This window comes from Solanum dulcamara, chromosome 6 (genome assembly GCF_947179165.1).
Source record: "Solanum dulcamara chromosome 6, daSolDulc1.2, whole genome shotgun sequence".
In the NCBI taxonomy this organism is placed as follows: Eukaryota; Viridiplantae; Streptophyta; class Magnoliopsida; order Solanales; family Solanaceae; genus Solanum; species Solanum dulcamara.
Window position 1 is genome coordinate 65,322,502 of NC_077242.1, and position 72,089 is coordinate 65,394,590.

The 72,089-nt window shown below is 34.6% G+C and overlaps 4 protein-coding genes and 1 non-coding gene across 5 annotated transcripts; 1 reads left to right on the forward strand and 4 right to left on the reverse strand.

Annotated features, from left to right (window-relative positions):
* Positions 1–23,442: 23,442 nt before the first annotated feature.
* LOC129891270 (mitochondrial outer membrane import complex protein METAXIN) lies at positions 23,443–37,427 on the reverse strand. The gene is made up of 6 exons (XM_055966568.1): positions 37,162–37,427; positions 32,569–32,903; positions 31,749–31,825; positions 31,598–31,658; positions 30,399–30,561; positions 23,443–23,996 (listed from the first exon to the last, which is right to left on the reverse strand). The coding sequence occupies exons 1-6, from the start codon at positions 37,319–37,321 to the stop codon at positions 23,812–23,814; spliced, it is 981 nt and encodes a 326-aa protein (XP_055822543.1). The 5' UTR covers positions 37,322–37,427; the 3' UTR covers positions 23,443–23,811.
* A 7,879-nt stretch (positions 37,428–45,306) lies between these two features.
* LOC129891271 (60S acidic ribosomal protein P3-like) lies at positions 45,307–46,611 on the reverse strand. Its single transcript, XM_055966569.1, has 2 exons — positions 46,337–46,611; positions 45,307–45,582 (listed from the first exon to the last, which is right to left on the reverse strand). Exons 1-2 carry the CDS (start codon positions 46,532–46,534, stop codon positions 45,424–45,426), a joined length of 357 nt encoding a protein of 118 aa, XP_055822544.1. The 5' UTR covers positions 46,535–46,611; the 3' UTR covers positions 45,307–45,423.
* On the reverse strand, positions 45,770–45,893 carry LOC129893630 (small nucleolar RNA SNORD14). The gene has a single exon (XR_008767524.1). It is a non-coding gene; the product is annotated as a small nucleolar RNA SNORD14 (small nucleolar RNA).
* A 2,212-nt stretch (positions 46,612–48,823) lies between the features above and the next one.
* LOC129892902 (zinc finger BED domain-containing protein RICESLEEPER 1-like) lies at positions 48,824–51,817 on the forward strand. Its single transcript, XM_055968422.1, has 4 exons — positions 48,824–49,359; positions 49,510–50,900; positions 50,992–51,026; positions 51,308–51,817. Exons 1-4 carry the CDS (start codon positions 48,824–48,826, stop codon positions 51,815–51,817), a joined length of 2,472 nt encoding a protein of 823 aa, XP_055824397.1.
* A 9,498-nt stretch (positions 51,818–61,315) lies between these two features.
* On the reverse strand, positions 61,316–65,085 carry LOC129892464 (cytochrome b561 and DOMON domain-containing protein At4g12980-like). Its single transcript, XM_055968035.1, has 4 exons — positions 64,833–65,085; positions 63,831–64,280; positions 62,160–62,423; positions 61,316–61,793 (listed from the first exon to the last, which is right to left on the reverse strand). Exons 1-4 carry the CDS (start codon positions 65,034–65,036, stop codon positions 61,497–61,499), a joined length of 1,215 nt encoding a protein of 404 aa, XP_055824010.1. The 5' UTR covers positions 65,037–65,085; the 3' UTR covers positions 61,316–61,496.
* Between the last annotated feature and the right edge of the window lie 7,004 nt (positions 65,086–72,089).

A 72,089-nucleotide genomic window follows, 5' to 3' on the forward strand; every position in this document is an offset into this window, starting at 1 on the left:
GCCATGGGAAACTCTCAGCGTCCATATAGGCTCTCTGTATAGGATAAAACCACAATATTATTTTGCATGAATGACATGTCTACGTCAATTTTATATTTCAGTTAATGATAGATCAACATATGACAGTAGGAAGTGAAAGAATAATAATGTGAGCAATATATATTAGCCTCAAGTTAATCAACATATCACGAATTCTGCTCACATATTCACAAAATCATCAATCAAGTAAATAACCATCAATTTACCCATATAATTGTACTGATATGCATATAAATGCTAGTCATCTCATTTATATTGGGACCCCCTCCCTTGCTCTAATAATTAAACAACTTTATACTTCATAAGGAGTCAAAAACAAATCTCTACTTGTCTTAATCAGAGCTCAAATAATCAAATTATACTTATTCTTCTGTAGTATCTTCAAATAATTTCAATCTGGTCAAATACGTAATCTACATGAGTATACAAATTCGTAGACATTCAAAAAGTCAACCTCGATCCCTCAAGGTCAAAATAGTAATTTTATTTCACAAGGAGTTGACTATAACACAAAGGTCACAAATATAGAAATTTATCAAAAACAGATTGAATTAGACTCCAAATTATGATTTCTCAATACCCGAACGTGGATTAAATCACAAAATAAATGAAGGAATGGCGGAGAAATCATAAATAGATGGTTAGAATGTCACTCCAAAATTAAATGGATTTAAACCCCTTGAAATCGACAAAAATTGAGCTCTCAATCTCGCAAAATAGAGATATGAAGTCTAAATTTAATTTAATTTGGGTGTAAAACCTTCTTCGCCATCACGAATGCAATGAGGTTATACGGACCTAACTCACGACCCTTTTCTTGTGAATGAGAAACACAAACTCCACCTATGCCCCAAACCTGACTCAATTCTTGTTTGCGATCACAACCAACCCACTGTGATCTTGATGCATTGATAGTCACGCGAAGAGAAAAATGGATACACCAACTGTCATGACCCAAGCCTAGGGCCTAGACGTGACATGGCGAATGAGGAACCCGAAAGTACCTCAAACAAGCCTCTTAGCATTCTTTTAGCCTTTCATAGGTAATGATGATAAATAAACAAGCGGAAATCATAATAAATCTTCAATTGACATATGTCCAACAATACCTCTAACTATTAGATTTAACGGGGCTAAGACAAGTCCCTAGCTCACCCTCAATCATAATAGAAGAAATTCCATAGTAAAATATCTTAACATATCATAAACTAGAAAGATAAAGGAGTATTGTTCCCGGAACATGGGAACTCACCAAAAGTAGTCTTCAATGGAATATCAACTAGCCACGTGGTGGAGAATGAGGAGGAGCACTGATCCCTACATGGTGATATCATGTAGGCAAAAGAGTATGCATTAGTACTTTGAATGTAGTAAGTATGTAAGGATGCATGAACATTGAGGAAACATTAAAACATTTATGTAATATGGAACATAATTTAATGTATGCATAATAAATCATATATATCCTTTAAAACATTCATTTTGTGGGAAATTAACCATAACCGACATTTAAGACCATGCGAGCTATTACATGGAATCCAACATAACCCCCTACGTTGGCCGGGGAGACTACTTGCCGGGTAGAACTCCGTCAACTTCATTCGTTTCTTTAACTTTAACTTTAAGGGCTATTTATGGATCCATTAGCCTAAGCCTACAAGGGGTCCTATGTTGGCACATAGTTAATGAGACAAGGGGTTGCTACTAGGATTCCCTTACCGAATCCCACCTCAATGCCTCATTCGGTGCTAGGTCAATACCACGGAATAGTTTAATACTTCAAAATATTCATAGCATATAACTTGAGAATTCAAACATCATATTCGGTAGAATAGCTCATTAAAACATTTGATAATTCAAATATGCAAGAATTGTCCTTATTGCATAAATAATCCATGATTCATATCATTTCATCATTCTTTCATTTCATAAGACTCTCTTTTTTATCATAGATATTACTTTCATAAATATTTATTTGGAGTCAAAGCTTTCAAGTCAAACTTTGTTAAAAACATAGTAAAACTAGGTGGGTTCAAATCACTTTAACTTGCAAATATGTATGTAAATAAATATACATAAATACTTTGAAATCCATTAATTAAAAATCATGCTTTAACAACCCACCATGAATTTCAAGAACCTTTAAATAAAAGAATTACTTGTAAACCATCAATTCATACATATGAAATTATGTTGCATCAAAATAGAGCAATAATCATTAGTTTAACCATTATTCATACTATTAAGTAAAATTAAGAATTAACATAAGAAAATATTACTTGAAATTAAGATATTTAATTGAAAGAGTTTTTGAACTACATGGGTGAAAGAACCCATGGATAAACACCCACATAACTTAGAGTAAAGCTTAAAGAAAATAAATATAATTTATTATATAATCAAAATAATTTAGACATGAGAGTGGAAGGAATACTCTCATTGAAACCTTACATACCTGGAAACCGAAGCTTTAGTTGGTACCGGAAGACTTAATGACCACTCTTGAGTCCTAGCTTTTCTCCTTGCCGGAACGTTTTGTGTACTACCCAGAATATATGAATTACCGGAATAGTATTTCTTCACTACTAAGAACTAAAACTATATTTGAGAATGTGTAAAGAAGTGTATAGAGAGAAGATTTGCTTGAGAAAGGTTGATGAATAAAATGAGGAAATAAGGTGGGTATTTATAGGTGGGAAAGAGGACCTAACAATAAATAAAATAATTATAAATAAAAATCTGAAAATTTAGTGAAATATATTGATGTCATGGATGATGTTAAATGGAGGACAATTTATGTCATGAGTGATGTCAAATGTATCTAGATCTTTCTATGGTAGGTGAAATGAGTTATCTTTGACAGAATACTCTTTTTGGGAGCTACGTTTGAATATGATAAATTCCTTATTAGGATTTGGTGTCTTCATAAGAATTGTAGATATGGAAGTGTAGTTTCATATCGTTCAAGAATCAACCAATTTGGATAAACCTACAGTGAGATATGATTTGTTTTCTATAAATACTCATTTCCGTCACAGCATCCTACCTTACAAAGATTAATTTATTTGACCTACTTAACCTCCGAATCTTAAAATATGGTCTTCATAAAAGTTGTAGGTAATGATCTTGTGGTTACTCAAAAAGTTGAAACACTCAATTTGGATATTCCTATGAAAAGGTATGACCAAACTACAGAGGCTGTATCATGTTTAGGCAAAAATTGAAACATCGTATACAACGTTTTTAGGGGATGTTACATTATCTCCCCCTTGGGAACATTCGTCCTCAAATGAGAAAAGACTTAGCTTGAGTAGAGTAGAGTGTTAACAAACAACCTATCATTAATGCAACAGTGTAATTTAAAATATCATTTAAAATATATTTCATAATTTTGCAAGCATATGACAAGAAAAGTTGAGATGTAAGGACTTCAAGTAATTGAGCAAGGACAACTTAATACCTTAGGTTTGGGTAGAGGGGAAAAGATGAGGGTATCTCTTAATCATATCCGCTTCCGCTTCCCATGTTGCACTTTCTATTTGTTGATTCCTCCAAAGGACTTTAACAGATGCAATTTCTTTGTTCCTCAATCTCTTAACTTGCCGGTCCAAAATTTCCACAGGAACTTCTTCATAGGTCAAGTTTTTCTTCAATATTCACTACTCCCATAGGTACAATGGAACTAGGATCACCCACATGTTTTTTCAACATAGACACGTGAAACACCGGATGAACCATGTCCATTTCCAATGGTAATTCCAACTCATATGCAACCTTACCAACACGTCTCACGATTCTATAAGGCCCTATATATCTAGGGCTCAATTTCCCTTTCTTACCAAATCAAACCACACCTTTCATGGGTGAAACCTTCAGATACACCCAATCATCCACATTAAACTCAATATCCCTTCTTCTAGTGTCAGAATAAGACTTTTGACGACTTTGAGCCATCTTCAACCTTTCTCTAATGATCTTCACCTTCTCTAAAGCATCAAGTACCAAATCGGGGCCCAACAAGGTCATCTCAACTACTTCGAACCAACCAACCGGTGATCTACATCGTCTCCCATACAAAGCCTCAAACGGTGCCATCTCAATACTTGAGTGGTAACTATTATTATAGGCAAACTCGATGAGAGGTAGATGATCATCCCAATTCCCTTTAAACTCTAACACACAAGTCCTTAACATATCCTCTAGTGTTTGAATCGTCCTTTCGGCTTGCCCATCCGTTTGAGGATGGAATGCTGTGCTCAACTTTACCTTAGTACCGAGGCCTTTTTGAAATGATCTCCAGAAGTGAGAAGTGAATTGGGTACCACGATCCGAAATAATAGATAATGGCACACCATGCAACCTCACCAACTCCCGAATATATAACTTTGCATAGTCTTCGGCACTATAGGAAGTTTTAACCGGTAGGAAGTGAGATGACTTAGTCATTCTATCAACAATTACCCAAATTGAGTCATGACGCTTCCGGGTATGAGGCAAACCCACTACAAAATCCATATTCACATCTTCCTACTTCTAAGCTGGGATTTCAATGTCTTGAGCTAGGCCACCCGGCCTTTGATGTTCGGCCTTCACTTGTTGGCAATTCGTACATTCGGACACAAACCTTGCTATGTCCTTCTTCATGCCACCCCACCAATACAACTCCTTTAAGTCTCGGTACATTTTCGTTGAATCGACATGAATGGAGTATGTAGAATTATGAGCCTCCATCATGATAAAACTCCTTAAGCCATCAACATTTGGAACACATATCCGACCTTGATAGTACAGTACCCCATCTCCCCCTTGGGAAAAGACCTCTATCTTCTTTTCCTTTACCAACTTCTTTAACTCGATAAACTTTGGGTCAAGATCTTGCTTGGATTTAACATCCACCACCAAAAAGGATTCAGACCTATTTTGAACAATCATACCCCCATCATTAGTACCACACAACTTTACCCCTAATCTAGCCAATCGGTGAACATCTTTCACCAACTCCCTCTTACTTTCATCCACATGGGCCATACTACCCATAGACACTCTACTAAGTGCATCAGCAACCACATTAGCTTTACCAGGATGATAGTGCACACTAATGTCATAGTCCTTAAGGAGTTCTAGCCACCTCATTTGCCTTAGGTTAAGGTCCTTTTGGGTGAACACATACTGAAGACTCTTATGATCAGTATACACATCCACATGCACCCATAGAGGTAATGCCTCCAAATCTTTAGAGCAAAAACAACGGCCGCCAATTCAAGGTCATGGGTAGGGTAGTTACGCTCATGCACCTTTAATTTCCTAGAAGCATAGGCTATGACCTTGCCGTTTTGCATTAAGACACAACCTAAACCAATCTTTGAAGCATCACAATAAACTACAAACCCCTCTAATCCTTCTGGGAGAGTTAAAATAGGAGCAGAGGTAAGTCGATCTTTTAAGGTCTGGAAACTCTTCTCACACTCATCTGTCCATATGAATTTGGATTTCTTTTGGGTCAATTTTGTCATAAGAGATAAGATGGAAGAAAAGCCTTTGACGAACCTTCTATAGTACCCGGCTAGACCTAAGAAGCTCCTAATGTCTGAAGGAGATAATGGTCTAGGCCAATTTTTGACTGCCTCTATTTTCTTAGGATCAACCTTGATTCCATCACCGGACACTACGTGACCAAGAAATGCTACCTCCTTTAACCAAAATTCACACTTACTAAATTTTGCAAATAATTGTCTATCCCTCAGTGTTTGAAGCACAACTCTCAAGTGATTTTTATGTTCTTCCTCACCCCGAGAGTAAATTAAAATATCATCAATGAAGACTACTACAAAGGTATCAAGGTAAGGTTTGAACACCCTATTCATCAAGTCCATAAACACCGCCGGTGCATTCGTCAACCTAAAACTCATCACCACAAACTCATAGTGACCATACCTTGTTCGGAAGGCTGTTTTGGGAATGTCACACTCCCTTACCCATAGTTGGTGATAGCCGGACCGAAGGTCGATCTTGGAGAAGTGACTTGCCCTTTGCAATTGATCAAACAAGTCATCTATTCTAGGGAGTGGGTACTTGTTCTTAATGGTCATCTTATTTAATTGTTGGTAGTCTATGCACATTCGAAGTGACCCATCCTTCTTTCTTACAAATAGAACGGGAGCACCCCATGGAGAAATACTTGGTCTTATGAACCCCTTCTCTAACAAGTCCTTTAACTGTTCCTTCAACTCTTTTAATTCTGTCGGGGCCATACGGTAAGGAGGAATAGAGATAGGTTGGGTATTAGGGAGGAGATCGATACCAAAATCAACTTCCCTTTCGGGAGGGACACCAGGAAGGTCATCGGGAAATACATCGGGGAATTCATTGACTATAGGAACTGACTCAAGAGAAGGACTTTTGGAGTTGACATCCCTAACCCTCACAATGTGGTAAATACATCCCTTAGAAATTATTTTGCGGGCCTTAAGATAAGAAATAAACTGACCCTTCACCACCAAATCATGACCCTGCCATTCAATAACAAGCTCATTTGGAAATTGGAATTTGACTCGACGATTCCTATAATCTATGGAAGCATAAGATGCATGTAACCAATCCATACCAAGAATGACATCGAAATCTATCATGTCAAGCTCAATGAGATCACAAGGAATAACTTTATGCAAGACAGACACAAGGCAACCCCTATAGACCTTTCTAGCAATAACGGACTCACCAACGGGGGTAGACACCAAATAGGGCTCTAATAATATTTCAGGTAAAACATCAAATCTATTAGCAAGGAATGGAGTAACAAAAGATAAATTTGCACCCGGATCTAATAGTGCATACACATCAAAAGAAAAGACCTTTAACATACCGGTAATGACATTAGGTGCATCCTCAACCTCTTGTCTCCCATGCAAGGCGTAAAAGCGGTTGGTGCGTTGGACACCTCCTTGGACTTGTTGACCATGAGCAATTTGTCCTTGAGTCCTACCACCACCATCTCTACAATCCTTAGCATGGTGGCCCATCTTGCCACACTTAAAGCATGCATTGGAGCCGGCTAAGCATTCCCCTTTGTGAGTCCTTCCACACTTCTTGCAAGTGGGGAAAGTTTGAGTAGCAACTTTCTCTCTTGGAATCATTGGTTTACCACTCTTGTCCTTGTTGAACTTTGGAGGAGGAGTATTGGTGGAACCTTGTCCCACAAATCTTTGCCCACCTTGTCCTTTGCCATTGTTACCATGATCGGACCTTTGAGGGTTAAACCCTCTACCATCCACTCTAGCCTTTTTGAACCCCCTTGATCTCTCTCTAAGCTTCTCTTCTTTGATTTGTTCTGCATAAGTCATTAACCGAGAGATGTCCATCTCCTTGACCAACATGGTTGTTTTGCACTCCTTGGACACCAAGCTTGAGACACCGGAAATAAACTTGCTCATTCTAGCTCTTGGTTCGGAGACCATGAAGGGAGCATACTTTGACAACCTAGTGAATTTGAGAGCATACTCCCTCACGCTCATACTTCCTTGACGGAGGTTGATAAACTCTTGGATTTTGGTCTCCCTTAGCTCCAATGGGAAGAAGCGATCTAAGAAGGCACCTTTAAACTCTTCTCATCCTATCGGCCCTATTTCTTCATCCCTCTCAACAACCCATTGTTCATACCACACTCGAGCCACACCTTTGAGTTGATAGGCCACTAGCTCGGCCTTCTCATTTGGTGGCACACCCATGATGGCCACAATCCGGTACACCTCATTAATGAACTCCATAGGGTCCTCATCTAGTTTAGAACCATCAAACTCGGGTGGATTCATCCTTTGGAAATCCCGAATCCTAGAGGCTGCATTTTGCATTTGGGGAGGAGGAACACCTAGATTCCCTTGGTTAGCTATAACTTGGACTAACAAAGTAATAATACTGCGAAACTCGGCATGGGTTACCCCATCCTCATGATGTTGGGCATTAGGAATCGGAGGAGTTTGGTCCTCATCGTCAACCCTTGCTCTTCGAGGTGGTCTTCCACGAGTCATTATCTAGAGAACACAAAATGGGTCGTTAGTTAAAGTAAAGCTTAAGACACTCTAAGGCACGACATGAATTTGAAAGAAGTGAAAATTTTCCTAAACGTCTCATAGTCTCTTATTCATAATTGTGACGCGCTTCACAACCATGAACAAGAACCTATTCGATACGGTATGTTGGACTTCCAAGGATCATTCAAAACCTCGGGCTCTGATACCAAGTTTGTCATGACCCAAGCCTAGGGCCTAGACGTGACATGGCGAATGAGGAACCCGAAAGTACCTCAAATAAGCCTCTTAGCATTCTTTTAGCCTTTCATAGGTAATGATGATAAATAAACAAGCGGAAATCATAATAAATCTTCAACTTACATATGTCCAATAATACTTCTAACTATTAGATTTAACGGGGCTAAGACAAGTCCCTAGCTCACCCTCAATCATAATAGAAGAAATTTCATAGTAAAATATCTTAACATATCATAAACTAGAAAGATAAAGGAGTATTGTTCCCGGAACATGGGAACTCACCAAAAGTAGTCTTCAATGGAATATCAACTAGCCACGTGGTGGAGAATGAGGAGGAGCACTGATCCCTACATGGTGATATCATGTAGGCAAAAGAGTATGCATTAGTACTTTGAATGTAGTAAGTATGTAAGGATGCATGAACATTGAGGAAACATTAAAACATTTATGTAATATGGAACATAATTTAATGTATGCATAATAAATCATATATATCCTTTAAAACATTCATTTTGTGGGAAATTAACCATAACCGACATTTAAGACCATGCGAGCTATTACATGGAATCCAACATAACCCCCTACGTTGGCCGGGGAGACTACTTGCCGGGTAGAACTCCGTCAACTTCATTCGTTTCTTTAACTTTAACTTTAAGGGCTATTTATGGATCCATTAGCCTAAGCCTACAAGGGGTCCTATGTTGGCACATAGTTAATGAGACAAGGGGTTGCTACTAGGATTCCCTTACCGAATCTCACCTCAATGCCTCATTCGGTGCTAGGTCAATCCCACGGAATAGTTTAATACTTCAAAATATTCATAGCATATAACTTGAGAATTCAAACATCATATTCGGTAGAATAGCTCATTAAAACATTTGATAATTCAAATATGCAAGAATTGTCCTTATTGCATAAATAATCCATGATTCATATCATTTCATCATTCTTTCATTTCATAAGACTCTCTTTTTGATCATAGATATTACTTTCATAAATATTTATTTGGAGTCAAAGCTTTCAAGTCAAACTTTGTTAAAAACATAGTAAAACTAGGTGGGTTCAAATCACTTTAACTTGCAAATATGTATGTAAATAAATATACATAAATACTTTGAAATTCATTAATTAAAAATCATGCTTTAACAACCCACCATGAATTTCAAGAACCTTTAAATAAAAGAATTACTTGTAAACCATCAATTCATACATATGAAATTATGTAGCATCAAAATAGAGCAATAATCATTAGTTTAATCATGATTCATACTATTAAGTAAAATTAAGAATTAACATAAGAAAATATTACTTGAAATCAAGATATTTAATTGAAAGAGTTTTTGGACTACATGGGTGGAAGAACCCATGGATAAACACCCACATAACTTAGAGTAAAGCTTAAAGAAAATAAATATAATTTATTATATAATCAAAATAATTTAGACATGAGAGTGGAAGGAATACTCTCATTGAAACCTTACATACCTGGAAACCGAAGCTTTAGTTGGTACCGGAAGACTTAATGACCACTCTTGAGTCCTAGCTTTTCTCCTTGCCGGAACGTTTTGTGTACTACCCAGAATATATGAATTACCGGAATAGTATTTCTTCACTACTAAGAACTAAAACTATATTTGAGAATGTGTAAAGAAGTGTATAGAGAGAAGATTTGCTTGAGAAAGGTTGATGAATAAAATGAGGAAATAAGGTGGGTATTTATAGGTGGGAAAGAGGACCTAACAATAAATAAAATAATTATAAATAAAAATCTGAAAATTTAGTGGAATATATTGATGTCATGGTGGATGTTAAATGGAGGATAATTTATGTCATGAGTGATGTCAAATATATCTAGATCTTTCTATGGTAGGTGAAATGAGTTATCTTTGACAGAATACTCTTTTTGGGAGCTACGTTTGAATATGATAAATTCCTTATTAGGATTTGGTGTCTTCATAAGAATTGTAGATATGGAAGTGTAGTTTCATATCGTTCAAGAATCAACCAATTTGGATAAACCTACAGTGAGATATGATTTTTTTTCTATAAATACTCATTTCTGTCACAGCATCCTACCTTACAAAGATTAATTTATTTGACCTACTTAACCTCCAAATCTTAAAATATGGTCTCATAAAAGTTGTAGGTAATGATCTTGTGGTTACTCAGAAATTTGAAGCACTGAATTTGGATATTCCTATGAAAAGTTATGACCAAACTACAGAGGCTGTATCATGACCCAAATTGCCCTTTCTCAAAAATCTGGAAAACAGGCTAAAAATGCTCCTGGCGCGATAGTGGCGCGTCGCGCCACTGCGGCGCCAAGTCGAATTTGGGCTTAAAACCAGCACATCTGATAGTGGCGCATCGCGCCAAGGACCAAACTACTGAGGCTGTTTTGTGGCGCGATAGTGGCACGTCGCGCCTTTACAACGCCAAGCCCATATTTTCTGGGTTCTGGAAAATAGGCTTAAAAGCCTTGCACATCTCGTAGTGGCGCGCCGTGCCAGGGACCAAACTACTGAGGCTTGTTCCTAGCGTGATAGTGGCGCATCGCGCCACGGCCTGAAATTCTTGCAGTACCCGTCCGTCTTAAGATCGTCATATCTTTTGACTCCTAACTCCAAAAATTACATTCTTGGTGGCGTTGGAAAGAAGACTCGACAACCTTTAATTTAATAGGTCGTGGGCCATCAATTTCATCCTATTTTAGGAGACATGGTCATTTGATGTTGACCCTAATACTAACTCATCCGAAAACTTAATCGATTGGAGTTCTTTGGACTCGACTTGGTGTTAGAGATCCCTAATGACCCCTAAACACATCTAACACTCTTTAATTACTTAAGAACTCACCCTAACTCATGCACACGCTTCACAATAATTGGTTTCGACCCAGCACGAATATAAAAAGGTCTGAATCTTAGGGAAAAATTTTGGGGGGTGTTACACCACATTTAACTATCTAAGATGAGTGTAAGTGAAAATATGAGGAAATCCAAACAAGCATTTAAATAAGAAAATTGTATCCCAAAGTCATTTCAAGTATAAAAAATGAAAGCAACCCCAAAGATTGATGACACAAGTATAAGAGCATCTAATAATCCGAAAATACAAATCTAATAGTCTACACAAGCTTTCTGGATAGAAGAAAGACAATAAATAAAATAGAGCTAGAATGCAATATTGTCAAAGCTAAGAAACACATCTTAAACTCTAGAAAGTCTTCTCAAGGGTGACGATGACTCAACTGCCACTCGAACCTCGAACAAAACCTACCTACAAAAGGTGCAACAAGTGTAGAGTGAGCACAAAATATACATACATGTACTCAACAATATCAATAACTGACTTTTTATAGTAAGTGATAGAGAGGATTGATCCTAATAAGGATGAAATGAAATTCTAATTCACATGCACCGACCAATAACAAGTATACACTCATTTCTCTGTCAAATAATGGGGAGCCATGGGAAACTCTAAGCGTCCATATAGGCTCTCTGTATAGGATAAAACCACAATATTATTTTGCATGAATGACATGTCTACGTCAATTTTATATTTCAGTTAATGACAGATCAACATATGACAGTAGGAAGTGAAAGAATAATAATGTGAGCAATATATATTAGCCTCAAGTTAATCAACATATCACGAATTCTGCTCACATATTCACAAAATCATCAATCAAGTAAATAACCATCAATTTACCCATATAATTGTACTGATATGCATATAAATGCTAGTCATCTCATTTATATTGGGACCCCCTCCCTTGCTCTAATAATTAAACAACTTTATACTTCATAGGCAGTCAAAAACAAATCTCTACTTGTCTTAATCAGAGCTCAAATAATCAAATTATACTTATTCTTCTGTAGTATCTTCAAATAATTTCAATCTGGTCAAATACGTAATCTACATGAGTATACAAATTCGTAGACATTCAAAAAGTCAACCTCGAGCCCTCAAGGTCAAAATAGTAATTTTATTTCACAAGGAGTTGACTATAACACAAAGGTCACAAATATAGAAATTTATCAAAAACAGATTGAATTAGACTCCAAATTATGATTTCTCAATACCCGAACGTGGATTAAATCACGAAATAAATGAAGGAATGGCGGAGAAATCATAAATAGATGGTTAGAATGTCACTCCAAAATTAAATGGATTTAAACCCCTTGAAATCGACAAAAATTGAGCTCTCAATCTCGCAAAATAGAGATATGAAGTCTAAATTTAATTTAATTTGGGTGTAAAACCTTCTTCGCCATCACGAATGCAATGAGGTTATACAGACCTAACTCACGACCCTTTTCTTGTGAATGAGAAACACAAACTCCACCTATACCCCAAACCTGACTCAATTCTTGTTTGCGATCACAACCAACCCACTGTGATCTTGATGCATTGATAGTCACGCGAAGAGAAAAATGGATACACCAACTGACCGTCAGCAGTTCCCCAATGTCAAACTTCAACCAAAACTTTGATATACTCCCTCAAAATTCATTCCTAACATCTCAGAAAAAATAAAATATGCAGATTGACCACAAAACACGTTTCAAACATGTAGGAATCATTTAATCACCCATCTGAGGTCGTCTTGACCAAAAGTTTACCATGATAAAATCTAACTTTTTCAAAATTTTAGAATTCAATCAATGACCCAAATCACTCTAAGATGCTTCAAAATTTGTGCAAAGTATCCAACAAAGTCATATATCAACCCCAGACCTAATGGATTGTCAAAATACCAATCCGACTTAGTTAATCAAAAATATTGACTTTGGTTAAACTTTCCAAATCTTAAACCTTTTAAACAAAAAAATCTTATTCAAACTCATTCAATCACCACAGAAATCGTGTCACTCATTTCTACAAGTCATTAAAAGGCATAATGAAGCTATGGAAAGGATCAAAATAGAAAAAATAAGTTGAGAATACAAAATGACCATGAGGATCGTTATATCATCCACCCCTAAAACACACGTTCACCCTCAAATTAAAAAAAGAGATAAAAATACCTAAATTGTGGGAAAGTTGAGGATATCTACAACACATGATATCTGACTCGGTCCCCTAGGATCTTCCTCTATCGGATGATGCCTTCACTACACCTTCACATATGTTATATTCTTATACCGCAACTTTCGAATCTACCTTTCCAAAAAGGCTACTAGCTTCTCCTCAGATGCAGGATTCTAATCTAATTGCAATGAATCCCACTGAATCATATGACAACTATCAAAATAATATTTCTTCTGAATCAAAATATGGAACAACGGATGAACAACTAATAAATAAGAAGTGTAGCAAGCACTAATTTTCGACCAAGGAGATAATGAAAACCCTAGTCTCAAAACAAAAATAAGGGTAATAACTTGCTGGTAAGAGAAACGTCGAGGGGAGTGATGTACTCGGAGGAGAGAAAGGGGATAATGTAGTTGCTTTGTATAACCATGTATAAGCAATATATTTATAATGTGTAACAATACATAATAGATAGTTATACATTGTTTTATAATGTAGAAGCGTTTATTATAATTGATAACCTTGTTCGATGAAGAGAATCATAATCTATGAAAAAAGGTCCAAAATTTTCAAAAACTATGCAAAATTGAATAAAAATACCCTTTGTTAATAGTCTAGTCAAAAAATGTCTTTGTTTCGTCAATACTTTAGTTCAAAAATATCTATTTTTTAATAAACATATTTTTTCTTTTCTTTTTAAACACATTTTTCTCTTAATAAAAATATTGTAACCCATCATTAAATTATATATATATATATATATATATATATATATATATATATATATATATAAGATCATCTTAATCTATCATTAATTTTTATTTAGATAATGAAATAATTTCTTTTCCTAATAAAATAGGAAATATTTTTATTTCTGAATATTTTCGGAATAAAAGAAGGATAAGCATTTGCTAATATAATTATTGATTTTAAGTTAAGATACAATAATCATAATGTCATAAAGCATTAATTGCTTCAAATCAAAAAAAAATATTTATAATATCGTCGATGGAGTTATTATTGACCACTTTTTTTAAAATTAATCTTAAAATCAATGAATATATTAGCAAATATTTATCCTATTTCAATTCGGAAAATATTACAACAATAATAACAACATACCCAGTAGAATTCCACGAGTGGAGTTTGGAGAAGGTAGAGTGCCGCAGACTTTACCACTACCTCGTGGAGGTAGAGAGGCTGAATCTGAAAGACCCTTGACTCAAGCGTAGTGAATCCAAGTACAAAGTTTAAGAAAACAATGAGGAAAAATTATAGCAACTAACAAGAAAAAGCAGTACAAATTCTGCAAGAAAGGCATAAAATAGCAAAATAGTGCAACAATCAAAATACACTAATTAAACAACATATATTACAAGATAGTACGACGACAAACACAAAAACCCTAGGAAAGCAAGGCAACACTTCATTGCTTGCTAACCTTCTATCCTAATAGGCGGAACCCATTGGCGGCCCCCTAAAATTGGCACCAACTTTCACTTAGACACCTCAACTAAGCTTTGTTCATTTTAGACACCTCAAGTAAGATCCCGATGTGTCATTTTGACACTTTGTGCTGACTTGAAATATTGCGTGTGTTGCACCCATTTTGAGCGCGTGAAGAGCGTTCTTTAAAAAATATATTTTAAAAAAAATCTTGTTCTTCTTCTTCTCCATTTTCTGAACGTTTTCCTCCATAACTTTGGACCTTGATTTTGTAATCTCATTGTCATTGCCTAGATCTAGTTCTTGTTTTCCTTCCATTGTTAATTAGTAACTTATTTTTTAAAAGTAAAGAAGAAAAAATTATGTCTTTGTAAATAAAATTTTAAAATAGTTTCTTTTGATAGTATTTCTTGAGAAGACAATATGGGTGGGGAAGGAGTTGGGGTTGGAGAAGACGACCTGATAGGGCGGAGGGGGGGTTGGGGTTGGGCAGAATGCAGGTGGAGTCGTGGTGAAAACAACTAGGTGGGGTGGGTGAAGAAGACGATTAGGTGGGGTGGGTTTTTTCTTTTTTTCGAAAATCACTTTTTTTAGAAGATGAATTTCTTCTGTTTTTAATTATTATTTGGATTTAAAAATGTCATATGTCATCAAGTTAATGGCCACTTTTTTTTACTCAAAAGTCATTATTTCAAAATTATTTTTGATATATATGCCACGTGTCTTCATTTAATTGACTACTTTGACACATCATCGGCAAGTGTATTACACACACTTTAGATATTTGGGTGATTGTAAAAAAAAAGTATCAAAATGACACATCGGGACCTTACTTGAGGTGTCTAAAATGAACAAAGGTTAGTTAAGGTGTCTAAGTGAAAGTTGGTGCCAACTTTAGGGGGCACCGATGGGTTCTACCCTCCTATCTAAGGTCATATCCTGTGTTACCTGAAGTTGAGTCATGTTCTGTCTAATCACCTCTCCCATATATTTCTTCGGTCTACTCTCTTCTCGTACCTACTATAACCAACCTCTCGTACCTCCTTACTGAGGCGTCTGCGCATCTCCTCTTCACAAGTCCAAACCATCCCAATATAGCTTCCCTTATCTTGTCCACCACAGAGGTCACTCCCATCTTATTTTGAATCTCCTCATTCCTAATCTTATCGCTTTTTGTATGCCCACACATCTTCCTCAACTTCCTCATTTCTGCGATATGCATATTTTGAACATGGGAGTTCTTGACTTACTAGCACTCCACCTCATATAACAAAGTCATTCTAACCATCACTTTATAAAATTTACCTTTAAGTTTTGATGGTACTTTTTTGTCACACAGGATTCTGAATGCAAGCCTCCACTTCATCCATGCCACACCAATACGGTGTGTGACATCAACATTGATGTCTCCACTTTCCTTGATTATAGACTAAGGTACTTGAAACTATATATTTGGAGATAGCATGAGTGTCAAGCCCCACTTTCACACCTGCCTCTTGCATTAAATCACAGAATTTGCTTACTCTGTTTTGTCTTACTTAACATGAATACTTCCAGCTCCAAAGTTCGTCTCCACACATCCAATTTAGCATTAAGTCTATTGTGCCTCATCAATAAGTATTATGTCATCAGCAAATAACATACATCAAGGCATTTCATCCTGAATGGGCCGCGTCAATTCATCCATCACCAAGGCTAATAGAAACGGGCTAAGAGTTGACTCCTTGTGCAATTTCACCTCCACTGGAAAGTGCTCCGAGTCTCCTCCCACCATTCTCACCCGCATCTTAGCTCCATCATACATGTTCTTTATTGCCCTAATGTAAGTCATTGGTACCCCCTCTAGCCTTCAGGCTAGCTAGAGGACGCCCCTCAGGACTATGGACCAAACTATTAACATTAGGGTTTTTATCTTACTAAAGTATTGACAACATAAGTATTTTTGAACCAAACTATTAACATTAGAGTTTTTATCTTACTAAAGCATTGACAACATAAGTATTTTTGAACCAAACTATTAACGGAGTGCCTTATTATTTAATTTCACGCAATTTAATACATTTTCGATTGTAGATACTCATAGTGCGGAAAAGAATTACCTCCATTACTAATTTGTCCATTATTTTTCAATGGTATAGTAAATGTAGACTACCTGTATAAATAAATATGAGACGTTAGGATCATTTTACTTTGTATTTCTACAAAGATTCTTTTATTTATTTATTTATTTATTTATTTATTCTTACACAAAATAATATTTTTGAAATTTTAAGGTAAACTATGTTTTATCGTGAAGGCCTAAATTGTTTTGTTAATAATCTTTCAAGATTTTTTTTATTTGTTTCAACATTGTTTATGTTTCTCTTCTTCTTTTTTTTCAAAAAAAAAATGAATTTAATTCTTGTGTTCTTATGTGAAGTTGTGAACAGTGGAATCAATTTCGAGAATTCGAAAATTCCAATAATTTTTGTTTATGTTTGCTTTTTAGGATAATTTTAAAATGTTAACTAAAATATAAATAAATCAAAGGAGTAGTGATACATATAAGTACTTTAAATTTAATATTATTTAATATAACTATAGTATTTTTTGAAGAAATAGCAAGTAAAATGATCTTGCCCTCATAGTTGAGTAACGAACAAAATAGTAATGGACGGATTTTGTTATAGTGAGATGTATATTATTTCTCGGAAGCCGATAGGTCTATCACTATAACAAATCAAGAATTTTGAGGCAATAATATAATTATCGTTATATTATATTTAGCGATAATAATAAATATGGGTATCTATAACCAATGCATTTTCAGACTTTCATTAAGGGATTTCAAAAAATAAGTGCTTGAAATTTAAACTTGGTTGCTCAAAGTGAATTTTAAACTCCACAATCATCAAGCGAACCTCTAATCTATGTTCAAAAGGTTCAAAATTTCTTTATATACATAAAAGAATACCTAATATATACCATGTAATTTTTTTCCAACCGAGTTTGGGTGAATCCCTGAATACCCTCTAGATCCGCCCCTTTTTATAACCAATATTCTATATAAATTTCGTTAAAGATTTTAGTGACTCTGAATACAAGAGTTAACTCAATTACCGTTAAATATTTTTGCAGCAATAGCTGAAAGAAAAATACATTGTCACTAAATGTCTTTTTTGTTGCAGTATACATAATTTGTCACTTTGACTAACGTTTTTATATCCTAAGCTCCTTATGGCAGGGGAGGACCTAGAGGTAATCTAGGGGGTTCACCCAAACCCCCTCGATAAAAAATTACATTGCATATATAAGGTATTTTTAAGAATTTTTATGTCTATATATTAATTTTGAACCTCTTGAATAGAAGATTAGTGGTTGACTTAGTGTTGAGGTGTTCAAAACTAACTTTGAAGTTCCAAGTTCAAATCTTAAGCACTAAATTTTTTTTCGAACCCCCTTAATGGAAATCCTGGATCCGCCACTATCTTACGGGTCATTTGATACGCAAATAAATTATCTTGGAATTATAATTTCTAGAATAATTTGTTTCATCTGAGAGATGAGATAAAATAATTTCAAATTGAATGGGATATTTCATGATTATGTGTTTGATTGACGATATAATGAGATAAATTTATAATGTAAACCTATGCAATATATTTTTACTTCAGGCTTAATCATGAAATATTTCATCTTATCTCGTGTACCAAACGATCCCTTAGTATTCTATATAACTGATATATCGGCTCTATGGTCATGCAAATATAGTATCTTTACACGACATGAAAAAAAATGTAATGGTACAATAAAGGTGTTGTAACCCCTCGGAAGTTGAAAAGCTGATTTGGAAAGAAAATACATAAAAATTTATTTGTGTCAGTTTGTACGATCCTACCTATGGACAGTACAAAGGACCTATGGACCGTAGAAGGCAGTCGTGGGTGAAGGTCTTGAAAGTTGGAAAAAATGCTAAGCCACTTGTCACGCCCCAGGAGGGTACCCTAGACGTAACCGGCACCCGAAGGCCATCTCTGACCTCCGAGCGAACCACTTGGTACAGTCACTCACTCATTCAAGCACATTCTATCAGCAGAAAACTCAATTTAAGAAAGACTTCTCATATCATAAGGGCCGAAGGCCAAACATTTACAATCAAGACGATAATCAAAATAGGAATCCTTAAGATGACCGCTCGACCTCCTCACATCTCAGTCTATGAAGCCTCTATTCAAGTCTAAAAGGTGCCAATGACAAGCCCATGGCTACCGACAATCTAAATAAAGAAGAGGCAATCAAAATCTGTGCAAGAAGGCCCCAATATCCTCCGGGAACTAGGAGGACTCACCAACTGGCTGAAAGTGTAAGTGGATCTTCAACGGAGCGCCGGTTGATGATCTCTAGTACCTGTCTCTACATCATGAAATGATGCAGGCCAAATGGCATCAGTACATGGAATGTACGAGTATGTAAAATGGCCGAATACAACGAACATCAAGGAAGAATAAATCAACCAACTCGGGAGCTCAACTCAAAATAAATGACAACTCAATCAAATGTCCTAAGTCTAAACAAGGGTATGATTTAGACTGGACCAATCATATACGATTCAACTCAATCTGACTCAGAGTGCTATCAAAACTTACTTGGGAGTTTCTCTTAACCGACAACCAACACTTATGAGCCAGTGAAGGTACAACGAAACGACGTCGTTGCTACGCCCGTTCATACCTTGCCAGGGCATGAACGACGAACACTCATGGATCCAATCCAACCAGGTCCTATAATGTCAAGACAAAAGCTCTCGGGGAAGCATCCGACTTTAACGGTTCAATCCCCCCTACGTGTGGCAACACAGGTATTGAGTTCGAGTATGGACTATACTCTTGCTCAATTCGGTGCTCGATACTCCTCCCAAGACTCAATGCTCATAAAACTCCATCAACTCAACTCAATCAACTCATATCAACAAGTCTCATTACAACCTTGTCGACTCATCAACTCTATCACAATCAAATATCAATCTCAATGCTCAATCTCAATCATATCTTCAAGGAAGCTTTAAATGCACATATATAACATCACCTAGATATAAAATCAATCATTACCTCCATCCATTTGAGAAAAATCTTTATGACTCATCACATCTTCAAGACTTCAAATCGACATTCTTATAATAGGCAACATGCTTAAGAAGATAGTATACTCCATCAACTCTACATAATTAATAAGACCAACAAATATATTTATCAACTCATTTCTTCATCATCTCATACTCATATAAGGGCTCGTTTTAGGAACCTCTTAGCTCAACAACATTAACACATCAATAATTAAATAAGATGGGAACAATACTCATTCAAACATGTACCATACCAAGAAACTCCATTTTCATGGATATCTAATCTCAAAACAAGAATAGGGCACATGGGTGGACTCAACCCATGTTTTGGTTAGCCTTACATACCTTAGAGAAGACTTGAAGAAAACCTTGAGGTTGTGTCTTTAATGGAGGACTCTAATCTTGAAGCTTCTTGGACTCCTTTGTTGGAAATGGAGAAGAAGAGTAGAAAGAAGGGAGAGGAGCTCTTAGGGCTTTTTAGAGAGAGAGTGAGGGCTGCCAAATGAGTTCCCAAAAGGCCAAGGGCTACATATATATATAATTGGGTAAGTTCCCAAATTGCCCCTCCTCAAAATGTTCTGAAAATAAGCTAAAATGCCCTTGGCGTGATAGTGGCGCGTCGCGCCCTTACAGCGCCAAGGCCAATTTCGCCTAAAACCTGCACAACTTTTAGTGGCGCATCGCGCCAGGGACCAAACTACTGAGGCATGTTTCTGGCGCGATAGTGGCGCGTCGTGCCCTTACGGCGCCAGGGCCATTTCCCCAGCAATGGTAACCCAGGCCAAAATGAAATCCCTGTCGTGCTAGTTCGTCTTCGGACCGTCATATCTTTTGGCCCCGAACTCCAAAATCTACGTTCTTGGTGGCGTTGGAAAGAAGACTCGACGACCTTTAATTTGATAGGTCGTGGGCCACCCAGATTGACGTCTTTCAAACGATAGGGTCATTGAAAGTCGGCCCTTATGTGAACTCATCCTAGACTTAGCCACGACGGATCTTTTGGACTTAGCTCGGTCCTAGGGGTCCTCAATGATCCCACATCACCTCCAACGCCCTTAAACTCCTCAGGGACTCATCTTAACTCAAGCACGTACTTCGAAATAAATGCGATGGGCCCCACACGTGTACAAAGAAGGCCCGAATCTTAGGAAAAATTTTGAGGGGTGTTACACCACTGCTGGGGTACCTACGGACCGTATGAGGTCCTACGGCCTGTATGAGTAGTCATAGGGTGGGATACAAAGACAGTGTTTCAGGGATTGATTTTCACGAGAGGTCCTACGGAACATAGGAGGGAGTTATGGAATGTAGGTGGTCTCGTAGATGGAGATTTAGTGAGTTGGTAATTGGGAGTTGGCAGGACGAGAAGGTCTACGAACTGTAGATCCATGTATGGCCCGTAGGGTCGAGTCGTAAGATGAACTTCAGAGATGTGATTTTTGGCCCTAACTTCCATGAGCCCAGGGATGACCCGTAGGTAGGCCCGTAGGTCACCTCCGGCAGTTATTTTTCTGGGTCATTTGGCTCTTTTTCTATCCTTTTAATCTCTAAATTATGTCATTTCAGCCTATTCCTAAGACCTATAACTACGTTTACCCCTCAAATATCCTTCATACTACCTTTACCCTTCAAATATCCCTCATTCTCTCTTATTCACTCAAATTTCCTAAGGCACTCAAGAAATTCTCTCTCGAGGTCTTCTTCTTCAAGCAAGGTAGGGTTCAAGGATTCAAGTCTCCTCTTCAAGTTTCAAGGCTAGAATTCATTGAGGTATGTAAGAATTTCATCCATGGATCCTTTCCATCCATGGAGTCCCACAGAATCTTCAATTTTTCTTTATGATTTCTTCCAAAAATGTAGGGTTTTGATGATTATGCATTGGATTCAATCAATTATGATTTTATTCATTCTCAATGATCTTATTATGCATGTTTTGATCTTAATTGCATGTTTTCATGGATTTTTACATGAACACATGCATTATGCCTATTTTATGATTATGAACTATACTTTGAGATTTATGCATGTACCATGATTTAAGAAACTATGAGTTAAGGAGGCTTTTAAACAAAAAATAAATATGATTTTTATGAAACAAGATTGCTTCAAAGTGAAGTATTCTCATCACGAAGGATTTTCATGATTTTTATGAAAAGGCTTATCATGATTTAGATGCTTTAGATAAGTGTCTTTTATGAATATGTTATGATATCATGATATGTTGAAAGGAGTTATTCTATGATTTTACGAATGTTATGATGAATTTGGTATTACTAGATTTTTATCATTTTCAAAGCTTATGATATGTTTTATGCGATTTCATTGAGAGTTTACTTAGCACGGGGGGAACTTTGGGATGGAGGCTCTCCCGTTACTAGAAGCGAAGTTCTTTGTAGCAATCCCCTAGTCCCATAACTACGTACCTCCATAGGATGTCTCAATTGGACAAATCAGCTTATTGTCATGCTTATGTCAAATGGCTTGTTTAGTGTCTTTCAGGATCCTATTCGCCATGTCATGTTTAGGACTAGCTTGAGTCATGACATGTGTGTTTGGTACGGAGGGAAATATTTTCTAAAAAATATATTTTTGATCAAAATATACTGAAAATATTTTTTCCCTAGAAAAATGAGCTCTATTGAAAATAAAAAAATAACTTAGGAAAGTAGGAGAAATAAATTTTCATAAATGACATCTTAAGTTCATTGTATCTCTTCACACCGGCCCATCCAAACCCCTACCCCCAACCCTTCACCATCTACCCTCAACCACCCACGATCCACGAACCCCCATTCTCACCACTTCCAGCCCATACATATTTTACTAGATTTACATATAAATACTCTTGAAATAATATTTTTTTTCAGTCTAAACACTAGAAAATAAATAAGAAACTTACTCCCATGAACAACATTTTCCTTTGTACCAAACACACCCAAATGCCAAATATTATCATGAAGGTAGTTACTTTGAGAGTGTTGCCAGGCTTAATAGGTGGATCAATACTGTAAAGTGAACTTTGACTGGTCCAGTTGTCCCACCAAAAAAAGTGAGGTTCTTGATGTTCCAAATCATATTGTTTTCCAACAGATCTCTAGATTTAAGCATATATTTCCAAGAGGAAAAGTCTCTAGTAGTAACCTCTTTGGAAATTGGGTTGCTCCTAGGACAATATTTACCCTAATTGTAGATGAAAGACAACATAGGAAAGATACACCAACTGCAAGATATATTTTCCGACACCATCATAGAAGCAGTTCAACTCATCACATTCAACTTACCAAAAGACTAGCCTCAACTTCTGAAACAAAATAATGCACCATATAACGATCTAACATCTATGCTAAAATGTCAAAACCAAGCCTCGACAATAACATGTAATATTATTTAGCTGCTATAGTAAAATGTCATTATAAACAACATTCCTAATGTAATAAATTATTATTATAAAAAAAATATAATATAACATAACATGAGTGATCGAGTTCCATATAAAACATAATTGCTATTGCAAAATGTATTATAGCAGATGATTGTGTTAGAGAAATCTGATGGTAATCCAAATGACAAACAAGATACCACTTCCAAGCATGAATGCTTCTACCATTTTCCAACATCCATCAAAACTGAAGTCTAAACATAAAAAAATTATAGCAAATCGTAAAAAGACTTATTTTCATCTCATATTTGTCTGTCGCCCCATTTTTCTTAAGAGGGCAACTCAGACCACGATTTATGAAAGAAGAACAAACAATTTATTCTACAGTGATACCGTAACACATGACAGCAATTTGTACACCAGGAAGAATTCAAAATTTTCCAGATTATAAAGAGGAAAATTACTTAACGTGCATCAAGAGTCTTCAGTCTAAACTACTCTTAACAGAACTCAAAAGTGAAGATCAAGGCGCCCACACCCACTGCTCAATCATAATCTACACCATCATCATCTTCATCAAGCTCCACTTCAGCAGCATCAGATCCTCCAAGGAGAGAGAGGAAAACTAAAACTGCAACTAGTTGAGTGACCAGAAAATATTTAGCCCTTTTGCGAAACTTTTTCTCTTCCTCAGTTTTTTCCCTCTTAGGCTTGCTTTTGGGTTTTGAACCTAAATGAATAAATAAAACAAAACAATTAGATAGTAGCAAAAACAAAAAAATAACAATAACTACAACAAAATAATATGATAGTCGAAGTATAAAATAATAATAGAAAGTAGAAATAAAAGGACAATAAACTATAAGAGCAATACTACAACACAGTAGCTCACTGCTACCTACAAATCATTGGCCCTAATTCTTGTCCTCCACGCCCTCATATCTAAAGTCATGTCCTCGATAAGCTAAAACTGTGTCATGTCATATCCTGTCTAATCATCCTCCCCAAATTCGGTCTAGACCTCTCTTGAAACCATCCATAGCCAACCTCTCACACCTCCGTACTCCGTGTCTCTCCTCTTCACATGACCAAACCATCTCAAGCTCGCATCCCACATCTTATCCTCCACCGAAACTATTCCCACCTTATTCTGAATATCCTCATTTTTAATCTTATCTCTCCTAATATGCCTACACATCTATTGCAACATCCTCATTTCTGCAACTTTCACCTTCTAATCGTGAGAGTTCTTAACTGGCCAATGCTCCGCTCCATACAACAAAGTTGGTCTAACCACCACCCCGTAGAACCTGCCTTTAAGCTTTGGTGGCACCTTCTTATCACATAAGACTCCAGATGAGAGCATTCATTTCATTCACCCTCCACCAATATGATGAATGACTTCCTCTTCAATCTCTCCATTTTCTTGAATAATAGACTCAAAATACTTGAAACTTCCTCTCTTTTCGAAAACTTATGTATCAAGCCTCACTTTCCACATCATCCTCATGTGTTACATCACTGAACTTGCACTCCAAGTACTCTATCTTGGCCCTGCTCAACCTAAATCATTTAGATTCCAAGGTCCATGTCCAAACCTCCAGCAGAGCATTAACACCGCCACGAGTCTAGTCAGCTAGAAATATGTCATCCACAACAACAACAACAACAACAACAACCCAGTGAAATCCCACAACGTGGGGTCTGGGGAGGGTAGATTGTACGCAGACCTTACTCCTACCAAGGTAGGACGGCTGTTTCCGAGAGACCCTCGGCTCAAAAAAAAAAAAAAAAAAAAAAAAAAAAAAAAAAAAAAACGGAAAAGGGGGTCAGATAAAGTTAAAAAAATTCAAAGCGCTATAGAAAAATAAATCACGAAGGCATCACAGATAAAATAGAGTAATCAAAAGTACTGAAAGCAATAAATAGTAACAGAAATAGCAGAAATGAGAGTACAAGGAATTGTAATGTGCTAGTGCGCCTATGAATAGGGAAGAATAACGATACTATGTACTAGCCTTCTACCCTAATGTGGGTCCTCCACAGCCTCCTATCTAAGGTCATGTCCTCGGTAAGCTGTAACTGAGCCATGTCCTGTCTAATCACCTCTCCCCAATACTTCATCGGCCTACCCCTACCTCTTCTGTAGCCATCCATAGCCAACCTCTCACACCTTCTCACTGGGTCATCTGTGTCTCTCCTCTTCACATGCCCAAACCATCTCAGTCGCATTTCCCGCATCTTGTCTTCCACCGAGGCCACTCCTACCTTGTCCCGAATAGCCTCATTTCTAATCCTGTCGCTCTTGGTGTGACCACACATCCATCTCAACATTCTCATCTCGGCAACTTTCATCTTTTGAATGTGAGAGATCTTAACTGGCCAACACTCTGCCCCATACAACATAGCCGGTCTAACCACCACTTTGTAGAATTTGCCCTTAAGTTGTGGTGGCACCTTCTTATCGCATAGCACTCCGGAAGCGAGCCTCCATTTCATCCACGCTGCCCCAATACGATGTGTGACATCATCGTCAATTTCCCCGCTGCCTTGCATGATAGACCCAAGATACTTGAAACTACTTCTCTTTTGAATAGCTTGGGCACCAAGCTTAACTTCCACGCCAACCTCGTGAGGTGTCTCACTAAACTTGCACTCTAAGTACTCTGTCTTGGTCATACTCAGCTTAAACCCTTTAGACTCCAAGGTATGTCTCCAATCCTCCATCTTAGCATTAACTCCACTACGAGTCTCATCAATCAGGACTATGTCATCCGCGAAAAGCATACACCATGGCACCCCACCTTTAATTTGTCGCGTCAATGCATCCATTACCAAGGCAAATAAAAATGGACTTAGAGCTGATCCTTGATGCAACCCCATCCCAACTGGGAAATGCTCTGAGTCCCCTCCTACTGTCCTTACCCTGGTTTTGGCTCCCTCATACATGTCCTTGATCACCCTAATGTATGCCACAGGTACATCTTTAGCCTCCAAACATTTCCATAGTATCTCTCTTGGAACTTTATCGTAGGCCTTTTCTAAGTCGATGAATACCATATGCAAGTCTCTCTTCCTCTCCCTATATTGCTCCACCAGTCTCCTCATAAGATGGATGGCTTCTGTAGTTGAGCGTCCCGGCATAAATCCGAACTGGTTCTCTGAAATAGACACGCCTCTCCTCACCCTCATCTCCACCACTCTTTCCCACACTTTCATAGTGTGGCTTAGTAACTTGATACCTCTATAGTTGTTGCAACTCTGGATATCCCCTTTGTTTTTGTATAGAGGGATCATTACACTCGACCTCCATTCTTCGGGCATCGTTGCCGTTTTAAAGATGACATTAAATAACCTAGTCAGCCACTCCAAACCTACCAAGCTGGCACTCTTCCAAAATTCCCCAGGAATCTCGTCAGGTCCGGTTGCTCTTCCCCAGCGCATCCTACGAACAGCACCCTTAACCTCTTCGACCTTAATACTCCTGCAATATCCAAAATTGCGACGCCTCTCTGTATGTTCCAAATCTCCCAACACAAAGTCTCTGTCCCCTACGTCATTCAAGAGTTTATGGAAGTATGACTGCCACCTCTGTTTAATGAGAGTCTCTTCTACCAATACTTTTCCATGCTCGTCCTTAATACACTTCACTTGGTCCACATCGCGTTCCCTTCTCGCCCGCACCCTGGCTAGCTTGAACAATTTCCTATCCCCACCTTTTTCTTCTAGTTCAGCATAGAGGCGTTCAAAAGCTATCGTTTTTGCCGTCGAAACAGCCGACTTCGCCTCCTTCTTCGCCATCTTATAAAGTTCCTTATTCGTCCACTCCTCCACCTCATCCGTGCTTTCTATCAACTTCGCGTATGCCATTTTCTTTGCTTCCACCTTCCCTTGCACTTCTACATTCCACCACCAGTCCCCTTGATGTCGACTACGACTGCCTGTCGAGACTCCCAACACTTCCCTTGCTACAACCCTAATACAACTAGTCGTCCTATCCCACATACTGTTCGCATCCCCACTACTATTCCAGGCCCCCATGTCCTTCAATTTCTCTCCCATCTCTAAAGCACTAGCCGTGGTCAAACTCCCCCATCTGATCCTAGGTCGATCATTCCCGACCCTCTTCTTCCTCGTCATCTTGATCCCTAAATCCATTACCAAGAGCTTATGTCGGGTTGTAAGGTTGTCTATCGGAATGACCTTGCAGTCTTTGCACAGACCTTTATCATCCTTCCTAAGGAGTAAAAAGTCTATCTGAGTCTTAGCCACCGAACTACTGAAGGTTACCAAATGGTCCTCCTTTTTTGGAAAATTCGAATTAACTATCACCAACCCAAAAGCTCTTGCGAACTCCAAAAGTGAAACTCCTCCTCCATTTCTGTCCCCAAAACCAAAGCCTCCATGCACATCGTCATACCCTCCCGAAATAGACCCGATGTGCCCATTGAAGTCACCTCCCACGAAAAGCTTCTCAGTAGGCGGTATGCTTCCCACTAACTCGTCCAAATCCTCCCAAAAGCGCCTCTTCTCCTCCTCTACTAAGCCCGCTTGCGGCGCATAAGCACTAATAATGTTCAAAGTGGTCCCTTCAATGACCACCTTAATCGACATCATCCTATCAGTGATTCTCCTAACCTCCACCACCTGATCCCTTAGAGCACTGTCTACTAAAATGCCTACCCCATTCCTATACTTTGATCTACCAGAGAACCAAAGCTTATACCCGTCTACCTCCTTAGCTTTAGTACCTACCCATTTGGTCTCTTGGACACAAGCTATATTAATCTTCCTTTTCTTAAGAATCTTAACTAGCTCTATTGACTTTCCCGTTAACGTCCCAATGTTCCAAGAACCTACTCTTAGTCTAGACTCTCCTTTAACCCATTTACCCCTCCTTACCCTCGTCCCCGACCCTAAATGAGAACATGACCCTAATCCACCATCACTATCCAAAGCCACGAAAACGCGTATGAACTACTAAAGTATTAAATGGTCTAAAGTCAGCAAAATATAACGACAAGTGTATGAACAAAGAATATTTGGAAACCGGAGGTACCAACTCCAGTTGAAAAGAACCTGGTTCACGCCGGAAACACTGTTCGCGCGCTGGAAACACTGTTCACGTGCCGGAAACACTGTTCACGCGCCGAAAACACTGTTCACGCGCCGGAAACACTGTTCACGTGCCGGAAATACTGTTCACTCGCCGGAAATACCGAAATACCTGTGCAAAAACTGCCCGAAAATCTACTGGTGGAGGATTTTCGATCGCAGTCAAAGAGGAAAAAGGAGAAGAGAAAAAAAAATACAAAGAAGAAGGAAGGAAGAGATGAAGAGAGAGAACAGAAGGGGGGGAGATCTGGCCGGAAATAGTCTTCGCCGGAGGCCGCTAGGGGAGGTGTTGGCCTGGGTGTAGATGGAATGGAGATGGGGGGGTCAGGGGGGTCGGGGGTGGGGGTGGGGGAGCACTTACCGTTGGAAGATGAGAGGAGAGAGAAGAGAGCAAATAGTCAGTACAATAATTAACTGATAATAATTAGAATAGAAAAGATATGTCATCCACAAATAACATATATCATGGCACCTCACCTTGAATGTCTTGTTCATTTATCCATGACCAAGGTAAATAAAAACAAACTAAAGGTTGATCCCTAGTGCAACCCCATCAAAACTGGGAAGCGCTCCGAGTCTCCTCCCACAATATCCTTAATTGATAGTCAATACAAAAAACTACCTAACGCGTGAAGTATAAATGCAGGTGACATAGCAAAAAAAAATGCATGGAAGGCATGTTTCAATATAAAGAAGAAAAGTTAAGACATGTAGCTATTTAATTCTTTTCCTCGTTCTTCTCCTTCTTCAAGCCTCCTCTCTGTCGTCCAAATCCAGACCATCCCTCAACTACTTTAAGTCTCAACCAACAGTCTTAACATCTCCCTTATCTTGAGATCAATGGCTTAAATCTGCAACTAAATTGCTACAACTTTTCTTCTTCCTCTGTAGCAAACTCGGCATAGGTGAGCCACTTCACCGGTCCTTATGCTCTCAACATCCCCCCAGCACTAACCCACGCACTACCTCATCTCTTAATGTCGAGAAAAACCCTAGCTTTCTCTTCCAAAAATCAGAACTCCAATATTTTGTTACCCACCACACTTTTCTTCTCTCCATTTTTTCTTTTTTCGCGGAGGGTGGTATTGTCAGGAGAGAAATTGGAAGCGGAGTTAATGAGGGGGTTGAGAAGAAACAACAATTTTTCAGTTTATGGGTCTCAAGTCATTTTATTGATCAAATCTCAGATGGGAAGTGCACAATCCGCCATGCCAGCATTTAGAACTTAATAGAAAATTCGACAGGTCAAAGTGTTCAATATGTCACAAATTAAGATTAGTTATCTAAATGAAATATCAAGCAAAGTTTAGGTGTCTATGGCTATACCCAGACTAAATCAAACTACTAGTGGTACACTTTTGAGCTACCACTGGCTAATTCCATAAAATGTGACCGGATTACCTCCCAAGTTCCACTTCTTTTTTTTTTCATATTTACATTACTTATGCAGAAATTATAGAACTAAACAAAGATTTTATACCAGAAACTAAGTGTTACATAAGTAAAACCAAGTATTGGGATTAAGAGCCTGTTTGGATTGCCTTATTTTAGGTGTTTTTAAGCTAAAATGGTTTTTCAGAACTTTTAAAGTGTTCGGGTAAAATTAAAGTGTTTTTCAGCACTTGTTTTTAAGTCAAAATAACAAAAATAAGCCAAAAGTCATAAGTTAGAAATCATAATTTATGATTTTTGGCTTATAAGCCAAAAGCAATAAGTCAATCCAAACAGACTCTAAATGTGCTTATGCCTCAAACAAACAACAGCCCTAAATTAAAAAGACCAGGGTTTTAGCAGGCAAGGTAAGGTAAGTAGTTCGACCAACAACAGAAAGTGGATCATAGGCATTCAAGATATGAAATTTTTAATATTAGCAGAAATATAGAGAAGGGCAATATATATTTATGATGCAACTAACAGACTATCACCCAAGAATTCCAAAAAGTGAAAGAAAAAAGAACCATTATCTATGTAAAGCAGAATAATATGGTACTATCAGAACTATCAGAAAGTTACTCACTCCATTGTGAAGGACGCCTTGGCACAGATGAAGAAGGATCGCTCTGGGATTGTGTACCGGAAGATGATGATCCACTAGAATCTACCAGTTCACTTTTATACTTCTCAGTGTAGCTTACAAGATTACCATGTTCCAAGAGCTTGCTTCGGAGCACTGAAGTTTCCTATCAGCAGACATAGACAACTTAAAGGTAATTAGTGAAAGTGCCAGAGTGACAATCACGTCTATTTTGCACTGCTTTAATAAAATAACGGTGTGGTGTAAAATAAAAACAATTCAACTGCCTGCTGTGCTTTCCAAAGAGATGACAAACAGAGACATGTCTGATGCCAATATCAGAATATAGAGCCAACTTCTGACACATTCCAGATATTTTTAAACATCTTTAACTATTTCAAAATGTTGCATAGGCATGTAATTGTGCATATTTCATATTTGTTTCAAACAAATCCACTCTAAACCAAAATGAGCTTTGAAACAGACAAAAAGCACCATTTTCTTAATCAAGCAGTTTTAGTACTCAGGAAATATTACTCCCAATGATCCAAAATGAACGTAATTCTAGTGTCAGTTGACCAGTGCTTCTTCCTCATCGCAATAACTTGTTCCCTTCTTACACAATCATGTAGACACAGGCACGGTGATTGTTTAACTTCTTGTTTCACATGAGAGGAAACCGATTGTCATCTCTACCTAGTAGTTATAAGTTGTAACTATTATTATTAAACAGTTAGGGTCGTTTGGTTGGGTGTATTAGTAATGCTTGTATTAATTATGCTTGCATTAGTTATCCCGAGATTATTTCTAATGCAGTGGTGTTTGGTTTATTTAAAATAACATGTATTGCATAATATCTAAAAAGAAAAAAAAATACCCTTTACAAATATGGTGGAAAGGATGTGGAAAAGGTTTTTAGGGGCAATTGTATATTTAATCATGTTAATGCATGCATTAAAACTCAATACATGGTATTAGTAACACAAACCTCAATACACATTAGTGCTCGCATTAGTTACACGTAGGTTGAAAAAGAGTACCAAACAAGGTACTAGGAATACACAAAGCTAATGTATGCATTATTTTTTCCTTACACACTACCAAACGACCCCTTACTTCCAAATTTACCATATAGTACAGTACAAGTCATGAACAAAAGCTAAGCGCATAAAATTGGTTAAATAAAGCCACGGCGTACTCACCGGCAAAGCATACAGTGTAAAAAGTGCATATCCGAGGAAAACTGCATCCAAACTTGTTGGCCTGTTAAATAACTTGAGAGATTAGTACATAATGATGCAAACAAAATGATACATTTGCTTAGTTAGCTGAACTGTTGTTGAATGAAGTAACCTGTTGTCGAAGAAATAGGCCTGCTCCCCTAATCTAGTTGATAAAGCACTAAAGGCATCATTTGCATTTCTGTAAATCTGTCCAGCAAAAGTTTTTGATTAATCCCCATAATGAACAATATGTGAAATTAAAGCTGCAAGAAAGATCAAAAACGAAGCAAAAAGGGAATCTCATTCAACTGTCTGGACTCCCTTCCCACAGCAACCCAGAGACCATAGTTTCTACAACACTTCAACCTCAAACTAGTCTGAGTGGGCTTTATGATTTCTAATACTCCCTCCGTTTCAATTTCATTGTCCTGGTTTGACTTGACACGGAGCTTAAGAAAGTAAAGGAACTTTTGAATCTTGTAGTCTTAAATTAAAGATACGTAGAATGTACCAAAATGTCCTTTAATCTTGTGGTCTTAAACATGCCATGTGGAAAGTTGAAACTAAAGAGTTGCCAAAAAAGGGAAGAGGCATTCTATTTTAAATGGACGAAAAAGAAAAGTGGGACAAGCAAATTGAAACAAAGGGAGTATCCATTATGCTCCATAGTCCATTCGGGCCTATTTTCATTCCAATATCCAATAATTTGTTTTTTTCCAACTATTTTAGGATTTCTACGAGACAAATAGTTTCCTACTGCAGAAAAATCCATAAATTCGATTACTCTCTTCAAGGATAAAATTGTAGCTAACAGTTTATTTATAGCTAAGGTGTTTAGAAAAGGTGAACAAATACAAATATACACAAAATCCATTCCGGAAGATTTGCTCTCATAGTATGAGTGCAGAAAAGTAGCGGAGAAAAAACAGATACCAATAGAACAATATTACCTCTTCCTCTCTTCTTTCAGCATCTTCTTTCGTAATACCAAGAATTTGTTTCACAACATGAACTTGCTTTAAATACAAGATTTTTCCAAGAGGCCACGGGAGATCTGAATAATAAATCTTGTGTGCAGAAGTTCCATCAGAACCCACCCAAAGTTCATAAATAATGGCATCTGCAAGACATGAATCAACCATAGCCTTTGCTGATATCCATTCAGGTATACCGCGGGCTTGAGAGTCCAAATCAACGAAACCATCTTCGCTTAAACTGCGGATAACTCCACCCTTCTCATTGTTGTAGGCTACGTATGTACCAGATTCGACATAAGGTATTTGATCTGGCGAAAACACAATAAATATCGGGCAATCAACCTTTAGGATGACTCAATGTGCTGAAAGAAAGGATATGGCGTATTAATTGACTCAAAATATTGCGAAACCTGATTGACAAGAAAATGAACAACCCAAATGGAAAATATACTGTAAAGGCACTACACAAATGGTTCCCATTTAAATCATTAGCCTGATGAGAGAAAAATTAAGAATTGCTACTTAAAAAGACAGTACTAAATTTAACTGAAATATTTTGGCGATAGAGCTTTACTGGCCAAATTTATCAATAAGCTTTACCATACAACTGCTACAAATTTATTTTGAACCCCTAAGTCTATGCTCTTTTATCCTTGAAACAATCATCAAATGCATCATTGTATCATCTATAGTAGACTCAAAATGCCTCTGAGATTCAATCATAAGCCGCGGGCAGGTCCCAGGAAGATGTATGCGGCCTAAGATCGGATTGCGGGCCTGCACTCCAGCGATCAGTGAATGGCATTCACCACTCAACCCGGCCTGCGGTGATCAATTTCTTAGTGCTGTTGAATCCCGTGGGACAAGGCCAATTAGGTTAGCCTACTTATCAGGAAATATTCGAGGACTCAGTCCCACCCATTCTCTGCTTCCCTTTTTCAAGTACTGGTAAATATATCTAACTTCATCACAAGCACAAATGAATTTCTCTAGTTCAAGATTCTCTTCACATGGTGTGTATAAATTCTTCTAATATCAGATAGTTCTTGGATCATTTAACACATGAAATCTCCCCATTCCGAGCTAGAAATCAACTCAAATAAAGCGTTGAGAAGCTAGACCACAGTATATGTACCATCTAACGGGAAAACTCAGAGTGTGTTTTTGGAAGGCATAAGGCGACAAGGGCCTGCCTCACTGAGGCCAGAGGCGAGGCACTCGCCTTTTTCAAGTGAGGCGTCAATTAATACCAAAAATTAAAATATTTAATTGCATATATACAACAACATACCCAATAAAATCCCACAAGTGGGGTCTGGGGAGGGTAAGATGTACGCAGACCTTACCACTACCTCATGGAGATAGAGAGGTTGTTTCCGAAAGACTCTCGGCTCAAAAGTCACAGTCCCAAGTAAGACAGAAAAACAATATATATAGCATAATGGCAAAAAAAGCGATGCAAATTTTACAAGAGAAAAACAGTAACGATAGTAAAGTAATGTGATAACAAAGGCAATAATAACACAACTATCAAGAAATAACATATCAATAAATATTTCAATTAAAAATTGTATACACCTAAACTGAATTAGGCAGCAAATAAAAATATATGGACTAGAAAATGAAAAGAAAAAACTGAACAGATTCACAAAAAATAGAAATAGAGGCCAAAAAACAGAGGAGGAAAGCTGTGCACAATGCAGCCGGGGTTACTGGTTAATGTCGGAAACAGAGGGAGAGGAGAAAGAAGAAAGAAGAAGAAGAAGAAAAATGGAGAAGAAAGACTGCTGAAACAGAGGAGAAAGAAGAAAGGAGAACAAAGAAGAAGAAGAAGATGTACCTTTTTTGCTTTTGCAGCTAAAGAGAACAAAGGGGAGAAGAGAACTCAGTGGACTCTTTGAAGTTTGAGGTATTAAAAAGAAATTTGAGGTAATAAACCCTAAAATCACGTTTTAAATTCTAAATTGCTGCGTCAGTTTCTTTTAAACAAAAGGCGACACCTCAGTCACCTTACCTCGCCTCGCGCCTTATTGTTACTTTTCGATGTATGCTCGCCTTGCCAGACAGGCGACAAGGGCTCACTTTGCCTCCAAAGGGGCTAAGACGGGCGTCTTTAACAACGCTGAACACACCCAGGGCAGATCTGAACATTAGCAGCTGTAACTAAGAGCAATGCCGACCTTACTGCCATATTTATCCATGTAACTAAGACCAATGCTTAACCCATCCAATCAGAAAATACAAGGGAATACAAACCTCTTTTCCTCCTATAGAAAAAATAGGACTTTGGCACTTGTTTATCAATCAGCTAATCAACTACAATTCAGTCTCAGTTGGGTACAATCCTCTAAGCACATCCTACTTATATAGGGTACATTTCGTTCTAATACAAAATAATGTTGACTTTTAAGTATATTAGGAGTTCTTTAACCAAAGATTCTCCAAAGCTTGCATTTATCCATATACAGAGATACAAGTATCTAACAAAAATAAAAACCCATTTACAACCACCGAGTCTGACATTATGTAAGAACAACAAGAAGAATCAGCCCCAACTTCCTAAAATGATCCTTCACGTTCATTGCATTTGTTCATAACTAATGCAGATTAATGTAGAGAAATTGCGAGTTGTTAAAGAAAGTGCATCTCTGTTGCATCCTTACAACTGAACCAAAATTCTGGGGCTATAACTAGAGGCAGCTCTAGGATTTCTAAAACATGAGCGCACTACTAAAGAAATGGGGGAAAATGTGTGAAGTGGGAATTATCCTTGTTCCTCTAGGTAAATAACTCAACTTTCAATCAGGTGCATCATTAAGCCTTTTTGTTGAATGGGTGTCAGCAGGTAATATTAGATCAATTTTAAAATATTTATTAAAAAAACCTAGTTTGCAGGAAGACCATGGATTCACGTGCACAGTAAATTGCATGGAAAATTCGCTCCTGCCTATAACAATCCAATACATTATAACAATATTATAACTTCTCATATGATTATTAAGTATCTAACTCGACTAGGAGGCAAGTAGGTGTAGAGGAGTTTTATGGTTTGATTAGACAGTTGTACTAGAAGTTAAAGAGGAAGCAGAAGGTAACGAGCAATATAATGATGGTTCTGATAGAGATTTCATTGATCTTGAGCAGGAATTATATTATGATCAAATTGTGATATTTTAAAGCTTGGTAGGACTTGTGAAATGTGCAAGTTAAACAAATGTTCTTTGATTGTACCTATTATAAGTCTCGCGTTTTTTTAGTGGCACATATATTAGGCATTATTCATCAAAAATACTAGTGTATTTAGTATTGATTTGTCTTTCTTTGTATGCATAATGTTTATTTTTATAACTTTTCACGCGCTCCAACCAAATATCCGTGTAACTTTTTTGCGCTTTATACTTTGGAAACACACTTAACCTGTGCTAGAGCACACCAAGTTCAAAAGAAAAAGATTGCTCCATAAAAATCTACAGTCGAAAGACTCCTAATTGTTGTAAGATTACTCAAGCACATAAATTTGGAGGCTTGGCTTCTACACTGAAATGAAGACCTTCAAGAAGATATACAAGACTAGAAAATTTTCTTTATCCATCATAAAATAACTACCATAGATTTTAAATTAAAAAAAGAGTCGGGGAAACTCAAGAATCCTACTTCAACCAAAATATTTTTTTTGATAATTTTGGTGTCTGAACCAGCTTGCGCACACCTCAACTAATTCTACGGGATACCTTCAACCTCCTACCAGCATAAGTACAGAGTAACCCTATCAACCAAGGTTTGCACAGATGAGAAGAAACTACCTAGTGTTTTTACCTCTGCTAGGGACGAGGTTTCCAACCCATTCATTGACCACTAGGCTATACCCTTAGATGCTAAAACTTTGACTCATCTAAAACCCCAAAAGTAATCGATAGTTGAACACTGCCAGAACAAAGGGATATAAATTATCAGTTCTTGCATCCTAATGATAAGAATGTGTCATCTGGTGGAGACATATCATAAGAACTGTCATAAGAGTTTCGACAATTTGCATTGTTTCCATATTTCACAGCAAATATTCCGCCACTTCATTAGATTAACAATTATGCAACAGAAACACCAAATTTACTCTCTCTAACCTACTTTGTTCGTTAAATTTCACATATCTAGGATAAATATGTCCAAAATTTGGAGTTAAATCGGACATAAACTATCTCATTATTCAAAAACCCAACTTAAACAATCTAAAAAATTATTTTTCGTCAAAACGGACGGCATAAAAATCTACATCTTAGATGATAGCAAAATACGAACACTATTATGGTATAAAAGGAATATTACTTATTGTGTCCTAATGTAAGCACATGATCATCTGGAAGAATAAAATTATACACTTTTGCATGCCTTCACAGCAAAGAAGCATAATTTTGATATTAAAAAACCTCTAAACATAAAGTAATAATTACCAACAACAAACCCAGTATAGTCCCCACCATGTGGGGAAGTAATAATTACCAAAAACACAGAAAATAGCTCAAATAAAAATCATAAAATTTTGATAATTAATAAGCAAAAAAGAAGTACCAGAATCAGGGTTAATGAGATTGAAATCCAAATGAAATGGAGTGCCGGAGAATTTGAGGTAAACATAAGCGGGTAAGCAGTTAGGGCAAGAAGTGGGTAGTCCGAAACAGGATTTTCTGGTCACAAGTGTCAGTTTCTCTCTATCCTTTGATTCTTCCATTCTCTGTATCTGGAATTGAAATTGATGAAAAATAAAACCCTAGCGGGTAGGGTTTTGACTCGTGTGAATTAGGGAATAAGTAAGGACTGATAATAAGTGAAGTGATTTCCAGGAATAGAAAGCCTCTTGCTTCTAATTTATGTAAATGTAAATGTAAATAATATATTTTTCTAAAAATACTTTTCACTACTTAATTATACAGCAAAAATATTGTTTTACAAGCTCACTTTTATTTGTTCATTATTTTAAAAATATTTTTTTTATTTTTTACTTTAAACATATCAAAAAAGAAATAGCAACTCGGTGCACTAAGCTTTCATTAATGAGTCTGGAGAAGGGTCTGACCATAATGATTTATTGTACACGGTCTTACTTTATATTTCTCTCTGAGTTTGTTTTCAAGTCTTGAACCCGTGACCTCTTGATCATATAGCAGCAATTTTATCAGTTACTCTCGCCTTTTTTTAACATGTCAAAAAATGATAATTATTTTTTCATATTTTATCATTAGCATTAATTATTTATTTTTCAAGACTTAATACTAAATATCAATTAATAGGTTAAATATGGTAAAATAGTCAAATCCATCATTGTTTTCTTAATAAATATGACAAGTAAAAAGTGGACGGGGGGGAGTATTATGAAAACACATCATTTTTGAAAAATTGTCTTCTGTCTAGCAAACTCATTAGGCTTCTTTCTACAAATTATACTATGAGGTCCATACATAAAATATAATCTATTCTCAAATCCAATTAAAGAAAAAAGAGTTACAATAAAAAGAGAGTTTTCATTTGGCCAAAGACAGAGATAATTTTTGTAACTTGTCTCTATCTTTTTTAGCCACTTAAATTAAACTTAATATTGACCTTTATTTAAATTGTGTAACTTAGACACATTTTACTCAGCAACAAACAAAGTGACATGTCAAGAAGTGTCAATTAAACAATATCATGTGAAATATGATTTCAAATAAATAAATAACTTTTTTGAACAACAAAATATTTATTTCGCCATTCTCTCTCACATTACCTAAGATTTTAAAATCCAACTTAAAGCTTCGTGTTCTCCCTCCACAAAATTGTTTGGAATTGCAGAGATAATTTAGTACAAATCGGATGAAGAATGATTAAATGTTTCGATAGACTTCAATTTTTGTCCTACAAAGTTTTTTATCAAGGCATTTAAGTTTTAAGGTTGGAATTAAAACCCCTGCATTTCTGAAATGTATACTGGGTGATATATGTGGGTCAATTCACCCTGCATGTGGACCATTTAAATATTATATGATCTTGATAGATGCTTTTACAAGATGGTCACATGTGTGCCTATTATCAACTCGCAACATGGCTTTTGCGCGATTGTTGGCTCAAATAATAAGATTAAAAGCACAATTTTCAGACTATGCAATAAAGACAATTCGTCTAGATAATGTTGGTAAGTTTACATCTCAGACACTTAATGATTATTGTATGTCTACTAGGATAATAGTTGAACATCCAGTTGCTCATGTTCGTACTCAGAATGGTCTAGCGGAATCATTGATTAACGTCTTCAATTGATAGTTAGACCAATGCTAATGAGAACAAAGCTACATGTTTCTATGTGGGGGCATGCTATGTTGCATGCAACAATACTTGTGAGCATAAGGTCAATCAGTTATCATGAACTCTCCTCATTATAATTGACTTTTGGTCAGGAGCCAAATATTTCTCATCTTAAAATTTTTGGATGTGCGGTATATGTTCCAATTGTTCTACCATACGCACAAAGATGGGCCCTCAAAGAAGGTTGAGGATATATGTTGGGTATGAAGCTCTTTCAATTATAAAATATTTAGAGCCTATGATTGGAGATTTATTTAAGGACAGATTTGCTTATTGTCATTTTGATGAATCAGTATACCCAACATTAAGGGGGAGAACTTAAGCAGTTGAGAAAGGAGATAGATTGAAATTTATCATTTCTATCTCATTTGGATCGTTGAACAAATCAATGTGAGCAAGAAGTTCAAAAAATAATTCATTTACAGAACATTACGAATCAACTGCCAGATGCTTTTACTAATCTTCTAAGGATTACCAAATCGCATATTCCATCTGCTAATGCTCCAGTTCGAGTTGATGTCCCGATAGGACAAATTGTTAAAGCAAATGATTCTAGACCACAATTAAAACGTGATAGACCAATGATTCCAAGAATAAAAATCCTCAAAAGAGAAAAAGAATCAATAATCAAGATGATCACAAGGCAATCGTTCAAGAAAAGTCTCTAGTCGTAACAAATGATGGGTCCTCCGAGGAGGTCAAAATTTCTGAAAATAATGAGAATAAAGAAATTTGATGAGTTATGTTTCAACGGAAAAGAGTTGGAACCGAAATAATATTGTGATTGATAATATTTTTGCCTATAATATTGCAGTTGAAATAATGCAACAAGATGAGGATTTTGAACCAAAATCTATCAAGAAATGTAGACAGAGAAATAATTGGCCAAAATGAAATGATACAATACAAGCAGAATTGATTTCACTAGAAAAACGTGAAATTTTTGGACCAATAATTTAAACACCTGAAGGGATCAAGCCAGTGGGTCACAAATGAGTTTTTGTGCGAAAAAAATAAAAGGGGTGAAGTCGTGAGATATAAAGCCCAATTTGTGGCATAAGATTTTCTCAAAAGTCTGACATTGATTATATGGAAACACATTTTTTTGTGGTGGACGCAATCACTTTCAAGTATCTAATAAATTTGGCAGTTCATGAAAATCTTAAAATGTATCTAATGGACGTTGTCACAGCCTAACTATATGGCTCATTGGACCACAACATTTCTATGAAAATCCTGAAGCATTCAAGGAACCTGAAGCATTCAAGGTACCTAAAGCATACAAAGGTTCGAAAGAAACTTGTTCAATAAAGTTTCAAAAGTCTTTATATGATTTGAAATAGTCAAGGCAGACGTAGTACAATCGTCTTAGAGAATATTTGCTCAAGAAAGGGTACAAAAATGACCCTTTTTGTCCTTGCATTTTTATAAAACGGTCGAAATTTGAATTTGTTATCATAGCCGTGTATGTTGATGACTTGAACATCATTTGCACTCATAAAGAAGTTTTAGAGGTTGTTGAGTGTTTGAAAAGGGGATTTGAAATGAAAGATCTTGGCAAGACAAAATTTTGTCTTGGTCTACAGATTGAGAATTTGACAAATAGAGTTCTTGTCCATTAGTCAACATACATAGAAAAGATTTTAAAGTGTTTTTACATGGATAAATCACATTCACTGAGTAACCCAATAGTGGTAAGATTGCTTACATCAATAAAGGTCCATTTCAACCTTAAGAGAAGGATAAAGAGCTTCTCGGCGATGAAACTTCATATCTAAGTGTAATTGGGGCATTAATGTACCTTACTAATAATAATCGACCAGATATCTGTTTTTCAGTGAGTTTATTGGCAAGATTCAGTTCCTCTCCAACGAAAATACATTGGAATGGTGTTAAACACATATTTAGATATTTTCGAGGGACCATGAATATGGGTTTATTCTATTCTAATGAATTCGAGTTAGAACTAAATGATTACGCAGATGCAAGATATTTATCCAATCCGCATAAAGCTCAATCTCAAGTGGAATATATATTTGGCAGCACAGTCATATCTTGACGATCAATGAAGCAAATGTTAGTAGCCACCTCTTCAAATCATGCAGAAATAATAGCCATTGAAGCAAGTCAGAAGTGCATTTGGTTGAGATCAATGACCCACCATATTAAGGAAATGTGTTATTCCTTTGAAAAAGGATATACCAACCACCATGTATGAAGATAATGTTGCATGTATAGCTCAATTTAAGAGAGGATATATCAAAGGAGACCGAACAAAACATATTTCACCAAAGTTCTGTTTTTACATATGATCTTCAACAAAATGGTGATATAGATGTTCAACAGATCCATTCAAGTGATAATCTTGCCGATTTATTCACTAAGGCATTGCCTACATCAATATTTGAGAAGTTGATACATAAGATTGGAATGCACCATCTCTGAGATATCAAATAAAGCTTTCATCGGGGGGGGGGGGGGAGTCATGAAATACGCGTTGTACTCTTTTTCTTAACCATGGTTTTGTCCCAAATGAATTTTTCTGGTAAGGTTTTTAATGAGCCAACACTTAAAGCGTATTATTAGATGTGTGTACTCTTTTTCTTTCACTAGAATTTTTCCCACTGAATTTTTCTTAGTAAGGTTTTAATGAGGCACATTACCTATGGACATTCAAAGGGGAGTGTTATAGATATATTGAATGTGTGAATTATCCATTTAGTGAATACATGAACCTCCAACATATTCCTTAAGTTCTATTAACCATTTTGAATAAGAATGTATTCATTAATTGCACATTTAATATGGTGACTTCTGAAGTGATTTTTCAACCTATAAATGAGATTGTCATTCATGATTGTATTACACATATTTTGAATAGATAAAGAGAAAGTTCTCTCCTTCATCTATATTTTTTGCCTTTTTATCTTTATAGTTATATTATTCTGAGCTTGATTTACAATATACACTTTATTTCTATTCTTCGTTGTATTTGCCTATATTTTTTATTTTTTTAATTATACATTAATACCTTCATTAATCCAGTGCAGTAAATAAAGTAATGTGATGTTATTAAAACGGAAATCCCTTTAATTACGTTCCTAAAACTCTCAATCTCTCATTATTAAATTGGCAACTAATATTTATCTTTTGAAGGCATAATCTCTTGGATTCCAATCAGGTCACCAAAAAAACTTGGGATACATCGTATCCCATTCTTGTGTTGTCTCCATTCTTGTTCTTATTTCGCATCATAAAGGTATGCACTGAAGTTTGTTTGATTCAAAAAAATTTGTTGTATTAGTTGAAGTTATTGTATATGTATTTAAAGTATGATATCTATATAACTTGGTGTACTAAAATATTTCAAAGAACACAAATCATTGTATAACTTGATGTTTTAATATATCCAAAAAGGATAAATTATAGCATTTACCTTATAAATACATTTACATTATGAATATCTATATACATTTAGCATATGAGTACTTGATTTCAAGTGAATAAAGCTATTTAAATAACTTAATGTATTACAATATAAAAAAGGATACAAAACATTATATATCAATTAATGTATTATTTTATCAGACAAAGATAATATCATATTAGCATATGAACACAACAGTTTAAATACCTCTGACTTATACACTTATATAAATATACAAATTGAATACTCCTATTGTTGAATAGATATTTGATACATTGGAAAAAGAAAAAAAGAACATAACACATTGTATTCAAGTATCCAAATGTATAAGTATTTCACTATGTAAAATATTTGAAAACTTCACAAACCTCAATCACATTTTGCTCATGTATTCACAACTATATATGCACAACTATATATTTATGAATACAACTATGAATTCATCCATTTTTCAACTGTGTCCTATTTCTATACAGTTTTGACATAAAAATGACAATGTCACATACTACAAAATAAAGTATCCAGTTGTATAAATATTGGCCTCAAATAGAAACAAAAAATAATAATTAAAAGCTTACAAACCTCAAACTCTTATCCCTCCTGATCTTGAAATACTTGCTTTCCCATTTAATATTTACTTTTATATATATATATATATATATATATATATATATCATATAAGTAAAGAAAGAAAGATTATTATTGTATAATTGACTTTGCTGTTTAATATTTAATTATATTCATAAAGCATAAAAAAGGTAAACTGTAGGTACTTATATTAAATATATAATTATGTTTGCTAAATCCTATAGTTTTTCCTTTAATTAAAGTTTATTTTTTGTTGGATTAGTCTATTGATTTGGGCTACAAATGAACTTTGTTAAGCCCAAAATGTCATCTTATTGTAAAGTTTCAAGTTGATGCTACATGTCAAATGACGCGGAATGCCAAGTCAAATGAAGGAACTGATAGAATCATGTCACGTGTCAAAATGACATAATATACCTAGTCAAATCAAACTAATAGAAATACACCACGTGTACAAGTGACTGTTCCAACTTCCAGCCAATCAAATATAGTCATGTCACTTTCAATCCGATTGACCGAAAAGAGTTTGTACGTTGACTTGAACACCATTATTAAAAAAAGGGGACCTTATGGTAAGAAAAGGAAGTAATAACATGATCAAAATGTTTTCACTTTTTACCTGTTTTGGCAATTATCAATTGATTACAGGCCATGTTGTGAAGACATTGTTCCAAGGCCAAGGGAAGAGAAAAAAATAGCATGTAGTTTTTTGTGGTATCAAGTGTGCTTGTCCTTGAAAAGCCAAATGCAAACGATTGAATGAAAATCTCCTTCTCCAACGCATTAGTAGCATAACCATCTCCGATTTCGTTTATACTTTGCTCCTCTTGACTAGCTAAATGTTATTTCTAGTTCAATGTCTACGTGATCGATTCATATCTATATTTGAAACAAAAAAGTAATTATTGCATACCCTCATTAGATTTTTGACCCAGAAATGAATAAGATGTATAATGGCAAACAAGATTGTGCATAGTAACCGTAGTGACTATAGTACTCAAATACTTATCTGTGTATCAGTACATACTCCTTTTACTTATTTAATTGAACAAAAAATGAGATATCGTATTAGGGACAAACCAGTCAATCTGCCAGCACTGTATAAAGCTTCCTCAGCAATAGGTCTCCACTGTTCAGAACATGAATGACTTATTCCCAAACCAACACTAAGCCCTCTCAGTAATTGCAGAGTTCGAAGAACAGAGAAAAATTGTTCAGGAAAAGCCTAACATCAAGTAGAATTGTGTTCAGATTTTGACCTTGGTACTCATGTTTAACAAGTACATTTTGGGAAATTAATCAGCGGCCAAGCAGATAGAGTTGTACAAGGTGTCATTCACTGTACTAGGTGACAGAGAATTTAAGAAGGTATGAGATCATATCCACCTTATCATTTGTGGAGCATCCTAATACAAGAGAACAAAGCGTGTCACTTTTAATTCACAAAACCTAAAATCTAGATTATACAGGACCTAATTGAGCTGGATTTTCACAAAGTTTGAAGAGAACAAAATTCAGAATAATCGAGAGTCACTCTCATGGTGGTTGGACATTATGGCATTTGCATCTTAAGTGAAAGACTTCCAATTTCGACATGATGTGGCCTTCCTCTTTTTCTTCTTTATTGAGCACCACAATCATTTCTAATGGAGAAAAAGAAGTTATTGCTGACCAATATCAAAAGATTTTCCTCTTTCAAGATTCTTCGCTATCCATTTCTCCATTATCATAAGGATTGTGGAATACTAGATTAACAGCATGTCTAGTGTATGTATAGCAATCAAAAGTGCAAACATGTGCAACAATGTCTTTTGAGCACTCTTTAGTATTTGTTGTATGTTGTTCTTTGAAGCTTAATCATGGTAGCTGTAAGTACTTGTCAATTGGCCATGGCTTCCACTTCTTAAATAACGTGATTTAATTGAAATTTTTTAATCCTTGTTAGATTTTGATGAAATTCTACTACTGTGTTGTGAAAAAGTGAATCTCCTGTTAATCAGGATTTTTAACGAGTCTTTTTCCAAAATTTAGTAACATATTTAAACTTTTTACTTTAATTAGTTAAAGTACAAATTATGCAGGGTAGTTAAGTGTCTTTGCCATCCCTGTTCGTGCTCCATAATACTCAGGAGGCCTTTAATTGTGGCAGTGGAAATTACAATTGTTAACACATTACATATTAGTCGCAAAAATTTACACTTTTTCAAGTAAATCAACTTTAAGAATGTAGTGTGTAGTGTGACAAAAATCCACAAGGACAATCATCTGTTTAATTGTTGATACTTTTAGAGAGATTCAGCCACTCTAATAAAAACTCAAACAAGAGTAAAAGTGAGTTCAGAGAACAATAAAACACAACGTCATTAGACACTTAAACCGCAACTGATAATCCAATGTTTATCAAAACTTTAGAACCAACAAAATGAAGCTAACAAAAGATGCAGCAACACAAAATTATACTACTATATAGAAATGCCAATCTAGTCAAAGAGTGAGAATCCCATATCGTCGTCACTCTCTTCTTTCTCTTCCTTCTTCTCCTCAACTGGAGCTGCTTCTGCCGCTGCTGCACCACCAGAAGGAGCTGCTGCTGCTGCTCCACCACTAAAACCACCACCGCCACCACCACCAATGATCACCTACACAATGTGCGAACAATGAGATAAGAATCACGTTCAAAGATACCAATAATAGAACAAATCAATCAACATCTGTTGGCCCGAACAGTCCCTAAATAATCAAGAAACAACATTCAAACAGAAAAGCGGAAAAAACAAACAAAAGAGGGGTTCTCTCATTGTGGTAAAAAAATCGATGCAGTTAGGGGATCTCAGACATCCAAGGAAGGATAAAAGCAGCATTATCTCTCAAGCCCGGCGAAGGCGAAAGATCTTAGGCGGCCACTGCGAATGTTTAGAGAAACAAGCCTTCAATTGTATCATCACAGAATCCCCAAATAAAAACACTCAACAAGCAATACAATACAAAACGTATTGTTTCTATCAACCAAAGTGCCAAACAATGTTAACTAGTTATCCCATAAATAGCATCAATCAACAAACTTTCATCACCAATACCTCACAGACCATAAAATTCCACTGTAGTTCCTTTCCTGTTCAAGGTTTTAATAGAAACGTTCTTCTAATGCAAGATCTTTTTTTCAACTAAGCAAAAGATTCAACATTGTATAAAATAAAACCACAAAGATGAAATCCATACAGTATTGAATTCTCGGGGTTAAATTAAACAGATAAACGAACATATTCCGATTTACAATTCCATAATAATTCAATGTTCACTCACTACACACACATACACATCTCAAATTTAAAATACCCAGATCCAGAAGATTGATAAAACCATAAAATAAAACGGACCCATTAAGTTTTTTACCTGGAAAACAGCAGAAGAAGGTGTAATAAAGGAGAAAGATGATTGAACACCACCAGAAGAGTCAGAAGCAAGAGCAGCTTGAACAAGCTTGCGTTGAAGATCATAGGTACAAGAAGCAGATGCTTCTAGATCACCCTTGTATTGCTTAGCACTCCATTCATCCCCTGACCCTTTGCAAACGAAGGTGAAAACTCCCATTTTTGCAGCTGACTCTTCTCTTTCTCGCTATAAAGATGATAACAGAGGCCATTGGAGATGTGTGTAAGTGGGGTTTTTGTAGGAGGAGAAACCCTAGGGTTGTTTACTACCAATCGAAAAGACTAATATGTCCTTATAGGCTGAATATATTAACTATTTTATCCTCATTAGTTTTTATCCAATGTTTTGTTTTGGAAAAATTACTTGATTGAGTACTTTTTAAAAATTAATTAATGATTTTAGCGATATTTTTTATTTATTATTATTTATAGCAATATATAGCAATATTATGATAAATCTACACTTGTATTAAAAGTGAATTATGCATACAATATAAATGTATTATAAGTATTTTAAAATATATATTATGTTTGTGTAGTAATAAACTAACATAATGTATTATAAGTCTATTAAAATATGTGATAAATGTATTATCCATCTATAAAACTTGTATTATATATGTTTTATAAATAGTTCTCTGCAATATGTATTAAAACTGTATTATAAATGTATTATATGTGTTAAGTGAAATTATTTTTTTATTGCTATAAATGGTAAATATTTTCTTAATATTGTATATTTATGTAAGTTTCCCTTTTTTTTTCTCCTTAAGTTGACAACGGGATGGATGCGGGTGTGGGGTAAGACAATGCGGGTTTAAACATAATAAAAAGATAATTGAAGAACGGTTTGTTATTTTGTTTTTGAGTGAAAAATTGAAAATGTGAGTTTGCATTTTGCATAATCCATGTTTTTATTTGCTTGCATTGCATGTTTGCACAAATAAAATTATTATTTTAAAAACAAAAATGAATTTTTTTTCTAAATAGCTCTTTTTCGTTAAAAGTAAAAAAGTAAAATAAAATTTACAAACTCAATTTTTCAAAATGAATGACCTTGACTTTTTTTTTAAGGGAAAAGGTTCAAATATGCCCTTAACATTAGGGCTGTTCAAAATCGTCCGCTACCAATAACCCAACCGCAAAATTGGCTTATTGGTTTATTGGTATTGAGTTATCGGATTAGCGGATGGAGAATGGATTTAAATTTTATAATTAACGGCTTATCGGTGTGGGGGACGGATTACTCAATTTTGTTATTGGGTAAACCGTTAATCCGTTAAGAATTTATTATATTTTAATATATTTTATCCCTAAACATATAAAATATATATAATATTGATAATTTTTATTTGTAAACCTAAAATAAGGGCCAAGCCCATTTAATTAAACAGGTCTAGCCAATTTAATTAAATAGGCAGGCCCATTTCTACTAGAAGCCCTACTAACTTGACTACTTCAGTCTTTAGCAATCAGCAGTTCAACTCTTCAGTTCTTCCGCCCACTGGCCACTTTAGTCTTTAGGGTTTGGGAAATAGGAAGTTCCGCCTACTTTAGGAGTTTAGGTTTTAGAACTTCAAGTCTTCAACAATCAACTCTTCTATAGAGCTTTAGAACTTCAACCTTTGGATTTACTGATCAAGAAAAAAGAAATTATTGAGAGTATGTCTTCTGAAACTTCTTGTGGATTTTACTTTTAATGTATGTGAATTCTTATTGCGTAAATCTGCCTCAGAAATTCTAGTAGCATCCCAGAGTTGATTCTACATGCATGTCTGAAGTTGATTTTTGATGACCATATGCAGATGCTTTGAAGGTAGATGTTGCTTGTGGACTGATGTGTTCTTATTATTGTTTCCTTAAGAAATGTTTTTGTTAGACTGCTCATCTCTTGGAGAAAACAAAGAGGAATGTCATAGGTGTTTCAGGGTAACTGTCTTTTGGCCCCAAAATAAACCTGGAAATGGCATCACTCTTGCTCAGTAGACACACATGGACATGATTTTGTCTTTCTTTTCTTCTGTCTGCACTGTTTGTGCCCTTTTCTTCCCTGTGGTATACAGTGTGGGTCTTATTTTATCATCTCAAGTGTATTTTATCACCATAGGAAATAAAGATGTACTATCAAGTAAAAATTGATTGGGTTTTGGTGTCTCATAGTGCTAGAGTTGAAATTCAGTTAACCTTCTTGTCCAGGTGTAAGCTCTTAGTATATATGAACTGAAATTCCATTGAATAACCATGAGCTGTAACTAGTGGCATAAGCAGTATTTTGTGCTAAATCGACTTCGCATCTGCTTTGATTATTTATGATAATTTTGGTATGTGCTTCACTGATTTTGACATTATTAAACTACTGATATAAAATTGATTATCCATATCTTAGCTTATTTTTGAGTTGTTAATTGAAATACAGGGACGAAAAGTCTGAAACTCTTAATCTTCTAGCATGGCTGAACAAAGTGATAAGGTGATAGGTGAAAGTGAGGCTTCAAATGCAGCAAGTCATGCTGAGATAACTCTGTCAGCTAGTGCTAAAAGAAGGAGAAAAAGGTCTGCTGCTTGGGATCATTTTACAGAAGTTGAAACTTCCGAAGGTACGAAAGCAAAATGTAGCCATTGCTGTAAGTTGTACTATTTTAAGTCAAGAGATGGTACGTCGACTCTTCTTGGTCATTTGTCGACATGTCCTAAACTTCCTACTCCTCTTGTTGATAAAAAACAATCAACCATAGGCTTTAAATCTATTCTAGGGGGAAGTCAAGGTGATGTAGCTGTTGTCTCTTGGAAATTTGACCAAGAAGAGTGTAGTAAGGCTTTATGTCGTATGGTAATAGTTGATGAGCTTCCTTTTAGCTTTGTCGAAAAAGAAGGTTTTAAAGAATTTATGAAAATGGCTCAACCTCATTTTTGGATCCCTTCCCGTAGTACTGTAACTAGGGACTGTTTTAATCTATTTAATGAAGAAAAACAAAAGTTGAGGAGGTATTTTATAGAAACAAAACAGAGAATTTGTATTACCACTGACACATGGACTTCTATACAAAGGATCAATTACGTGTGTATCACTGCCCATTGGATCGATAGTGATTGAAACATGCGTAAGAAAATACTTAATTTTTGTCCTATTATTAGCCATAAAGGTGAAGATATGGCAAATGGTATTAGTAGGTGCTTACGTGAGTGGGGGATAAATAAGATTTTTACTATCACAGTTGATAATGCAAGCTCAAATGATGTGACAGTGAAAGAATTGTCTAAGCAATTAACAAAAATGGGAACTAATTTGATGAACGGTAATCACCTTCACGTGAGGTGTATGGCTCATATCATGAATCTTGTTGTTCAGGATGGTTTAAAAGAATGCTCTTTGTCTATAGAACGTGTTAGACATGCAGTTAGATATGTTAGGCAGTCTCCTGCGAGGTTGAAAAGATTTCAAGAAAGTTGTGACGATGAACAACTTAGTTGCAAAAAATCTTTATGCTTAGACGTTCCAACTAGGTGGAATTCCACCTACCTGATGTTGAGTAGGGCTGTTGAATTTGAGAATGCATTTTCAAATTATGCTTCACGTGAAATTGGCCTGAGACATTATCTTGAAAATTCTTATGTTGAAACTGGAATCACTGCTGGTGAACTTTTGAGTAGTGATTGGGTCCATGTGAAAAGAATTACCAGATTTCTTGAGATATTTTATCTTCTTACTTTGAAAATATCCGGATCACGTTATGTTACGTCAAATATTCATTTTCTTGAAATTTATGCTATTGTTGTTTATTTGAATCAATTGATGGCAAGCGAAGACACTGATTTAAGCGATATGGCAAAAAAAATGCAAGAAAAATTTAATAAGTATTGGGGAGATCCAGCAAAAATGAACAAGATAATTTTCATTTCATGTATTTTGGATCCTCGTTACAAGCTTGAATCAGTTAGCTATGCACTTGTAAAGATGTTTGGGGAAAAAGGGTCATCTATACAAGCAGAAATAAAAAAGTACATGACTTCATTATTTAGCGAGTATGTAAAATCCAACTCAAAAGGCAGTGTGCTTGCTCAATCTTCACCTTGCTCTTCACTGGACACTTCTACTTCCGGGCTTCCTAACAGTCAAGTAAGTACCCAAAGTACAGGACTTTTAGAATCATTCATGAAAGATCTAAAGAACTATAAAACAGCGAATGGAGGTGTGGATGCTAGAACGGAGTTAGATAAATATTTTGGTGAAGAAACTGAGGATGATAGTAAAGAATTTAACATCCTAAACTGGTCAAAAATGAACTCAGCTAGATTTCCTATTCTTGCTGAAATGGCTCGTGATGTATTAGCTGTACCAGTTTCAAGTGTAGCATCTGAATCTGCATTTAGTACGGGAGGACGTCTTCTTGATTCATTTAGGAGTTCATTGACTCCTAATTTAGTGCAAGCTCTAGTGTGTCTTCAAGATTGGCTTCGAAGTGAAAAATTACAACAATTTGTTAGCGTTGAGGAAGATCTTGATAATCTCGAACAGCTTGAACAAGGTAATGATACTTTTTATTATATTTGTTGTATATTATTATTGTACATGGTTTATACTTATTACACGACTCATTATGATAATTTTCTCTTCAGATTTAGCCAGTGCTGGAAAATATCCTATGCCTACTGTAGTTGACATATAAATGTATATGTTCTCATCTTTCTGCTCGAGTTCAGGTTCGCTGCCCAGAACCAGATAATTGTTTCTTATTTCAGCATTTTTGTTTGCTTTTAGTTATTATTTTGTTCATTTGAGAAGTGTTTGCGCATTATCTATTTCAGTATAAATAAATACACTATTTTTGTTTGCTTTCAGCATTTTTGTTTGCTTTTATTTGTTTCATTATCTGTTTCATTTGTTCATCTGTTTTTGTTTGCTTTCAGCATTTTTGTTTGCTTTTATTTGCAGTTTTATATGTTGTTCTTTTTAGGAAATTTTTTAGCTCTAGTTGAATGGTATTTAATAGATGATAGATTATGGTGGGACTTTCAGTTTCAGATACTGCTAATCATGAATATTCAAATCTCATTAATTTCTTGCACTACCTTCTCAAACAGGGATAATGCATATCCAAGACATGCAGCTATGGCAATTGCCCAAGTCGTGATGGCCTTTGGTCATTTCTTCTTTGCCATGGGTTGGCCTGGAGCTATGTACATTGGTACTCTTTTGGTTGGACTTGGTTATGGAGCTCATTGGGCGATTGTGCCAGCTGCTGCTTCTAAATTGTTTGGCTTAAAGAATTTTGGGGCTTTGTACAATTTCCTCACTATTGCCAACCCAGCTGGTTCATTAGTATTCTCAAGTCTTGTTGCTAGTAGTATATATGACATGGAAGCTGAGAAGCAAGCTCAAAAGCCACATGAAGGACAGTTGAATTTGGAGTCAGTTTTGACAAGTTTTTTTACACATGGATGAACCTCTGAAGTGTGAAGGGGCCATTTGCTTCTTCTTGACTTCCTTGATAATGTCAGGACTCTTCTTGAATCTTGACTGCAATGGGCTGTTTTGTACTTCTATAGGCTTGTATATTTGTGAAAGTGTGAAGTTTAAGTGGCTATAGCCTGTAGGCCTATATATTGTTGTTAATTTGTTCACAACTTTTCATATGACATTGATTATATTGTTGTTAAATGTTATCATACCATCGATACACCGCCCGATAACCGTCCGATAATTGCTAATCCGATACCAATCCAACCGATATCTTATAGGTTAGCTAGCGGATTAGTACTTTTAAAAGCCGATAACCGTTAAGTCAAACCGTTAAACATAATAATCCGTCAAATCTGCCCGATAAGCACCTCTACTTAACATATTAGAAATAGTTCAGAAATGTCATCTTCCACCTACTAGATAAAATTTGTCATTCCTTCCACCTATTGGGTCAAAAATGCCCTTAACATATTAGAATTGGTTCAAAAATGCCCTTAACCTATTAAAAATAGTTCAAATTTGCCCTTCTCTCTACCTATTAGATAAAAAATTCCCTTAACATATTAGAAATAACTCAAAAATTTACTAATTCTAATTATATATGTCAGTAATTTTTAACAATACTTTGGCAATTATTTTTTTTTATTTGTATTTTTCTTTTTGAAAAATTCTTACTTGTTTGTCTTACCTAATGGAAGTATTTAATTTAAATAAAAGATATGAACTAACGTGTGAATTAATTCGAATGTATGTTGAATAAAAACATTGTCTTAGCCACAGAGGAGAGGAATTTCATTATGTATGCTCATAAAAAGATAATTTTATAAATAATATAGGCAAAATGGATGCTCATTGTAGCAATATTCCCTTGTCCAACGAATATATCATTATAACAATATTTCCTTGTCCAAGAAGTATATTACTATAGCAATATTCTCTTGTCCAAGGAATATGTTACCCTTATTTATGTCTATAAAAGACAATGTAAGTGATAAGGAATATGTTACCCTTATTTATGTCTATAAAAGACAATGTAAATGTTAAGGAAAATACACAATTCTCTCTACACAAACAATTATCCCTCTTTCTCTTTCTCTCTTACTTTCTTGTAAATTTGTTAAGTTAGTTTGTTTTATAACATCTACGTTAGTTTGTTTTATAACATGTTATTAACATGAGACTCCGTTATCTTGAGTTATTTTAAACAGGTAAAGACGGTAAGAATTTTATTTTATTAAAATATCTAATATTTCTAAACTTGAATTTGTTGCTCTCCTCATTGGCTTTAGATGTTGAAATACACCTGAATTCGATGGGTCTAATAGACACCATCAAAGATGATAACAAGGAATCTAGCCAAAATCACGCCAAAGATATGATATTTCTCCGCTACCATCTTGACTAGAAGTTAAAAATGTAATACCTCACAATTAAAGACCTTCTTAAACTGTGGAAAAAGTTGAAAGAAAAATATGACCACATGAAGTTGGTCATTCTTCCACAGGCACGTCATGATTGTTTCAATTTGGGGTTAGTAGACTTTTAAAAGTATAACTGAATATAATTCTTCCATGTATAGAATTATATCAAAGTTAAATTTATACGGAGAAGAGGTCATTGAACATGACAAGCTTGAAAAAATATACTCCACATTTCCTCCCGTGAATATGCTCTTGCAGCAATATCGCGAAATGGGCTTTAAAAAATATTCGAAATTACTTTCATACTTTCTTATTGCTGAACAACATAACGATCTATTAATAAAGAATCATAAAAGTCGGCTCGTTGGTTCTATGTCACTTTCTAAAGTGAATCAGGCATAATCAAAGAGAAAGAGGTTGTGGCCCCAGTCATGGCCGTAAAAGAAATTATAATCATGATGGTTTTCTTGCACTAAAAGAATGACCAACAATATAAAAGAAAGAGTGAAAAATATGAAACTATGCAAAAAAAATTCAAAAAGTATTTGTCATAGATGTGGAGGAATGGGGCACTGGTCATGTACATATCGATCCTCAAAGCGTCTGGTTCAGCTCTATCAGGTATCCTTAAAAAAGGGTTATAATAATCCAGAGATAAATTTTATCTCTAAAACTAATATTGAGTCTATACATCTGGATGCAGCTAATTTCTTTGAAATCCTTGAAGGAAAAATGATCATCGATGAGCTCGCTATAATCTAGACAATTTTCTTTTTTGTTTGTTTGTGCTAGTTGGTATTTTTATGTATTTTTAATCCCTTTAAATAAATAAAATTTGTATAATAGCCCTGTTTAATAATAATATTTACTTTGTTTGTCTTCTTTTTAAAGAAAATATGAATATGTCTCAAATTTTATTTGGATCAATAATCATGAAGATATTTGTGTGATTGATAGTGGAACAAAACATGTCATATTCAAAGATAAGAAATATTGTTCTTACTTTCTTAAAAGGAAAGCAAATTGTACAACAATTTCTGGTAATTCAAAATTGATTGAAGACATCGAAAGAGCTATTATATTTCTGCCTAAGAGGACAAAATTTGTTATAGAAGATCCGTCATTCTCTTCTAAATCCACAAGAAACATGTTAAGTTTCAAAGATATTTTTAGAAAAATCATCAACCTTGTCTTCTGGCCTATATTATGCAGATATTAGTACAATTGAAGCACATTCAATTGTAAATCAGAAGTTTACTGATTTAAATGTCTTTGTGTTATGGCATGATCGAATAGGCCATTCTGGATCAATAATGATGAGACGAATTCTTGAAAATTCAACTGGACATCTATTAAAAAACTTGAAAATTCTTACAAATAATGAATTTTCATGTGCTGCTTGTTATCAAGGCAAATTAATTACTAGGCCATCATCACTGAAGGTTGACATCGAATCCCCTAACTTTTTAGAACGTATACATAGGATATATGCAGACATATTCATCTACCTAGTGGGTTGTTTAGATATTTTATGGTCCTAATAGATGCATCTTCAAGATGGTATCATATGTGTCTCTTATCATCGCGCAATCTGGTGTTTGCAAAGTTATTGACATAAATAATAAGAATAAGGGTGCCATTTTCAGATTATCCTATTTAGGCTTTCACCTCGATAATATTGGAGAATTTATATCCCAAGTTTTTGATGATTATTGCTTATAAATTGGGATAAGAATTGAACATTATGTTGCTCATGTTCATACTCAAAATGGCCTCGTAGAGTCATTTAATAAGCGCCTACAATTGATATCAAGACCACTATTTATGAAAATGAAATTGTCCATTACTGTTTGGGGTCATGCTATTTTACATACCGCAACACTAGTTCATCTCAAATTGACTAATTATAATAAATACTCTCCGTCAAAATTAGTCTTTGATCATAAGCCAAATATAGCTCATCTACAAATTTTTGGTTGTGCGATTTACGTGCCTGTAGCACCACCACAACGCACTAAGATGGGCAACAAAGGTTAGGCATATATGTTGTATTTGACTCACCTTTCATAATTTACTATCTTGAACCGTTGATCAGAGATTTTTTCACTACTCTTTTTGTAGATTGTCGGTTTGATGAAATAATTTTTCCATAGTTAAAGGGAGAGAAAAGGAACCCAACAAAAGGAAAATTGAGTGAAAAGTTTTATCATTATCTCATTTTGATCCACGTGCTCCTATATATGAGCAGGAGGTTCAGAAGATTATCTATTTACATAAAATAACAATCAAATATCAGATGCATTTACTGATTAGAAACGAATAACTAAATCATATATCTCTACAGTGAATGTGTCTATCTGGATTGATGTCTCAATAGGACCATCTACTAGTGTCATAGCTCCTGAATTCCAAACACGCCTGAAGCGTGGTAGATTATTGGATTCGAAGGATAAAAATTCTAGAAAAAAAAAATGCGAGAAATAATTTAGATTACACTATAAAAGAAGTTCATGAAGAAGTTCAAGATCTGATTAATCTTGATATTCCTTAAGAAATTACTGAATTGAAGACTCAAGTGAATGAAGAATTTTCAATGAGTTCTACTGGAATGGAATAAATTTAGATCGATTGAAAATTATTGTGGAAAATGTTTTTGCATATAAGGTTGCAATTAGTCTTATGCAAGACAGTGAGGAGCTTGAGCTTAAATCTATTAAAAAATGTCGACGAAGATATGATTGGCCAAAGTGGCAAGAGGCAATTCAATCAGAATTAGACTCACTTGCTAAACATGAGGTTTTTGGACCTGTAGTCCAAACCCCTGAGGATATAAAACCAATTGGCTATAAATGGGTTTTTATTCAAAGAAAATGAGAGAAACGAAATTGTAAGATACAAGGCACGCCTTGTTGCACAAGGATTCTCTCAAAGACCAAACGTCGACTATGAAGAAATATTCACCTATTATGGATGCATTAACATTTTGATATCTCATCGATTTAGCTGCACATGAAAATCTTGAAATGCATTTAATGAATGTGGTTACAACTTATCTTTATGGTTCACTTGATAATAAAATTTATATGAAAATCCTAGAAGGATTAAAATTATCTTAAGCTTGTAATTCTAAGTCTCGGGAGATGTTCTCAATCAAATTACAAAAATTATTGTATGCTCTAAAACAATCAATGCATAAATGAAATAATCGCCTTAGTGAGTACTTATAAAGGTTATATAAATGATGTTATTTGTCCTTGCATTGTTATTAAGAAAATAGAATTATAGTTTGTGATACTCACAGTTTATGTTGATGAAATAAATCTCATTGGAACCCCTGAAGAGGTTTAAAAGGCAATTGAATATCTAAAGAAAGAATTTGAGATGAAAGATTATTTGACTAACTTTTGAAAATATTAATTGAAAAGGAAATAAAGACTTTAAAACTTTTTTTTTTGAAAAAAAGATCAAGCTTATACATTGAAAATAATATGAAAAGAAAGTAAAGTTTATCAAAATGGATAAATAAAGGTAGAAAATCATTTTAAAAAGTAAATTAACATGAAATGGTTTATCTTTATGAGAATCTAATTAAGTTAAACTAAACTAAGATTAATAACTAAGTAATCATAAACAACATAAGTAAATCAATTATTAGAAACCGAATCAATAAAAATAAATAATAAATAACATATGAAAATATGATCCGACACTTAGTTTCGGTACGCCTGGACTAAGCTGTTGGGCCACCTGTGTTTTGGGCTTTTGACCCAATTCTGCTGTATATTACAACTGTATATACACTGTATATCAAATTGTATATACACTGTATACAATATTATTTTTGTATATAGAAATGGATACACACTGTATACCACCTTCTTGTTCCCTATATATGTTGTATATAACTGTATATACATTATATATCAGTGTATACAATATGATTTTCTTACATATCAGGCTGTATAGATACTGTATATCAATGTATACGACACTGTTTTCCACTTGTATTCCGTGTATACAGCCAAATATCAATATTCAAACCATGAATATTAGCTTTTTTTCCATGTATCAACTTTTCAGTAATTCGAGTAAGATGATAAGAGACTCAAAACTTAACGATATACAGAGACGGAGTTCAAAGATGGACTTGAATTGATATCACATGCACCAAAATAAAATTACATAAGCATCTACTCATTTTAAGCTAAACCAAGGAATATATCATGATATTTTAAGGTATCAAATTGATAGGCATCCTAGAGGTGACTAACTATATATATATATATATATATATATATATATATATATATATATATATAGAGAGAGAGAGAGAGAGAGAGAGAGAGAGAGAGAGAGAGAAAAGAAAAGGAAAGATGAAATATATTGAAGTAACTAAAGGACACAGAATTAATATATACGCTATACCAACTCAAATTTTAAATAAAGAATTAAATCAATTAGGTCATGAAAGTTCTAACTAAATAATAATTTAAGCATATTTTGTTATCTAAATCATGTTAAAAGAAGAAAATTGAAAACATGAAACTTTATATTGTCAAGGAAAACTATTTGGAAAAATAATCTACAAAACTAAGAACTTTCATAAAATAATCCTAACATATGCTAGCTAATTAATCCTAACACATGCTACCTATAAGAAATTTATATCATTAATCTAATTATTCTTAATAAATGCTAACTAAAAAAAATAAGATTACGAATCAACTAAATATAAAACATGAAATTATTAAATAAAATAAATCTAAGAAAATATTTTACCTCTTTCCAAACAGAGAGACTGAAGATGACGAGCGGAAGAAGACTTCACCACCACCCAAGAGCTTGACGGAACTCCAATAAAAAAATTTTGAAAATTTAGACTCAAATCTTCGTGAGTTCGACATTATAAAAACTCTGTTCTTAGCCTAAATTTCAACTTCAATCTCTTATTTTCCTTGAAGAAAAATATAGATTGAAAGATAGAAATTTTCACAACTTTTAGGCTGGGGACAAGAGTCCAAAATTCTAGCAAAGTAAAGAAAATTTCTAACTTTGGGGTGGCTAAAAACCTCCACTTCTTCTCCCTTATTAATGAGAATATGAGCTTTTATATAGGCTCCAAAAATTCCAAATTCTTCATGAATTTTCGATGTGGGAGAATGATTTTTTTTTTAGAAAAAACTAAAAATTTCAAAAATTCAAACTATAATTAAACTAACTTAACTAATATTGTATTTAGTAAAAATAAAATCTTTTGAGATGATTTTTGAATAACCACATAAATAGTAATCAAAGATATAATTATATAGAAATATATATATTATATTAAAATTTATAAAAAGATAAAAATAGTTAAGAATAACATGAAAATACTTTTAATTTTATAAAAGCTAATTGTTTCAAAAATGTTCAAAATTTAAAGAAACTCGATAGTTAATTTGTGTTGTGGAGGATCAAAATTGGGTGTCAACAACTAAGAATCGTGAAATCCTGACCAAAGCTCGATTAGAACACCCAAGAATATTTTGTAGGTTGTATGTGGTGGTATATGTATAGTGTTTGTATGAAAGTAATGAGAAAGGAATAAAAGATATGAATGTGTAGTTCCTTTTTTTTTTGTGTGTGTGTTGTGCTTTCTTTTTTTCTCTTCTGTGCAGATTTTTTGTAAGGATCCTATGAGGTTCTTTTCTTGTGTGGTGTGTTTGTAGTATATAGGTGTAGGAGTGAGAGAGTATGTGAGGGTCAGAGTAGATGATTCATGTGGAGTGTATATAAGGGTAATGGGGTGAGGTGAGGATTAGTGGGAAGGAGTTAATTAATTAATTATTTTTTATCTGATTTTGTTTTAAAGAAAAAAATAAAAAATAAAATAAAATAAAATGATAGAAATATTAGGAAACTATTTTGAACTTAATAAAATAAAAGAAAAGTTAAATAACTAAACTAAAAATAGACTTAAGAAACACTAATTTATTTATAGAAGTCTAACTTAATAAAAGAAAACATATATTTTTTGTAAATTTTCTTTTCTTTTGCCGTAAATAGAAAAACAAAACTTACATTAAAATATGACTCTATTTTTGTAGTTTTCAAATCTTTTAAAATAAACTTACTAAAAATAAGATAAAATCAAGATATTTAAATTAGATATAAAAGAAATATTTAAGCACTAAATGGGTAAAATTTCGAGTTCGGTCAAAAATTACGTGTCTATAGTTGATCGTTCAAGTTCATGGATGAGACAATTTTTTCAAGCTGTCATGGAATCCTTTTGGTTCTTAGTGTTTTCTTTCATGCTCAGACTATCTTGGACTCTTAGTTTAGATTTATTATTTTTTCGGGTTGCATTTCCATATTCTAGACTTTTGATAGAGTTTTGGTACAATGACTTTCAGGTTGTAGGGTGTTTAATTCCTCATGTTTTGATAGATTTGTTTGAGTTTATGGGAACTGAGTTTTTGCTTGTTTTAACTGCTTCCACTTATTAGAATAATAATATTGGTTAGTAATGATTCTCCCATCAGAGGGTTAGCATAGGTTTCACTCACAAGGGTCATGGTCGTGACATGACAGTTGACATAAATAAGTCCCTTAGCATGCATGTACACTTTATTTACTGTTGTGTGGGTTCATGATGCATTGAGCATAAGATGACTGAACGGTCTATTATTAATGTGATCTTGTGATGATTATACTTGTTGAATGTGAATTGTCTATGTGCTGAAGTCTGATCTACTTTTTATTTAATTCAAGAGTTGTTTGTTTTTAATTTGAGTCGGCTTATGATGTCTATCAGTACATAATATCATGTACTCTTCTTTTGCTGAGTGCAAATTGCATTTTAAGGTTCCTCCGAGATCCAATTCTAGTGTAGTCAACAGATTTTGATTCAAGGGTGAATGCTCCATTTCCACTTGCAATCTTTGTCCATCTTTCGAACACTGAGACTTAATATTTTACTTCTGTTGTTAGACATTCTATTAGATTTATTTTAGTTAGCTAGAAGTTCTCTACGATGATTTCAGTTCTTGGGGAGTTATTCAATATATGATTTAATTTAGTATTGCATTTTGTTTTATTTATAAAACTCAATGGATTTAAAATATTATTTTTATTTCTGATTAGGTGTAAAAGTTGGCTAAATATGGATTTTGATGGTTCTTTCACCAGCGGATTAGTGCGGGTGCTAGTCAGAGGCGGATTCAAAATTTTGAATCTTTAACTGCCACGCTACTTTGAACAATAATCTATGACAAAATCTCCAGCGTAGAGTAAGATAATATTTAAGATTTATTAGCAAATTTGCATACAAAATTTAACTTGTTTTATTGGTTCAGTTAAGATTTTACTTACAGAAGTTTTAGCGTTCTAATTTACTTATTCACAATTCTTTTTACAATAAATTCGCTAATGATTTGCATGGAAAAAAGCTTTAAGAAAATACACCCCAGTGCAGGACTCAAATTGCATTCATACAGTGGTAAATCTGAGCTTTAACCATTGGCACCACAAGACTTATTATTTCTAAGTGTGCCATGTATAATATTTATACTTTCCTTATAAATATATATATACAAATATACATATATATACAAATTTTCAACCAAGATCACGGTATGGATGTAGCACCCCCTTCCAACTACATAGATCCGCCCCTGGTGCTAGTTATAGCCATTTGGATCGTAACATTCGTAGTCCAAGAGACACCAAATTCGATGCATTATTCTTATTATGAAAATCCAGTAAAACTTCTTATTTTATTTTGTAGTATTCTTGTTCAGATATATGGAAGACTGTGAGTAAAATAATAAGTTTTTTCTCGAAAGAATAGGACTAGTTTTTGTCAAATATGACCGTTCCTTCAACATCATTTTTCTTCTTTGGTTTTATTTTGTTGGGTTTATTTTATTTAAACTTTGTTATTTCTACTCCTAGTTTATATTATAAGAGCTTGTTGAATTCTCGGGATACACCTTACTAGTGAAATATCCTTAGAACAGTTTTATACACGACTCAAACTTTCAAGAATATCCTAATATTCTGTGATTGTTCAACAAGATTTTCCCACAATACTAACTTGAGATGTGAACAAACTGGTCCAAACACAATATGATATTAACTCGAGATGTGAGCAAACTGATCCAAAATCGAAAAACACAAAAAAAACAAAAAGGAATATAATATCACTAATACAAAAATAAAAAGATATCATCACCAAATTTCCTTGTTATCTTATACTTCTAGTGTATTTGTTTGTGAGGTGTTCCATTTGAGGACATGTCTTTTTTGCTTTTCAATTGATCAACTTTGAATTTGAGCCAATTGATGATTTCAAAGACAAAGAAGACAAAAGCAAGAGAAGCAATAACAACAATGTAGGCAGGTCTCCATGTGTCTTCTTCTTGAAATATTTTAATGCCTTTAAATATGTTGACACAAATCACAATCAGCAATGCATAGCCAAGAGAAAGATGGTATATACTCCAGTATGTGTGAAGTTCATCGTTCTTGTTGGGCTTTAATCTTAGTGCAAGTGTCTGCATATACACATTAACCAATTGATTAATTAGTGTACATTAAATTGTCATTAAGGTTATAACGTAAATCATTATAATTAATTAGGAGGAACATAAAATGCATATTTCTAAGAGAAAAAGAAAAAACTTTTGAAACTTGTACATAAAACAAACCATACAAATTTATGCAACTATAAATAGGGATTTTTTGTGACTAACTAAAAGGTAGAAGGCGTGTCATTTAAATTGAAACAACAGAAGTAACTATTATTAACGATAAAAGTATATGCGAAAGGTGCATATAATATTTTTTTTATAAAAAAAATAAATTGATATAAACAATGAATGTAGAAAATCAAAAAGTTGGTAGATACTAGAGAGTTTTACTTGTAGGGTGGCAAATGTGAAGATGGAGATGCCATAAGCTCCATGTTTGGGAAAAGAATAATATTTGGAATAAGTTCCAAGCCAGAGGCCAATTGCCCAACCAGTTGCACCAAAAATATATCCACATGCTTGGCATGCCTTGTGAGCATGTTTCCATTGGTCATGTTCATTCCAATGTATTGGTCCCTTTCTGAAATACCTAGCTATTATCACACCAATAGGCAGTATTACACCCCAACCAATAATGCTAAGTATTCCATGAGTCTGCAAATACAAAAATAATTAAAAGTATTAATCTAAATAGTCGATCATTTAATTATTTAAATTAATATAATGGGAACATCTCTGTGTAAAATGAACTTTTTATATGCAAGAATGACCTACTACTTTCTAAAACATAGAATAGTGTAGTTTCTAATAAATGAAATTACCAATATGAATAAGAGAAAAAAACCATTCAGTACAATTATCAATATGCTCATTTTATCAATATGCTCATTTTATCAATATGCTCATTTTATTTGCTCCAATAGTTTTTGGATAAAAACATTGTGTATTTACATCAAAACAATTAACCAAGCAAAAAAAAACGTATTCTAACCATGGGACAATCAATAATAAAACAGTGAGACCAACTTACATATCATGGTTAACGAATTTGATAAATAAAAATATATATTAATTAATCAAAATTTAGTAAAAGAACTCCATACTCAAATACATGGTATGTAAACAGAATAGTCTCAACATATTTGGAGCCTAAAGCTAAACTTCATAGATAGGCCTTTTTTTTTGTCATATGTAAATTAAATAACTATAACATACTCAATGTAATCCTACAAGTGAAGTCTCGAGAAGGTAGGATGTACGTAGACCTTATGCAATAAGAATGTAAACAATGAAAATATTTAATGAAAAAATATAATATAAAGTTAGAATAATAGAATTTAGCTCAAAATTTAAAAAGTTTATATAATGATATTAGTATGAATTTGTTGTAGTGCTTAAAATTTAAAGAATACATCAAAAAATAAATTTGATCTTTTTATAAACACAAAACAATAGATTTTGCATAATGCAAAAAAGTTTGACCATTTGGTAGACGTTAGAATATTCAACAATGAGATAATAAAAATTGATTGGGAATAAAAAAAAGGTAAATGTAAGAATTGTAATGTGAGTTCATGATAATCACCAAAATATAAATAAGTTAACAAAATAGGTAGCCACATAAAAAAAGATACTATAATTAATTAAATACTATTCAATTTCTCAATTATTACGACGACCTCCACATTAAATAAAGTAAACAAATAGTACTATATATATATTCTTTAGGAAGAATTGAGGGCTTTAAAATATTTGGGTTCCAAGAGATTGCTTTAGTGGTCTTATGGCCGAGACGGGCCCTGTATGTAAAAACTTTATGTGGATAAGTTTTTATCTAGTTTGAAGGATGAAAAGAAATCAAGTTGTAGACCAGAAAAAAATATTTACAATATCAATCGCCTAAATTTTTTTTAGATAATTACTCACAGCCGTTGAATAATAAATGGGATTAATAACCTCTACCACATGCATGTTAAAATACAATAATAGTGCAACATTATTTTATACTATTATGTGTATATAAGTAAAATTCGAAAAAAAAATAATATAGACATGACTTACAATTCTTGCTTGACGACGTCTAGCAGATCTAATACTTATAGCTGTGCCAGTCTGCAAATCAATTATCTCTGTGCTATCATAGTTTTTGAGTGTTTTATCATGAATCTTGGGTTCCATTCCACTTGCAACTTTTCCAACTTGCCAAACATGATTAATTCTTGAAATATTAACTGTTTGAGGAAGATGTATAGTGGCTTCTATAATGTGATATTGAATATATTCAAGAGAACTAAATTTCAAATTGCTTACATTCAAATCAATTGGAGAAGGTAAGAGATTGCACCCTATTTTGATATATTGTGTGACATTGTATGTGTTACCAAGAAATGAACCATTTGTTTGTTTGATACCAATAAGTGCTTGAGTCCCTACCATTCTTGGTTCTGGTCCTAAGTTCAAACCCCAAGCCAGCCATCCTGTTACATTTTCTAATCTTGCTCCCACTATTACCTGTTGAAACAGAGGCGAATTGAGAATTTACAGTCGTGTACTACTTTTTGGCGGGGGAAGGGGTCGATCGATTCCTATCAATAATAATAAAAAAAATGGTAAAAGCGATATTTGGCAAAATTGAATTTTGAACGAAACAGGAAAAAAAAGGGAGAATTCAAGTTGCATAAGTATCAAAATAAAGACAAAGACGACTGCACTAACTTGATATTTTGGCATTATCGCTATAAAGAAGAGCTTCCAAATATTTCAGAAAAAATGGGATCAAAACTTAATCAAGAAATGAATTTTAGCTTCGAAACTCACTGAAAAAGACAATGTAAGAACAGGCATACAAAAAATGATCGAATCTTTAGACTCTTCGATCCAAAAAAGAAAAGAAAGAAGGTGCTCAAATATGATCGAAGTAATTAAATAGGAGGATTATAGCCCTAGAAAGTTATTCAAAACACAAGCATACAATTTTTATTGCATTTATTTATGGATGGAGCGGAAAGCAATAAGTTTAGTTGAAGTTATCGTAAATTAACCAGCTCTAGATCTGCCTCTAACCTGGAGAGTTTGAGTCGTGTTTTCTATTTTCCATCCAAATTCAACTCCATTCCTATGTTTGTATCTCTTGCATAATGTCAAATTTCTGCTGAGGGTTTCTGACAAAAAATTCTTAGTACAAGGATGGGCATGAATTGTCAATGAAAATAAACATAAAAGGATGATTGAGTTTGAGACCAAAAATATTAAACAAGATAGAGACATCTTCACTTTCTCTTTTTCTTTTATTTTATTGCCTTTTTGTTTTTTTATGTTTCAACCTCAACATAGGTATATATAATAGATAAGTTAAAAGGGGGAAATAAAAAAAAAATTAACTTGAGCATGCATCCATGAGTTTTTCCATGTAGTGAGAAAATTGGAGTTTAAAAGAAGTAACGTATATGTTCTGTTTTAATTTCTTTATTCATTTTTTCTCACTTTTTGTTGGATAAGGTCAGGATCTTTTTATTGGGAACAAAGTGTGAGTGTACCAATCAGAGTTGTTATGGAGTGGTATTTCTTTATCCTTGATTAGAAATTTTGAGTTTGACATGAATTTTATTGGGTATGAACTACACAATTCGTCATTATCAGGAAACGTTTTATCTTCAGTCTAAAATTTTTTGACTCGAATTCAAATTTAATCGAATCTCAATACGAATACCAAAAAAGATTTTTTTAAAAAAAGTGCTAAGAGAGTAAAAGCAGTGTTTCAACTACTCTTTTCACTTTATTTCTCTTTCTTGTGTTGCTTTTCTTGTTTAAAATGCTTTTACCAAAGTGAGATGCTATAGTCATATAGAGAACGTAACCACATGTGTTTCACATATTTAGTGTATGGGAAGGAATTGCACTCCAAGGACAAACATACTAGCTAGATGAAAAAATAAGATTTGTGAATTTCTCTATTAATAATGTTAATGATTAATGTTAATAAAGTCCCAACTATTATATAATTTGTACCCTTTAAGAGGTAACTAATGTTGTTCTAGAGGTTACCTATCTTTGGTAGGAATTCCCTGATTTGCCTCTGTCATATTGTAACTTAGTAATATAACATTTTTCAAAAGTGCATAACGTGAAAGTTTAGATAGCCAACCAATTCGGAGTAAAATTCCATTAATATTGGGACAACATATTCTATGGAGGGAATTATTGTTTTTTGTTAAAGAACAAGTAGTGCAAGTGGTTGTCCACTTGAATTGTTTTTTTTTCTTTACGTGGGGCCCACTGCAAGTTGCCTATTTGTTCTCTTTATCTTATGACTATAAATTGGTCATTTTGCAATGAAATGAAAAACATAGAAGCACTTAGACACGGCTTTCTCAATTCTTCTGCTCCTCTCTCTTTCTCTTATTCTCACCTTATTTTGCTAAGTTAATTTACTTTATAACATGTTATCAACATGATCCTTCATCACTTTGAGCAATTTTAACAAGGTAACAAAAGGACAAGAATTTTATATTCTGAAAATGTCGAATATCTTTAAACTTGAATTTGTTGCTCTTGATATTTCTGGAAAAGGCTACTCATCATGGCACTAGATGCCGAAATACACCTAGAATCAATGGTCTGGCAAACATCATCAAATATGACAATACGACATCTAGTCAAGATCATGCCAAAGTCATGATATTTCTCAGTCACCATCTTGACGAGAAGCTAAAATTACAGTACCTCACTTTAAAAGACCCCCTTAAATTGTGGAAGAATATAAAAGAAAGATATGACCACCTGAAGTTGGTCATCCTTCCACAAGCACGTCATGATTGGCTAAATCTGAGATTAATAGATTTTAAAAATATAGCTAAATATAATTCTGCCTTGTTTAGAATTATATCACAGTTAAATTTATGCGGAGAAGAAATCACTGAGCAAGACAAACTTGAAAAAACATACTCAACATTTTCACCTTCGAATATGCTCCTGCAGCAGCAATATTGCAAAAAAGGTTTTAAAAAATATTCTGAATTGTTTTCTCACCTTCTTATTGCTGAACGTCACAATGAACTGTTAATGAAAAATCATGATAGTCGGCCCATTGGTTCTTTGTCATTCCCTAAAGTGAATCAAGTAAACTATAACCAACGAAAAAGAGGTCATGACCCCAGTCGTATTCGTGGTCGTGGTCGAAGAAGAAATTATAATCATGATATTCGGCTGGCACAAAAAAATGATCAGCAGTATAAAAAGAAGAGTGAAAAGTTAAAAGCTTTACCAAAGAAAAATTCAGAAAGCATATGTCATAAATGTGGAGGTATGGAGCATTGGTCATGGACTTTCTGGTCATCAAAATATTTGGTTCAGCTATATCAGACATCTTTGAAGAGAGAAGAAAATAATTCAGAGATAAACTTTATCTCTGAAGATAATATTGAGTCTATGCATCTGGATGTAGTTGATTTATTTAATTTTTTATAAAAAAATATGAATATTGATAAGCCTAATAATATTTAAATAATTTTCCTTTTTATTTATCTATACTAAATAATATGTTTGTATTTTTTTAATTCATGTAAATAAATAAAAGTTGTATAATGAGCCATGTATTAATTATAATATTTACCTTATTTTTTTTGAAGAAAAATATGGATATGCCTCAAATTTTGTTTGGATCAATGATCAATCACAAGGATATTTGTGTAATTGATAGTGGAACAACTCATGCCATTTTTAAAGACGAGAAATATTTTTCCAACTTGCTTAGAAGAAAAGCAAATGTTACTACAATTTCTGGTAATTCAAAATGATTGAATGCTCCGAAAGAGCTACTATATTTCTGCCTAAGGGGACAAAAATTATTATAGAAGATGAACTATTATCTTCTAAATTCCCAAGAAACTTGTTAAGTTTTAAAGATATCCGCAAAAATAGATATCATGTTGCGACACTAAATGAAATGAATATTGAATATTTTGGTATAACCAAGAGTGTCTCAGGCCAGAAATATATTTTGGAAAAGTTACCAACTTTGTCGTCTGGCCTATATTATGCAAAAATTAGTGCAATTGAAGTACATTTGATTGTAAACCAGAAGTTTACTGATCTAAATACATTTGCGCTATGGCATGATTGGATAGGTCATCCTACATCAATAATGATGAGACAAATTCCTGAAAATTCAACTGGACATCCGTTAAAGAACCTGAAGATTCTTACGAATGATGAATTTCCATGTGCTGCTTGTTATCGAGGCAAATTAATTGTCAGACCATCGATCTTGAAGGGTGGCATTGAATCTCCCTATTTTTTAGAGCATATACATGGAGATTTATGTGGACCTATTCATCCATCTAGTGGATTGTTCAGATATTTTATGGTCCTAATTAGGGCTGTTCAAAACCGTCCGTTACCGATAACTCAACCGCAAAATTGGCTTATTGGCTTATTGGTATTGGGTTATCGGATTAGCGGGTGGGGAATGGATTTAAATTTTATAATTAACGGCTTATCGGCGTGGGGGACAGATTACTCAATTTTGTTATTGGGTAAACCGTTAATCCGTTAAGAATTTATTATATTTTAATATATTTTATCCCTAAACATATAAAATATGCATAATATTAATAATTTTTATTTGTAAACCTAAAATAAGGGCCAAGCCCATTTAATTAAACAGGCCAACCCAATTTAATTAAATAGGCAGGCCCATTTCTACTAGAAGCCCTACTTGACTACTTCAAGTCTTCAACTCTTCTACAGAGTTCTACAAAGACTTACTTCAGCAGTTCCGCCCCTCTTTAGACTTTAGGTTTAGCGAATTTGTGACTATTTCCGCCTCTTTCTCAGTCTCTCTCTCAAATTCTCATCTTGTGCCGCCTTGTCTCAGGTTTAGCTACTCCATAGTTCATGCAACTTTCTGAACTAAGAACTGTTTCTATCTGCTATGAAGAGAAATGAAGAAATCGTCGGATTGCGGTGATGTTTTTCATCTCCACAAGATGAGGTTCTATCTTCTATGGTTCGTATTCCCTGAGCAGATCTTCTTCTAATCCCTAATCTTTTTCTCTGAAACATTCTTTCTCTTCTTCTCAAACATGAAAAGATTTTGCAACAGTTCCAATCTTTTCCCTCTCATTTTGGGATTCTTGTTGTGTTAGTTCATGTTGATTAGTTGAACTCAATTTTCTTGTTTTTTCTTTAGCTTCCTGCTTTTGTAAAGCTTGATTTGATGTTCATATTAGTCCTGTATTTGTCTCAAGTCTAGTCTCCTTTATGTTTTCTCGCGTCTTCCCTTTTTTCAGTAATCGTAACTATATTTCATTGAAGTAATGACTGGTAGTTATTTTAAAATGTAAACTCAACAATTATGTTGGGACTTGTATACATTCAAATTGTATCTTTGCTTGAATATTTGAATATCCTGTCTGTTGTTTAGCTACTCCTTGAATGCAGTAGTTTAAATTAATTAAAGTGCTTCTTGTTTAGCTATCTCGTTTGTTCTTCTATTAATTAAAGTGCTTCTTGTTTAGCTATCTGCTTACCTAAATTACATTGTGCATGCCTGGTGTGAAGGGGAATTGAAGTAAGTGGCAGAAATTTTACATGTTACCATACCACCGATACACCGCTCGATAATTGCTAATCCGACACCAATCCAACCGATATCTTATAGGTTGGCTAGTGGATTAGTACTTTTAAAAGCCGATAACCGTTAAGTCAAATCGTTAAGCATAATAATCCGTCCAATCCGCCCGATAAGCACCCCTAGTCCTAATAGATGCATCATCAAGATGGTTTCATGTGTGCCTATTATCATCTCTCAACCTAGCGTTTGCGAAGTTGTTAGCACAAATAATAAAATTAAGGGCGCAATTCCCAAATTATCCAATTAAGGCTATTCGCTTTGATAATATTGGAGAATTTACATCCCAAGCTTTTGATGATTATTGCTTATCAATTGGGATAAAAATTGAACAGCTTGTTGCTTATATTCATACTCAAAATGGCCTTGTAGAGTCATTTATTAAGCGTCTTACAATTGATAGCAAGACCTCTACTAATGAAAACAAAATTGTCAATTACTGTTTGGGGTCATGCTATCTTACATGCAGCAGCACTTGTATGTCTCAGACCGACAATGTCACGCTCCGGGAGGGTACCCTAGACGTAACCGGCACTCAGAAACCATTTCTGGCTCCCAAGCGAACCACATAGCCTGATCACACATTCGTTCGTTCATTCATTCAGCGGAAAGTTTAAAAATAAAGAATAATTTAGCGGGCAACTCAAATCACCCATCCAACTCAAAGAATAAAGGCCATGGGCCGACAGATCAACTAAAATATTTGTCATTTAAAAATAGTTTGACAAGAATAACTCAAGGATAGAAATACTCAATTGACTCATCACTATCTAGTCTATGAAGCCTCTATCACTACTATCTAATTGGTGCCAATGACATGTTCATGGCTACCTCAAATCAAAATGAAAAGGGCTAACTCGATGTAAGAATACACAGACGGTGTCCTCCGAATGTAGGGGAGGACTCACCAATACGCTGAGTGCGAATAGATCCCCAATGATGCTCCTATTGAAGATCTCTTAAACCCGTCTCTGCACCATGAAACGATGCAGGTCCAAATAGACGTCAGTATGTGGAATGTACGAGTATGTAATATGGCAGAATGAAACATACCTCGAGGAAGAATAACATCGGTCCACATATCTCAAACCAGAAAGATAAGAGAGACTCAAATAAGGCGTCATAAATCTAAAGTAAGGATACAGTTTAGACAAAGACCAATCATATACCATACAATCCAATCCAATTATATATAATACAGTTCAATCAAATCATTTACAATTTGATCCCTTTCAATCATGTACAATCCGATTATATACACTCAACTCAACCATCAACTCAATAATCAAATCAAATCTAGTCACATACCATTCTATTCAATCTAATCACAATTCATCTAATCCAATCCGATCATATATAATCAACTCAATATTCAACTCAACAATCAGCTCAAGGGACTCAACTCAATAAATATGCAAATTAAATTATACAACGTTTTACAATTCAACTCCAAGGACTCAACTCAATAAATATGTAACAACTCACTCAAGTGTCCTAAGTCTAATAAGAAATAGTTTAGACAGGACTAACTCATAAGCATATAGAAACTCACTCAACTTAACTGACTCAGAGCACTATCAAGACCTAAATGGGAGTTTCTCTTATCCAACAACCATCACTTATGAGCCAGTGATAGTACAACAATCAGACGTTGTTGCCACGTCCGTCCATACCTTGCTAGGGCATGAACGCCTCCCTAATCATGGATACCATCGATTAGTCAAGTCCTATCATTTCAGGACAAATCTCTAGGGGAAGCATCCGACTTTAACGGTTCAATCCCCCCTACGTTTGGCAACATAGGTATTGGGTTCGAGTATAGACTATACTCTTGTCCAATTCAGTGCTCGATACTCCTCCCATGACTCCATGCTCATAAGACTCTATCCAATCATCTCAAACAAGCCCTCACGGCTAGTTTCATTTAGAACCTTGCCAACTCATCAACTCTCTCCTCAATTCAACTCAATCGAGTCATAATGGCAAGTCTCATTGGACTCCTTTCAAAACTCAACTCAAATCATCAAACTCTTCTCTTTAAAACTTGTACAATCTCAACTCGATGAATGCAGAAAATATTATGTATATTAAAACATAATTTTAACCCCTCAACTCAAACTCAAAATAGATACTTAAATGTAAAAATACTCAACTCATTTAAAGGTTCCTCATACTTAAACTCCTTTCTAAATCAAAGGTGAAACTAATAATTCCTTAGACTCAAAATAGCGTGTAAATGGTTTATGCAAAAAGGTTCACAAATAATTTATTTAAAGCTCCTCCTCAAATATCATTTTTAAAATATTCCTAAGACTCCAATCAACTCAAATTATGCACATCACATACCACAAAATCACATTAGACTCCAATCCACTTCATCACATAACATCCTCATCAATATACCTCTTCATCAATCATTCTACACATATTAAATAAGCACCATTCACGTCATCCCTCACATCGTCATCAAAACATCATCATCATATATTATCATTTACATCATCATCAAACATTATCATCACATCATCATCATATATTATCATTTACATCATCATCAAACATTATCATCACATCATTCATCAAACATCTACTCTAAAATTTTTATTTTTGTCCTATGTTCATTTTATAGAAGCAAAGGGACATTCTTAACTAACCAATTCATTCTTTTCATTCCAATCAATACATATATA

Bases quoted from the DNA above. Each gene is read 5' to 3' on its own strand.
- LOC129891270 (XM_055966568.1), bottom strand. From the start codon at position 37,321: ATGGAAGAATCAAAGGATAGAGAGAAACTGACACTTGTGACCAGAAAA. The intron at 31,659-31,748 runs GTTACTTCATTC...GTTATTTAACAG, and splicing joins GCCTATTTCTTCGACAACAG to GCCAACAAGTTTGGATGCAG. The intron at 30,562-31,597 runs GTGAGTACGCCG...GTCTGCTGATAG, and splicing joins TTACACTGTATGCTTTGCCG to GAAACTTCAGTGCTCCGAAG.
- LOC129892464 (XM_055968035.1), bottom strand. From the start codon at position 65,036: ATGTCTCTATCTTGTTTAATATTTTTGGTCTCAAACTCAATCATCCTT. The intron at 64,281-64,832 runs GTTAGAGGCAGA...CTGTTTCAACAG, and splicing joins ACACGACTCAAACTCTCCAG to GTAATAGTGGGAGCAAGATT. The intron at 62,424-63,830 runs GTAAGTCATGTC...TTGTATTTGCAG, and splicing joins GACGTCGTCAAGCAAGAATT to ACTCATGGAATACTTAGCAT.
- LOC129891271 (XM_055966569.1), bottom strand. From the start codon at position 46,534: ATGGGAGTTTTCACCTTCGTTTGCAAAGGGTCAGGGGATGAATGGAGT. The intron at 45,583-46,336 runs GTAAAAAACTTA...CACATTGTGTAG, and splicing joins CTTCTTCTGCTGTTTTCCAG to GTGATCATTGGTGGTGGTGG.
- LOC129892902 (XM_055968422.1), top strand. From the start codon at position 48,824: ATGGCTGAACAAAGTGATAAGGTGATAGGTGAAAGTGAGGCTTCAAAT. The intron at 50,901-50,991 runs GTAATGATACTT...TTTTCTCTTCAG, and splicing joins TCTCGAACAGCTTGAACAAG to ATTTAGCCAGTGCTGGAAAA. The intron at 51,027-51,307 runs GTAGTTGACATA...TTTTATTTGCAG, and splicing joins GAAAATATCCTATGCCTACT to TTTTATATGTTGTTCTTTTT.